Raw genomic sequence first — 68,215 nt, 5'->3', positions numbered from 1 at the left:
GAGTGGTATGCAGTAAGATATGTGTTTCCAGATAGATCACTGATTGTATCAGGAGGGCAGATTTTAAATGGTTAAGACTGGAGAGAGAGAGAGAGAGAGAGAGAGAGAGAGAGAGAAGCCTAGAGAAGGGAGACCAACTGGAAAGACTCTGGCTATAACCCAAACAAGCCATACTATGGGTTGGTCAGTTTGATGGGAATAGAGAAGAATGTCCAGATTCAAGAAATAGGAAGTGAGGGGCGCCTGGGTGGCTCAGTCGGTTGAGCGTCTGACTTCGGCTCAGGTCACGATCTCACGGTCCGTGAGTTCGAGCCCTCGTCAGGCTCTGGACTGATGGCTCAGAGCCTGGAGCCTGCTTCCGATTCTGTGTCTCCCTCTCTCTCTGCCCCTCCCCCATTCATGCTCTGTCTCTCTCTGTCTCAAAAATAAATAAATGTTAAAAAAAAAATTAAAAAAAAAAAGAAATAGGAAGTGAAAAATGGGCAAGGTTTGGTAATTGTTTGAAAGTAGGAGGTGTTGAGGGAGGCAGCAATCTAGGATAAGTACCCACGTAAAATACACTTGCTGATTGTTTGGGAATACCCAGTTCTGCTATAGAAGACAAGAAAACAAATAGGATGAATAGAACTTATAAGAAGTGTTGCATGTGGGTAAGTAAGTTAGTAATCTGTGAGACAGTAAAATACACTTGCTGATTGTTTGGGAATACCCAGTTCTGCTATAGAAGACAAGAAAACAAATAGGATGAATAGAACTTATAAGAAGTGTTGCATGTGGGTAAGTTAGTAATCTGTGAGACATGTTAGATGTTGACAAGTAAGTAGAATATATTTCTCTGAATTGAGATAGAAAGGGAGGGAAGACCCAAACAGGCAATCATGGTATTCATGATACTCTAAATATATGATGAATCTGAAGCACTTGATATTCAGGAGGACTCAGTTTGACAGGACAGATGCACATCGAATAACCTAGAATTCAGGCTGTACGATCCTTCCACCCAACTTGTACCCAATCCTAAATGTATTAACCTACCCCATCACTTTCCCCTTACTCCTTGCTGTGTGTTTTACATTTATCCAATAAACCATGTGAGTCAAGCATTTCAGTTTGGTCTGTGAGCCTTTTTATTCTGTGACCTGTGGGATAGCCTCTTAGTACTGCACCAGCCAGCTACCATGGCATCAAAGTAATTTCCCACACTACAACCCAGCTCTGACTTGAGTAAGTGGGTAGATTAGATGGTGATGCCACCTGCCAGGAATATAGGACGAGAGTCAGGCTGTTTTATGCTGGAGGCTAAGAATATGCTCAGTTTGAATGTGTTGAGTTTGAGGCAATGTAGGACATTAAGCCAAGATGGCCAACAGGTGGTTGGATATAATGATGTGGAGTACAAGGATTTAGATATTGGTAGTCATTACTATTTAAAGCAATGAGCTTGGATGAGATCCTGTGGAGAAACAGTTTTCCTTCCCACTCTTCACTCCCCATTCCCTTTACCCCCTCTTTTGGTGCCCTAAAAATAGTCATATAGCCTCACAGGAACCTTGTGGGGCCATCTCATGCTGATGTCTGTTGAGAGATAAACCCTTTCCACCATTTCTTTTCCCTCAGTGATGTATTCTGTGCAATAGAACTTCATTGCTCTTTCCCAGCTCAGCACTGGGTAGTTCACATAGGAATTCTCAAGTTACTTGGATGACCAGTCTTTCTTACGGTGCTGCAAGGAGGGCAGGTGGGCAGAACCCCAGGCATCTGGGTCCCAGGCCAGGGTCCAGGGGCTTGGGAGAAGCTGATTCTCACCAGAGCTCATCATTCTAAGCACCTTGTCAGCACCTTGTCATCACTCTAAGGAGCATGATGAAGCAGAACAACTAGAGCCAAGGTGATTGATTGGGGCAGGGGTGAGGTGGTGGAGAGGTGTGAGGAGGGTGGGGTGGTGGTGGTGTGGCTATGATGGAAGACTCAATACAGTTCTAAAGATATGGAGCTATGCATTCATTATTGTTCAACTTTATTTATTTATTTATTTATTTATTTATTTAAAGTTTATGTATTTATTTTGAGAGAAAGAGTGAGCATGAACAGGGGAGGAGCAGAGAGAGGGAGAGAGAGAGCAGGAGAGAGAGAGAATCCAAAGCAGGCTCTGTACTGTCAGGGCATAGCCCAATGCAGGGCTCAAACTCACAAACCATGAGACCATGACCTGAGCCAAGACCAAGAGTTGGATGCTTAACTGACTGAGCTATCCGGGTGCCCCCTATTTTTTTTAATTTTTAATTTTTTTAATTTTTATTTATTTTGAGAGACAGAACATGATCAGGAGAAAGGCAGAGAGAATGAGGGAGAGACAGAATTCCAAGTTGACTCTGCACTGCCAGCACAGAGCCTGACATGGGGCTTGAACCATCAGCCATGAGATCATGACCTGAGCCGAGATCAAGAGTCTGACACCCAACCCACTGAGCCACCCAAGCACCCCTGTTCAACTATTCGTTAAGTCTGGGCACTGAATAAATATGCTGAACATCCTAGATACAGCACCTTTTCTGAGATTCCAATATTATCTCCTCCTTCTTCTGAGGGATTTTATCCCTGACTCCAAACCCGATAATGTACCCAGTGGTGCCAGAAAGACTGGATATTAGGCACTGAGTATTGGCAAAAGTAGGACATGAGTATAACATCCCTGCCCTTGCTCCAAATCCAGAATCTGGGAAATAACTGGCCTTTTTCTGACATAGTCCCCTCCCTACCCTCACCAGCAGTTCATAGGAACCCTGGAGACTGGTCAGAGTCTGAAGTGAGGTATACTTCTAACTTATGTATTTTTTTTCTTTTCTTTTCCTTTTCTTTCTTTTTTTATCTAGTGAATATCTGAGGGTCTACAAGTGCTGTTCATTTTGCATTACCAATAATAAACATTACAGTAGCACCTACTAGTACTTGAATTCTTACTGATGGGTTTTACATGAACACTGGCATGAGTTCTCTCATTGGATCCTTACTTGTTAAGGTAAAGACTATTATTATCTCTAATTCCCAGATGAGGAAAGTGCTGCTTAGAGTGGCTCATTTATACTTGCCGTGGGCATCATAAGGAGCAGTAGCATTTAGATCTGAGATTTAAGCAAGATGCTGTGTTGGGCCCAGTGCAAAGTTTTCTGCCTTCAGGGAGCCTCAGTGTGGTGAGGTGTATAATGAATGAGGACTCCGTGTAGTCAGTACCATTACTGTGGCATGAGCAATGCATGCTGGGAACACAGGAGGAAGCCACTTGCTGCAAAAGACAGAGGGTGGGATGCAGCATGACTTTGCTGGGATTCATGAGAGAGAAGATATGTCTCTGAGAGTGAGTGAAGGTTAATCAGCTGGAGAAGGGAATTTCAGGCATTTTGGGAAGTGGTGGGATTGGAGGTGGAGAAAGCCACTGTTTGGCTCTCCTGTAACTTTGGAGTTCGGAGCTTTGGTATTTGAGTCACACATCCTGCAGACAATGGTAGTCTGTGAGTTAGGGAACCAGAGCATCTGGGAACACTGGCCAGGACTTCCTTCTCAGCACACTGGAGTCTTTCCACTCCAGCAAAAGCAAGTCTAGAAAAAGCAGAAGTGCAGATGGGGAGAAAGGAAAAGAGCAATCCTTCCTTTTTTTTTTTTTTTCCAATGCTTATTTATTTTGAGAGACAGAGAGACACAGAAAGACAGAGGGAATTCCAAGCAGGCTTTGTGCTATTGGTCTGATGTGGGGCTTGAACTCATGAATTGTGTGATTGTGACCTGAGCCAAAATCAAGAGTCGAACGCTCAACCAGGCACCCGAAGAGAAATCCTTCCTGACCCAGAGCTGCATCTACTCACTCCAGAAATACCTGGCAGCTGGGGTGAGGCCCTGGCCTAGGATAGGAGTGATAGGTGTGCACTGATCAGTGTGTTAGGGGATGAGGGGTGCTGAGGGCACTGTGGGGAAGGGTGGGAAAGCAGGCCTTTCAGATAACCATTACTTCCATCACATTACCTGTGTGTCTTTTGAGCATAGTTCTATTGCTGATCATTTTGCTTGCCTTCTCTCATATGTACTTGGTGAACCCTTTCTCCACTTGGCCTTCAAGTTCTGAAGGACAGGGCATGACCTGGCATCGAGGATGTGTAGTACTTTGGCAAGACCAGAGGTGGCAAGTTCCCCGGTCCAGGTCTTTTGGTCTCCTTTGCCACTGCTGCTCCCTGTCCCACTAGTGTGTGTGACTATCTGTAAAGCCCCTGGAAAGGAGCTCATTGCACATGTGGGGCCCTTGGCTCCTGTCCTCTAGCAGTACTCCAACTAACCTAGTCAAGGGACAGGCTGCCTCTGAACCCTGAATCTCTGGGACCTCAAGCCACCTGTTCCCAGGGGATGGGACTGCTTGGAGCCAGAAGTCCACTGAGATGCCCTTTGACATGAGCAGAGGCTCTCCTGTCTTGGGGATCACCAAGCCAATGCTAGGTCTCTGCAGGAGACCCAGAGAGCAGGCCCAGGGAAAGGTGGAGGAGGGTTCAGCTGGTCTGTCAGTGGCCCACATGCCCTCACCTTTCAGAGCCTCCTTGTTCTAAGCTCCCGTCCCCAACACACACACAGTCTGGATCTTCTGTGGGCTCCTGCCTTCTACGATGATCATTGTGGGGGCTGCAGTGCACCTTTCTCTGGAAGAAGTGGAAGAAGGGTAGCAGGTATGCTCAGAGTATTAGAGCTGGGAGTGACCATAAGGATGTTTTGACATCCCTCTCACTGGGAGGCTGAGGCAGGGATTTAAAGAGAGCAACTGAAGGTATACGAAAAGAGAAAGAGAAGGGAGTAGGTTAGGATTTTTGTTTCCTCTCTAACTTTGGGCTTGGGTGTCTCCTTCCTAGTATACACACAAGCGTGCGCGCGCGCGTGCACACACACACACACACACACACACACACACACACACGCAGCTCTGTTTTCCATGAGAAGTTTTGCCTCCTGAAGCATGTTTCTTGTAACCTCCCAAGCACTGAAAACCAAGTCCAAATTGGCCTGTCAAAATCCTCCTACATAACTCGATCAGACTTGATGGGAATACCTGCCAGATCTCCCAGGAAGGCTGCTTGGAGGTGGGAGATGGGGTGCAGAAAGGCCAGTTGCCAGCTGGCAACTCACTGAGTTCCTCCTCTCCTACTCCTCCAACCCCAATTTCTCTTCACAAGTGCACAGAGACAAATCTATATTCCCATGGCAAAGAAGTGATAAAGATGGATAGGAGGGTGTATGGGAGTGGGGCAGCAATTTTATGTTCTGGCTGGAAGGAAACGTAGAGTTCATTTAGTCCAATTCCTCTTTATTAGGTGAGGAAACTGAGGCATGGATGGAGGAGGTGCCATTGGCTGGGGAGTCAGAGCCAGGGCCAAGAACCCTGCTCTACAGACATGTAGTTTACTCCTGACTACTTCTCCCAGGCTCCCACCCCTCCCACTTTTCCCACAGACTACAACCAGCAAACAGGCTCCTCTATTTGAGGTAAGTGTCGGACTGGGGAAAAGAAGACATCAGTTTGCACACCTGGGGAGAGATTGGAGGATCACTGTGAGAAGGGCAGGTGGTGGTTTACAGCCAGGAGTGGAATATGTATACATTGAGATTAGGGAGATAATCTCTCAGAGTGGGCAAAGCCTGAACCCTTCTCTCCCCAGGCCTCCTTGCTTTCTTCTGCCTACAGATTGACAGAACCCTGATATCAAAATAAGTGGTTTGCCATGCTGGTGTAGAGCAAGTTTCCATTGGTCTCCATCTGAGCCTTTCCGCTGTTTTTTCCCCAAACAGCACCCCCATGCCCCAGCAAGGGGATGGTTAGGCTGACACTTCTTTGCAGCTACACAGCCAGCCACGCCTGAGGAGTGCTGGACCTCAACTGCCCTTCCTGAGTCTCCAGTGGTGCCCTGAAACCAGATACTTGTATTTTTCTCTGTGCAGGGCCTTGACATTGCACTATAATAAAGGTGTATGTGGAGAGTTTGTGAGCCTAGTCCTGAACTGATTTTTGGAACTTGAAGTTTTTTAGTGACTCTCTAAGATCCAGGAAAGTCAAGCCTGGTCTGATGACTCAACCTCGCTTCCTGTCTCCTCCAGGTCAACAACCCTGGGCTGCCCTGCAGACGCTGGCTGGCAGAAGGGCAGCCCCCTACCCTTCAGGATGAACAGGAGGGTGGAGAAGGGGAGGGCAACATGTCTCAGCCTGGGTCAGCCCTGAGAACCCCAGGAGGGGCTGGCTAGGACTCCAGACAAACTTAACTTGCCATTAAGGTTCTGACTCAGACTCCAGGCAAGCACAGGGCTGACCTGCAGCAGAGGTACCACCACAGGCCAACAGGGATCCCAGCACCCGCTCCTCTTCTGGTTCTCTCTCTGGAATGAGTCTCTTGCCCAGGCCAGAGACACCACCTAGAGCAGCTACAATTTGTAATCTAAAAAACAAGAGGGTGGTGTTGAGTGGGAAAATTGGGAAGGTGTTTGAGGAGTCACTGGGAAGACGGGCAGCAGGGACTCTCTGAACTCGCAAGGGGAGGGAGGTTTCTAGAGAGTGGTGAGCTGAGAAACACTGGTGTTGGGGATTTCAGCCAAGTCTCAGGACTGCCCCTCCCCCTCCTCCAGGAGGCTGTCTTCTTGGCAGACAGCAGATAGATGCATGACAAAGGTGCTGTGATGGCTCTGTGCTGGGGGTGGGGGAGATGGCTGGGGAGGGGCCCCCTTCTGTTCTAAAGCACGTCTCTCCACCCCCATCAGGCCTCTTAATCTATCTGCCTTTTGGGCAGTTAGTGGCTTAGAGGTGAATACAGTTCCGGCTCCACTGCCCTGCTGCCCTGTAGACCTGCTAACAGACCTATGGGAAGTGTTGAAATGCATGCACACAGTTAGTTGTACAAAATGTACATATAGATGGGCACATGAACAGGGTTGTGTTATATAGACTCAGTGGGGAAAAAAAGAAAACAGGCACAAAAAACTCACTGATACCAAGGTAAAGACAGCTGGCTACAGGTAGAAGGGCCCCCACTAGGACACCCAGCCCCTCAGAAGGCAGACATTGAGCCACTGACCCCAGCAAACAACCACAGACAGGGGCGAGCTGAAGAGATGCCTTAAAGTTGGCAGGGGTCAGTGTCAGTGTCCCTAGGCTCAGGATTCCGACCTTACAAGCTGCGGATAACTGATCCAGTCCCCCAATTTACCCGAGTGCCTCCACTTAGGGCAAGTTTGAGGATCCTTGAGGGTTATTCTTTTGCAAACAGAATCAAGCACCAGGCCAGCAGTGTGAGCCCTGAGGACAGTCAGGGAAGTCCAGAAAAATAGACCCTGGGGGGAGAGCTTAGGGCTGGCTTCCTGTACCCCCTCCCCAAATCGCTTTCCACCTCTTCGGCATCTTTCCACCAGCCCCACTAAACAAAGCGGATCCCTTGGCCTGGGGGTCTGGGGGAGGGGTGGATGACAAGGCTGGACGCCTGAGTCCTCCAGAGGAAGGGGAGCAGGATACCTAGGTCCCAGTGGGGGGTCCTGTCTGAGGCTCAGGCTTTGAGGGGATTGCAGGGGGATGGTGTTGCTGGAGTTCTTTTTAGCTGCTCTGAGGGGGATTCTGTGTGGGGGATTGGGGCTGGGGGTTGGGGAGCAGGAAGCTGTCCCCAGGGGAGCCATCCAGGCCCATTCAAGGGTTGAGCACTTGTTTAGGGCTAGAGCTGCCCCCTCTGGGGACTGGGATTGTCCAGCCAAGGCCATTGTCCTGCCCCCTTCCCCCAGTCCCTTCCAAGCTTCTTTGAACCTGAAGTCGGATATTTTTTTCTCCCCAGCTCTCTCCTTTGGCTTTCCCCACCCAAGGCCTGGGGCTGGAGGCCTGGGCTGGGGAGGGGGAGGAGGAAGAACAGCCAACAATGGGGCCAGATATTCGGGTCTCTGATGGGGGGGGGGTGCCAAGGAGGCTGATGAGGGGCCCCACAGTGGGGGGCCTCTGGGGTGTATGTGTCTGATCCCTCCGTCTGGACAAAGGTTAGAGAACGTGGGCCCAGTCAGTCCAGAGTCTGGCCCTTAGAAAGGGAAGTAGGGGGTCAATCCCTGGGTCTAGTAGGTAAGGGGGCTCTGGAAGGGAGGCCTTGTCTGTCAGTCTGCCGTTGGAGACGGGGTGAAATTCAGCAGGCTTGGCAGATAGGTACAGGGCATTTGTGGCTTTGGAGTGACTGAACCTGGCCAGTAATCCGGATGGGGATGTCAATTCCCCCTGGGGGAATTGGGCAAGAGGGAGGACCGCAGGGGGTGGATATTAAGGAATGGAGGGGTAGTTATGGCAGTCCTAGGCACATACACACTCAAAAATGTTTGAGGAGCTGAGAGGATGGCTGTGCACCAGGGAGGAGAGGGCGTCAGTGTCTCTGAAGAGGGGTCAAGCACCTCGGCTCCTGAAGAACCGAGAGGAAGTGTCCAAGTCACCCAGACAGTTCTGAGGTGTGCAGAGCCCCAGAGGGGGCAGGCAGCCTGTTGCGGGTTGGAAGTGAAGGTCCGAATGAGGGGCCTGCATCAAGGGTCTGGGGCCTTGAGAGGCGCCTAGCTGGAGCTCCCTGGCTTTCCTACCCCCGCCACAGACCACCGCCACCATCAGGCAAACACCCTTCGCCTCAGTTTCTCCCACCCCCACCGCCCTCACCTCCACCCATCCAGGGGGCGGGGCCAGAGGTCAAGGCTAGTGGGTGGGATTGGGGAGGGAGAGAGGTGTTGAGCAGTGCCTCGGAGAGCCCTCATTTTTCCAGGCCCCCGGCTTGGGGCGCCTCCGTTCCCCATGGCGGGACACCTGGCTTCCGACTTGGCCTTCTCGCCCCCGCCAGGCGGTGGAGGCGATGCGCCGGGAGGGCCGGAGCCCGGCTGGGTTGACCCTCGGACCTGGCTGAGCTTCCAAGGCCCTCCCGGCGGGTCAGGAATCGGGCCGGGGGTTGGGCCGGGCGCTGAGGTGTGGGGGATTCCCCCGTGCCCCCCGCCGTATGAGTTCTGCGGGGGGATGACGTACTGTGGGCCTCAGGTTGGAGTGGGGCTGGTGCCCCAAGGCGGCCTGGAGACCTCTCAGCCAGAGGGCGAAAGGGGAGCCGGGGTGGAGAGCAACTCCGAGGGGGCCTCCCCTGAGCCCTGCGCTGCCCCACCTGGGGCTGTGAAGCCGGACAAGGAGAAGCTGGAGCAAAACACCGAGGAGGCGAGTGAGCTGAAACAGGGCCAGAGGGGGTGGCTGGGCTGGCAGGGGGCGGCCAGGGAGGGGGTGGTGGCTGCCTAGGCCTGGAACCCAAGAGGGCAGCAGGCAGAGGCGATGCCCCAGGCAAAGAGGGCTGTGTGGCCTGAGAGCAAGGGCACGGTGGGAACCAGAAGCCAGAATTCAGAGAGAAGGGGCAGGTGAGGGCAGGGCAGCCCCAGGGAGTCGGAAGCTGCCCCAGGCTGGCCTTGCTTCCCGCCCGGCCCTTGTCAAGTAGCACCTTTCCACATCCTAGGCCTGGCCTGACCAGGGTCCGATCACTCATTTATTACCAGCCCAGCACTAGGCCCAGCTTGGGGTTTGAGTCCCTTCTCCCACCCTTAGCCCTTCTTGAAAATTTGATCCTTACGAGACTCAGGATCTTGGCCTTAGGGTTAAGTGTGGCCTGAGGGCAAAAACAGTGCTTATCCCAGGGTTATTGTTCCTGAAAGTCTAGGGTGTGACTGATTTCTGATAGAAGCTCCTGTTTGTGCTGTGTGTGTGGACGTGTGGGGTTGGGTTTACCTCCCGTCAAGTTTAGGGCTTGTCTTCCCTTGACCTCTGCCTCGGGGCCAGTGAGTCACCATTATGCAAAGTGCACACCCTGGCACCCCCTTGGTGGAAGAAGTCCTCCAGGCCATCGCCCAAATTTAGGGTCTGCTGAGGGATTGAAAGACTTCTGGGTCCAGCCCTGCTAAGGACTAGTAAGGATGTATCTTCCAGTCCTCCCAAGAGACAAGTGTAAGCAATTAGAGATCAAGTACTAAGCCTTTAGACCTCACCAAAGGAGGTGTGAGCGGGTCAGCCGACCGAGTGGCCCTCGACTTTGTAGGAGGTGACTGCTGAGCCTTGAATAATAATGGCTGCCAATTGTGGTCCATTTCCTAAGTGCCTGGCTGTGTGCTCAGTTTCTACATCATTATCTCATTAAACCACCACAAAATCTCCCTGGGAGGTATTATTAGCCTATTTCACGGGTCTTAACTACTAAATGATGAAGCTAAGGTCTGAACTGGGGTTACTTTATTTCAATCCTCAAAGTAGGATTTGGAAAAGCTATTATGGGAAGCTGAGAACATTTATAGGTCTGAAGCAGGGACTGAGCAGAAGTTGGGAATGGAAGTTAGCCTATTTGAATATGTGATTGATCAGCCTTGGAATGCTTCCCTCAAAGTTTCTAGGACTGCACAAAGGTTTAGCCCTCTTGGCCACTTGCCTTCATTGGAGTGCCCCAGGGCTCAGTCCATCACCCTCTGCTCTATCTACCTTTCCTTCCTCTCATCCACTCAAGCTCAAATGCCTGTGGAGAGGACTACCACATTTTGTGTCTCCTGCTGGGATGGCTCCATGAAATGCTTCACCCCATCCATCACCCAGTAGCTCAAGGCCCCAACCGGTCATCCTCATTCCTTTCACATTCTACATCCCATCTTTTCAAAGCACAGCTATCTTCACCTTGGAAATACACCCTGAAGCAATCACTACCCCCTGGTCCCAGCCACCACCATCTATGTGGGGGTTACTGCGGTTGTTACAAGTCATACCCTCATTTCCTCCTTAGTATGTTGTCAACATGTCAACTGAAGTGAGCATTTTATCTTTTTTATTTCCTTTAAGTTTTATTTATATATTTTGAGAGAGAGACTATGAGCACAGGGGTGGGGCAGGGGTGGTGGTTCAGAGAGAATCCCAAGCAGGCTCCGTGCTGTCAGCAAAGATCTCACGAATCCTGGGATCACAAACTGAGTCAAAACCAAGAGTCAGATGCTTAACTGACTGAGCCACCCGGGTGCCTCTGGAGTAAAAATTTTTTTTTTTTGTTTATTTTTTTAAATATTTCTTTGAGAGAAAGAGAGAGTGTGCGTGCATGACCAGGGGAGGAGCAGGGAGAAAGGAAGAGAGAATCCCAAGCAGGCTCCACACTGTCCATGCAGAGCCCGATGAGGTGCTCAGTCCACCAACCGTGAGATCATGACCTGAGCCAAACTAAAGAATCTGATGCTAAACAGATTGAGCCACCCAGGCACTCCTGAAGTGAACATTTTATTTTTTTTTTTAATTTTTTTTAATGTTTATTTATTTTTGAGACAGAGAGAGACAGAGCATGAATGGGGGAGGGTCAGAGAGAGAGGGAGACACAGAATCTGAAGCAGGCTCCAGGCTCTGAGCTGAGTACAGAGCCCGACGCGGGGCTCGAACTCACGGACCATGAGATCATGACCTGAGCCGAAGTCGGACGCTCAACCAACTGAGCCACCCAGGCGCCCCTGAAGTGAACATTTTAAAATCAGATATTTTACTCTACAAATCCATTCAGCAGCTCTCCGTTTCACTCGCTGACTGCAGCATCCACAAGATCTGCCCTGCTCATCCCTTTGACTTTGTGAGCTCCTCCCCTCTTCTCTTTCTTGCATCTTTCACCCTGCTCCAGCCACACAGGCCTTGCCACTGCAGGGCCTTTCCACTGGGATCTTTCCCTTTGCTCAAGCATCATTTTCTCTTATTTAAAACTGTCACCATCCTCATAGTCTCCCACCCTGCTGTACTCTAATCCTTCACCCTGCTGCATTTTTTCCATGGTGCTTCTACCATAGTAACATGCTGAATACTTATTTGTGTCTCCATGTTACAATGGAAGCCCCCTGAGGCTTTTTGTCTAGTTTGGGTAGCCTTTGGTTAATAGAAAGTGTGCAGTAAATCTATTGAATTAATCAATGAGAATCCCTGTATGTCACAAAAAGATACAGTAAAAATAAGGGATAATCAGATTTTTAAAAATGAGCACCAAGTCTACCCGTCACTTAATTCATACCTTTTTTGACACCTTTTCTGTAGTGTGTGTGTGTAGGTGCATGCCATGTCATACCCTGGGAGGAGGCTGGGGGAGAGCATATTGAGAATTAGAGACATGTGCCCTTTACTTTTCCAGTCTCAACTGCCTCAAACTGGCATAATAATTGGGTCAAAAAGCTTTTGTGGGAATGAAATGAGCTAAGAGGCAGCAGCTCCCTTCATATAACCTGACAGGTATTCATTCTCATGGAGGCCAGGGCCTGCCTTTCCATCTATGCAGGAATGGTGCTCTGCATCTACCCGATGTGTTACCTTCTGGGGTGAATGATGTTCGTAGATAGGCTATTTCTAGATATTTGGTGGGCAGTCTGGATGCAGATACTCCCACAGACCATTCCTTGGGGCTATAGCCAGGTTCTTGGGGCCCAGGTGGGAAGGGGGATCGACAACTGGTGTGTTTATGTTCTTACATGTCCTCTTCCTTTATGAATGCAGTCCCAGGACATCAAAGCTCTGCAGAAAGACCTGGAACAATTTGCCAAACTCCTGAAGCAGAAGAGGATCACCCTGGGATATACTCAGGCCGATGTGGGGCTCACCCTGGGGGTTCTCTTTGGTGGGTCTCCCTCAGCCTGTCCTGACACAGAACACAGGGACCACATCTCCCCTGGAAGAACATGCCTGAACTTGGGGCTTTTCTTCCTACCAGGGAAGCAAAGGAAGGGTATTTCAGGAGCGGACTCTATCCCCACACATGAAGAGGGTAGAGAGGAAGGGGGAAAAAGTACCTGGACCTTGATTTTCCTCTGGGAAGAAGTGTGACCCTGGTGTGGGATCTCGGGAAGGCAGGAAAAGGTGGGGAGGCCCTGGGTCTTGGGGTCACACAGGTACTGCCTTCTGCCTCACCTTGCTTCTCTTTCCACTGGCTTCCCCAGGGAAGGTGTTCAGCCAAACAACCATCTGCCGTTTTGAGGCTTTGCAGCTCAGTTTCAAGAACATGTGTAAGCTGCGACCCCTGCTGCAGAAGTGGGTGGAGGAAGCTGACAACAACGAAAATCTGCAGGAGGTGAGGGGGGCAGGGATGCTCAGGGGTCTGCTGAGCCTTATCCTGGTTTTCAATGCTTCCACCCATGGCTTCCAGCTCTCCTTCCTGGGGCAATGGTCCTCAGTGGGATGGAGTGGAATTCCTCCGTTCTGGAAGGAGGTCCAGAGTCATCCGTCTAAACCCACCCTTCCAGGATTCTCTCCATACCATCTGCTACAGGTGACCTGTCCAGGCACTGCCCCCTTAGCAATTTGCTCTTGAGTCACTGACTTCCTGGTGCTCTGCAGGCTCAAAGTCTGCCATTCCATCTTCCTCCCTTGTCACTCTCTCTCCACCTCACCAGATATGCAAAGCAGAGACACTTGTGCAGGCCCGAAAGAGAAAGCGAACAAGTATCGAGAACCGAGTGAGAGGCAACCTGGAGAACATGTTCCTGCAGTGCCCGAAACCCACCCTGCAGCAGATCAGCCACATTGCCCAGCAGCTCGGGCTGGAGAAGGATGTGAGTGCCCAGTCCTTATGTGGTCCATCTCCTCCCCAGTCACCATCTCCCTTTCCCTGGCTCTGGCTCTTGTCTTCAAACCACTCTAGATCTGTTGGCTTTGGGCCAAATGACTAAGCAAAGCTAGCCCCACCTCCTGGAGTTCATGATTGATTGTCACTCTACCTTGTATCTTTCATCCCAGGTGGTCCGAGTGTGGTTCTGCAATCGTCGCCAGAAGGGCAAACGATCAAGCAGTGACTATTCGCAACGAGAGGATTTTGAGGCTGCTGGGTCCCCTTTCTCAGGGGCACCAGTATCCTTTCCTCTGGCACCAGGGCCCCATTTTGGTACCCCAGGCTATGGAAGCCCTCACTTCACTACACTGTACTCCTCAGTCCCTTTCCCTGAGGGTGAAGCCTTTCCCTCTGTGTCTGTTACCACTCTGGGCTCTCCCATGCATTCAAACTGAGGTGCCAACCCTTCCCAGGAATGGGGGCCAGAGGAAGGGGGAGAGCTAGGGAAAGAGAACCTGGGGTTTGTACCAGGGCTTTGGGATTAAGTTCTTCATTTCACTAAGAAAGGATTTGGGAACACAAAGGGTGTGGGGGCAGGGAGTTTGGGGGGTACTGGTTAGAGGGAAGGTGAAGTTCAAGGATGCTCTTGTTTTTAATCCCCACATCACTCATCACTTTCTTAAATAAAGAAGCCTGGGACACAGTAGGTGGATACTTTTGTCTTTGGTTTGTCCTCCTTTGATTAGAAGAGGAGCTGGGGATACCCAATAGTTAGGTATTAGCTCTCCGACCCCAATGACCCTGAAACCAAGGTTCCATTTAAACTGCTCAGTCACACAGTATCTGTGGGAAAGCCAGTACTGGAATCCATTTATTTGTAGAAAGTCCCTATAGGTATGAACTAGTTCTTGAGAGCCTGTGACTTGGAGTCCTGGGGAAATTTGAGTGGAATACCTTATTTTTATAGCCCATTCCCTATTAGGAGCTGACTTTTTTTTTTTTTTTTTTGCTTTCCCCACTTTCTACTCTGGAAGTATCCTTAGTGGCGTTACACCAAGGAATTATCTTTAAATACTTTCTTTCTGTATATTGTCCCAAGTAAAAACTCCATCATGTGCTTTGTTGATACCAAAGTCCATTTGGTTTCCACTTAAGATTTTGGCCTACTTTGTCCATGAGTGACTCCCCAAATCCCATGTTTTTGTCCTGGCTCTGCCATTACTTAATTGGGGTAATTGGGGCCCTTGCTTGGAGCTGTTTCCTTCATGTTAAAACAAAAACAAAAAAAACCCTTGGGTTGGTAAATCTAAGGGATAGAAAGGAATGGACATAAAAGATTGCAATAGGTCAAGATGGGACTTTTCCTAATAAGAGCTACAGAAACCCCATTTTGACAGTATCTTGGCTTGGTGTAAGGCTCATGAAAGGGAATCTGTTTATTATACTATACATGGGTTAAGCTGATCTACACTGGATCAGGTCAGCATCCACTCAAGCTGGTGTACCAGGTTTTCTCTTTTCCATGGTCATACTTTTGAAACTTGTAAAGGTTCTGCCATCATGAACTTGACCAAACCATCCACCTATTTTAATGGCAGTGGATCTGTTTTCCTTTAATCTAAAAACCTTAATTACTTTTTCTCTAGTCTCCCACCTCCAGCCCATTCCATATCAAGTGAGCAGGTTCATATTTCTCTGCTTTATCTACTCATCTCTCTTCTAAGAGTCTGAATTAGTTTTTCAGACCATATCATTCTCAAGAACTGGAAAGCAAGGAGTATCAGACCTGCAAAAAGAATAGGTATCTAAGAGTGAATGAAGCTAATTCTTTATTTGGAAATAGAAGCAAAGCTCTGAAAAGCCAGGTAATGATCATGGTCAGTGGCAATGGTTTACCCACAATGTGAAAGTTTTGGGGCTGTGCCCTAGGTTTTCCCAGAATGCCTTATAATGCCATCCCAAAACATTAAGCATTCACTCATTCCAAGTCTGAGGCTTTTATCTTCTCAGGCATGGCATCTGCAACTGATGGGTACTCTGACCACAGACATTCTAGTGCCTATGACAACAAGAACCTATAGCTTGTAACGGAATTTCCAGCTTGCTGGCAACTTCTCAGAGGCAACAAAGATCTTTGGCAGGAAACCATCTCTTCTGTCCCCTTGGCCATGAGGGCCAGCTTCAGGCCTTGGCTCCATATCCATAGCAATGGGCACTTCCCCTATAGTTATTCCCTCCTGGGGAGGCAAGGAAAGAAGGGGACATTTTTTAAGACCCATTGGTGCCCCACTGTGTCCACCCAAGGCCTGGAGGTACCAGCTCTCTGTCATCTTGGTGCCTTGTTGGTGGGCCTTATGTCTGGATGCCTACACGACACTCTGGGCACCGGAAGTCAGCCTCCCTAGCAGCCTGGATGCTGCAGCCAACACAGGCCACATGGAACCAGACATCACAACCATCACACTGAACCCAGGCAACTGTTTCTTCTTCAGGCAGGCAGCAACAAGGGGCTGCACAGGGCTCTCCGCCCCCAACTGCTGGGGGAGCCCTGGGCGTGTTCACTGGGTGCTTCCGAGGACGTCCACGTCGATTTCTGAACAAAGTGACACAAAAGCCAGGGTCACTGGAAACCTGTAGAAGCCTAGAACTTGCCCCTGGATGATCACAATGAATTTACACTAACAGTGAACTTGAATAGTAGAGCTGACTCAGGTCCTGCTGTTCAACATCTGTCTCATCTCTGTTCACCTCCCATCCCCATCCCCAATCCTATGCCCAGAGCAGAGGGCCACCTCCCAGCCTGGGGGTCTAAAAAGGAACCAAAGGGAGTTTACAAATTGAGAAAGATCTCTCCACTTACCCACCAGGTGTCCGTGGGGGTGTCTCGACACAGAGCTTCTTCCTGGGCTCTATAAAGACCGATGGAGAGCCCTCGGGCATCTCTCCCTCATCATCCAACTCTGCCAACACTCGATGAGCCGATTTCCTCCGATTTCTTGGGGGTGGGGCAGAAGGGGTGGCCCCCACCTCTCTAGGGGGAGTGGGAACAGGCACGCTCTGTTGCCCACTCCCAGTCCGGGAGAAGGTGAGGGGCTGGGGCCTGAGCTTGCTAAGACTGCCAATGGAATTGAGGATCAGTGTGGCTTTCGGGGCAGGGGAAAGGGTGCTGAGAGGGCGCTGTGGGGCCCCCTGTGGGGGCAGCATAGGCCGGAAACAAGCTCTGGTTCCCTCTTCGCCACTGGACCGCGGGATGGTAATGGCTGCAAAATCTTGAGGTTTGACTCGGACTTGCTGAAACATGAAGTAGAACTCCGAAGGGCTGGTTCCTGGGGACCCTTCAGGGCCAAAGGTCACAAGGTCCCCATCACTCAACTCCAGTCTGTGACCCCTTGGGAGTCGGATATTATTGACCAAAGTCCCTGTTGATGGAGGGCACCAGACAGATACAGAGAATGACAAAAACAGAAATGACCAGAGTCAGGACTGGAGAAATCTGGCCTCCTTTGGTTTTTTGGGGAACATGAGGGAGAACATGACATCTGTCATCAAATTCTCACATTTGAAGTCCCTCAGCAGGTGACATCAGATATTAAGCTCCTTGTGAGAGGAGGACAAGTTTATTTTACTTATGCCCTCTCGCAGGGCACATGGAGGAAATGGACTCCTTCCTTCACTCTGCTGAGGTCCCACTGGAGTCCCATTCTCAGACATACTGTCACCCCAGCTCCAACACAAAAATAGTTATTGGCATACCTCAGACTATCTGGGTTGAGATCTTGGCTCCACCCTTCCCAGCTATGTTACCTGGACAAGTTAACCTCTTTATGCCTCATTTTCCTTGTCTGTAAAATGGGGATGATATTAGTGCTCACCTATATTTAATGCACCTGAATAGTGCCTGGCTCATACAGTAAGCACTAAGTAAATGTTGGCTACTACAGTTATCTAATCTCCGTAACACTCCTACAACAGACCTTACTTACAAAGCCTTACATTTTACCTAGGAGGAAACTGAGACCCAGAGAGGTAAAGTGACAGGCCTGAGTTTTCACCAGGGGACAGTGGCAAAACCCAGGCCTCTTGAGGCTGACTGCATGCAATTGCCTGCAAGTCAGGGAGTAAGACATATGCTCTGCTCACTAAAACATAATTCAACATGTCATAACTGCCTTAAGACAAGAACAAGGTGTCTCAGCCAATTTAGAAACTGAGTCAAGTCTGAGCTTGGCCCCCAATGGTCCCAGAACATTTCCACTGTGGTACTTCCCTAATGATGGCCCAGGCCCTGGATCTACCCAGCCCCTGTTTGGATGGTTCCAGCTAGTCAGGGACCATTGAGGGCCAACACTGCAGAGAGATTCTGACATTGCACACCTTTAGTGGGAAGACACAGGTCTGGACTACAACTGTCCATCCAACCTGATAGGGAGTTTGGGAGGCAGGCAGGATCACTGTGGAGCCCCTTAATCATTCCAGCCCAGAACTGCAACTGCCCAGGAGCAAGACTGCCCGCTCACTGCTCACCTTGGCTGCTGTGGTCTTCCAGGCTGACCTTCCAATCATCACCCCGGCGCTCTGCGTGCAGCTCCGCATGGACTCCAGAGATGAGGCCAGGCTCCTGCTGGGGCTGCAGGGCCACATCACACAGATCGGCCCTACAACCCAAGCGATAGGTGCAGCCAGCCCCGCTAGGGGGGTGGAAGGTGTAGAGATCACCACCCCTGCCGCCCCCTATGCGCAGCAGCTGGAAGCAGGGCAGCATGGGCGGTGCCCCCCCCGCACCACCTCTTCCACTTCAGGAGTCCATCACCTTTCCCACTCCTGAGCCATGCACGGTGGCCTAAGTTCTGGGCTGATGGCTTACTTTCTGTCTGATGCAAATTTGAGCTGTGCTTTGTGCAACTCTGAGCACAGGCCTGAGTTTTCAGGGGTCTGTGGCAAAACTCAGAAGAGAACCCAGACCGGCATAGTGCAAATTCAGAGTGCAAAGAGCCTAGGCATGCGATGCAAACAAAATTGTCTGGCAAGCAGTTTTGCAACTGAAAATTTCAGGGAAGGTCCCAGTGCAACGCAAAAACGAACACGTCCTATGGCACTTTAGTTGAACCGGATCTTCAGGCCACAGAATATTCGGGGAGACTCAATCTGTGCAAGGCAACAATACATTAGGCAACTTCCAGAAAAATGCAAACTGTAGATGTGTGTATAGGGATTCCTGCTTCTGTACAATACTAACTTGTCACCTCAGTGTTCTTTGGAGAAAAGAAGCTTTTTCCTGTCAGACTTATCCAAAGAGAGTAACCCTTCTGCTCGCCCGCACCTCGCTCTTCAGGCCAATGCCTCGCTCTACCTGGTTATCTTGAACCCCAGTGGGAAGTGAATCCACTGTCGTCCCCCAAAAGGCAGTGAAAAGGGTCCCTACGTTCTCTAACAAAGCAGACCTAAACCCTGGCGGCTTCCCAGCTTCTCCGGCTGGGATAAAAACAAGGGAAAGAGCTTCCCGAGATCATGCAAGGCAAATCCAGCCTTTTCCCTCCCCTGCCCAGCCCAGTTTCCGATCTACCGCGGTGCAGTCTCCAAGTAGTCTCCTCTCCAGGCAGTGCCAGATTGTGCGGCGACCCCGGACCCCTCCGGCTGGGGCCCGGAGCTGGCGCTACTGCCGCTGTTTGACAGCGAGGAAGCCGGGGTCGAGAGGGGCGCGGTCTTCGCGCGCGGGCAGCACCCGCCTAGCCTTCGGAATTCCCGGGCCTGAACTCCGCGCCGAGCGAACCCGCCCCCCATGCCACTCCTGATTGGCCAGCTCATTTGTCCTCTTCCCCTCCATTGGGCGGCGTGCTGGGAGTGTCCCTGATCTCCCGCCTTCCTCTTTTTCTGATTAGTTCACAAATTTTCCCGGGTTCCCGGAGTTGGGAGGAGCCGCCAGGGCGCGGAGACATCCCCCAACGCTTTAATTGTGTCCGGCTTTAGACAGTACTGCGCCTGCGCGCATCTCTTTCTCTCCTCCTTCCTGGGTGAAACCGGATTTTAGAGCCGCCCGCCAAGCATCCCGCTTTGCGCAGGCGCAGTCAGAGGCGGAGGCCGCGCCCAGGAGCGAGGTGTAGGGGGTGTGGCTAAAGGGCAGAGGAGGCTCTCGCGCTGGGTAAGGGACGTTCAGGAAGTGTCAGTTGGGGGCGGGAGGGGGTCGAGAGGGGGTATGGGGGTGGGTTCAGGGGTCTACAGGGGAAGAGGGGTACAGGGACCAGGTAAAGGAACAGATGAGGTGGCCCGAATGGCCTTAGAGTTCAGGGTCCAGGAGGGTAGACTCGGATATCTGTAGGAGAGGCGGGGGGGGGGGGGGGGGGGGGGGGGGGGGGGGGGGGGAGGGGATGGGGTGGAGCGAGAACTGAGAACCTGCTAGAGTGCAGGGAAGCAAGTGGGAGATGAGGGGGGAGTAAGGGATCGGAATAATTCCTTCAAGAAAAAATCCGATTAGGCTGTAGCGAGGGTGATAGGAATCCCAGATTGGGAGAAAATAGGTGAATTCTGGTGGGAGGGTGGGGAGACCTTGAAGAGACCTCTCTTGTGCTCTAGGACTCTGGAAAGAGGAGGGTAGGTGGCAGGAATGGCTGCAAAGGGCATAGTGGAGAGAAACTAAGGAAAGTTGATAGAAGGATTTGGGTGAGATGTCAGGAAGCTGGTTTTTCTGCCAAGGGATCTAGGCTGTCTGGATTCCCAGGGGACCTGGAGAGTGTCCTGCCCTACACGTGGTCACATTCATCTGGGGCCAGGCCTTGGGCCAGTGCTTTAATAGGGAAGGACCGGGCGTCATGGCTTGGTGGTGTCTGGATGGGCTTCCTGAAGGCCTTGCTGAGCCATGGAGAGAACTCTGGAGATTGGGCTCACAGCTCCTGCACTGCATACCTCCTTCCTCACCTCCGACCAGGAACAGCAGAGACTGTAGGAACTTAAGGAGGAGGGTAAAGGCTCTGCCCAGAATTCTAAGAGTATGAGTAAAGCCTAAGAGCTCTTTCTCAACCTGTCTCAGTTAATTCCCTCTACCTGATGGTTATTGCCATAGTTCTATCAGGAGCCAGGTTGGGTCAAGCAAGTGATCTTCGGGTATTTCCTACTTGGGAAGTTACTAAAGGATTATGATTTTGTTATTGTAGGGCTTTCTCTTTGGAAGGTGGCCTGAAAATTGATCTGGGGTGTCCTTGTTTCTCCTGTTGTCCAGGAAAACATAGATGACTGGACACAGAATCTAGAGACTTCAAGTAATGTGGAGATGTTTCGACCTTCAGGTCAGTGGGACCAGGCAAGGGGACTGATGATTGTCTCTCCCTCGGAAACTGACCATTTTTGTCATTGTGTGTGATTCCTCAGGTTCCACTGGGCTGATTCCCCCATCCCACTTCCAAGCTCGTCCCCTTCCAACTCTATCAAGAATGGCTCCCACCTGGGTCTCAGACATTCCCCTGGTCCAACCCCCAGCCCATCAAGATGTCTCAGAGAGGCGGCCAGACCAGAGACCTCAAATGATAATGTGGGAACAGGATGTTTCTGGCAATGTGCAGGAGCCAGGGCGGAGAGGCAGGTAGGGATTCATTGTTGCTCTTTCCCTGGGTTTTCTTGCCAGTGAGCTGCCTTTTTTTTTTTTTTTTTTTTAATGTTTATTTTTGAGAGAGAGAGAGAGAGAGAGAAGCGGGGGAGGGGCAGAGAGAGAGGGAGACAGAATCCGAAGCAGGCTCCAGGCTCTGAGAGGTCAGCACAGAGCCCGACGTGGGGCTCCAGCTCATGAACCTCGAGATCATGACCTGAGCCAAAGTTGGATGTTCAACCGCCTAAGCCACCCAGGCGCCCCTCTGCTGACCCTTCTTCACTGAAATAGATTCCTTACCCTGTTGCAGCCCTTAGTTCCATAATTTGTGCATTTTTGTATAAGCAGTTACTGGAGCTTATAATGCATAAATAACAAGGCAATGTGCTGGATGGGGATAGCAAAAATGAATGAGATACTGATATCAATGAACTAAAAATCCTAAGGGAAGAGGTAGATTGACCAACAACCGACGGTAGGTAATGAGCATAATATGAGGCAAGACAAAGAAGTGCAAAGTAGGAGTATAGATAGACTGTTCTATGGTAATATGCATTTATTCTGATGGAGTGCTTGCCATTAGAGCCGGACATGCTATTTGTCAATGTTATGTCTGTAAAAATTCTGATTCTTGTTCTTGATGTTTCATGTGTGTCTTTTCCCAAATGTACTGGAATGTCATTCTACCATTTTGCTCTGGAGTGGGATTGCAGGTGGGTCCACCTTGGACCCTGTTCAAGAGGAAGGAGCATGATGACAAAAGAGGAACACTGGAGTGGGGGTCAGGAGACAGAGACTGCTGCTAGTTTGGCTACCAACTAGGGTCCTTTGGCCAGTCACTTAATGTCTCTAGGCTATAGATCCCTGCCAGTTTGTTTGTTTGTTTATTTGTTTTTAATGTTTATTGATTTTTGAGAGAGAGAGAGGAATGTGTGTGCAAGCTAGAGAGGGGCAGAGAGAGAGGGAGACAGAAAGTCCAAAGCAGACTCTGCGTTGTCAGTGCAAAGCCCAACATGGGGCTCAAATCCACAAACCATGAGATCATGACCCGAGCTGCAGTCGGACACTCAACCGACTGAACCACCCAGGTGCCCCGATCCCCGTCATTTTGAAAGAAAAATCCTGTGGTTCTGGGCCTCAGTGAAGGAGTTGCATCAAGAGCCATGTTAACATAAGCTGGTTTAAACTTTACAAGATACCAGTAGACTATGTAATTTATCAATGTGCTATCAACTCCTCATATGGTATATCTAACGCTCAATAAATGCTTTTAACTAATGCCTGGTCTCACTCTATTGATACTGGAAGCCATGACCTCTCTTCCTCTGAAACTTCCTCAAACTTTTCCTTGCCCTTAAATCAGAATTCAAAAATCTCTGGGTGTCTTCCAGCCTCTCCATTTCAAAATGTGTGTCCTGATGATGTGTGCATTTGATGTTTAATGCATCTGCCTGTACATAGCTCTCTCAACAGAGGTCATATTCCATGATCTCAGCTAGCCTTTAGGTCCTGTGAGCCCTGATAGTGGACCTAATCTGCTTAGTAGGAGCATGATAAATGACAACAGTGATGGAAGTGCAGATATCTCCATGGCCCAACTTCATCCCCCTCATCTCCACACACAGGGTAGAGGGACCCTCTTCTGTCTCCATTTGTCCCCTTGGCCACCCTCCCAGCACCAGAGACAGGTCTCACTTGTGCTAACCTGTCTTTGAAGGTCTGTGGAGCTAGAGGGGTCACAGGCCTTGAGCCAGCAGGCTGAGCTGATCTGTCGGCAGCTGCGAGAGCTGCGGCGACTTGAGGAGGAGGTCCTAGTCCTGCGGGAGACTTCGTTGCAGCAGAAGATGAGGCTGGAGGCCCAGGCCATGGAGCTGGAGGCTCTGGCTCGGGCGGAGAAGGCTGGCCGAGCTGAGGCTGAGGGCCTGCGTGCTGCCTTGGCTGGGGCTGAGGTTGTCCGGAAGAACCTGGAAGAGGGGAGCCAGCGGGACCTGGAGGAGGTTAAGAGGCTGCACCAAGAGCAGGTGAATGTGGGGATGAGAAGGGTTCAGTTTCACAATGGTGAATGGGGCAAAAGCTTCCCAGCAAACAGCAGTTTTCGCAGATCAGGCCCTGTGAGCAGTGGAGTGATGAGATGTTCGGTGAGGGCGAGAGAGCAGATGATCTGGAAAGAGGGATTTGGCTGTTTTGGTCTTTATCCAGATTTCACTTTTCCCCCAAGACTCAGGTGACCTCCACCACCTGAAGCCCTCCTTCCCCTTCCACTAGGAGGTAGTTTGTCTTTCTACTTCACTCCAGGTAACCACTTCATGTGGGAGCATTGTGGGGGTGGTGAGGAGGGTGGGAGAGGGGTCTTAAGGTGGACTGGGGAGGGGAGATGATTCAGTCAGCAAGCCTTGCTCAGTGTTTACTCTTTGCCATCTCTGAGATAGGAGCCGGGACTCTGGGGAGGGCAAATTAGCCTGAGTCCTTGTGGGTGAGGCTGACAGCCTAGTGGGGGACATGCACATTCAATACCTAATTCAATCCTAATTCATTCTTTGCAACTGGGAGAAATGCCATGCAGGAGAAGGACAAGGGAGCCCTAATATGGTCTGGGGGGTTAGGGAAGACCACCCTAACCAGTAGACATGCTAAGAAATGAAACCGTGGGTGAATCTCATTTTTTTTTAAATATAATTTATTGTCATCCATTTTTTTTTTAAGATTTTATTTTTTTAAATAATCTCTACACCCATCATGGGGCTTGAATTTATAACCCCAAGACTAAGAGTCACATGCTCTACCTACTAAGCCAGCCAGGCGCCCCTGGGTGAATTCCTTCATAACCTCAGATTGGGGAAGCCTTTCTACCTATGAATCCAAATCCAGAGCCATTAAAAGACTGATACATTGGCTTTGTAATATTAAATTTAGAAATTACAAAATTAAAGAGTATATACAGTTCATATCACAGGAAAAGGCTAATGTCCCTCATATGCCTAGAAATTGACAAGGGAAGGGTAGCAATCTAGCCAGAAAATGGACAAAGGAGATAGTTCAAAGAAAAATATAAATGGCCTTTAGATTTATGAAGAATGCTTCATGATAAATTGTCATTTGTGCTAAATAGGAGTTGGCTGGTTAGCTGGCACATGGGGAGGTGATGGGAGCTGGGCAACACTGGTAGCATGGGGGATATGAGGAGGCCAGAGGGGCTTGAGTGCTGGAGATAAGAGAGGCCCTGGATGGTGTGTGGACAGTGAGGCCTCGGGGCCTGTTCAGAACTTTGTACTTTACCTTGAGAGCAATGCGCAACTGTTGAAAAGTTTTCAATAGGGAAATGACATGATCAGATTTGTATTTTATGTCTAAAAAGACCAGTTTTATGGGGCACCTGGCTGGCTCATTTGGTAGAGCATGCGACTCTTGATCCTGGGGTTGTGACTTTAAACCCTAGGTCCAGTGTAGAGCGTACTTAAAAATAAATAAAATAAGAAGACCAGCTTTGTGATTTACGTCCAAAATGATCACTTCATGGTATGGACATAGGGCTGGAGGGGGCAGAGTCCTTTCCAACAGGGTGTGGCAGAGAGCTGTGTGGAAGCAAGATCATTCCAGATGATGAATAGGTGGTAGGATGGAGCGGGTGGTAGGGGGCCTAGGGAGGCCTTCTGAGCAGGTGACATCGCCTGAGGTCTGAAGAGTTGGGGGAAGCCAAGCCTCAGGCAGACTCCGCTGTGGGAAAGAGCTGGTTTGTTAGTGCAGAAGGGAGGGCATTGTGGCTGGAGCAGAGTGGGCAGTGGAGAGCGGTAGAAGCTGAGCTCAGAGACGTGGGCAGAGGCCACGGTAGGTCAGGCTTCACAGGCTGAGGGCAGAAGATGGGTTTTGTTGTCTGTGCCATGATAAGCCGCTGAAGGCTTTTTTGTTCTTTATGTTTATTTTTGAGAGAGACAGACAGAGCGCGAGTAGGGGAGGGGCAGAGAAAAGGAGACAAAATCTGAAGCAGGCTCCAGGCTCTCAGCACCAAGCTGGACATAGGGCTCGAACCCAGGAACCATGAGATAATGACTTGAACTTAAGTCAGCTGCTTAACCGACTGAGCTACCCAGGCATTCCAAGCCACCAAAAGCTTTCAAAGACTGGTCAGGAGTGTGTTGCTGTTGTACAAGCCAGAGATGAGGGCGGCTTGCTAAGGTTAGTGGCGGTGGAGACAGAAGTGAAGGGGGGAGACTGGCAGGAACTGCTGATGGATTGGAAGGTAGATGGAGGACAATGAGGACTGTCTCCATTTTGCCATATGCAGTTGGGTGATTTGCTGGGTTGTGGTCTAAGGTCACAGAAGGTAGGGGTGAAGAGACAGGGCCTGAGCAGGAGTGGATTTACCAAGTCCAGATGTAGTGAGCTGGCTCCTGCTGTGCCCTCTCTTCTCTCCACAGCTCTCCTCTTTGACGCAGGCTCATCAGGAGGCTCTTTCTAGTTTGACCAACAAAGCTGAGGGCTTGGAGAAATCTCTGAATAGTCTGGAAACCAGGAGGGCAGGGGAAGCCAAGGAGCTGGCTGTGGCCCAGAAGGAGGCTGAGCTGCTGCAGAAGCAGCTGAGGTAAAGGGGGGGGTGGACTTAAGGGGGACCTGGTGGTTGGTGGGTGTGGTGGGTCTCCAGGGTGCCTCACCGATTGCTGCCTTATTCTGACCCCAACCCTAGCAAGACCCAAGAAGATTTGGAAGCACAGGTGACCTTGGTTGAGAATTTAAGGAGATATGTGGGGGAGCAAGTCCCTCCTGAGGTTCAAAGCCAGACTTGGGAATCAGAGCGACAGGAGCTTCTAGAAACTGTGCAAGTGAGTGAGTACAGGGTGCCTCTGTGTGGGGGCTGGACGTGGGGTGGGAGGGCTCAGGGATCAGATCCTGGGACAGGAGTGGCCCCCTGAAGAAGAGCACAGTGCCCAGGAGCGAAGGCAGTGCTGTCGAGGGGCAGCGTGCTGCCTGCTGCATGAGGGCCTGTGTGGAGGTTCTACAGAGGCGGTGGCTCTCGCCCTCCCTCTCCCATACGCAGCACTTGCAGGAGGACCGGGATGGCCTGCACACCACAGTGGAGCTGCTGCAGGTGCGTGTGCAAAGCCTCATGCACATCCTTGCCATGCAGGAGGAGGAGCTGGCCAGGAAGGTAGGCCCCTGGTGGCTCTCTGTGTGTGGGAGGCGTTCGCATGCTGCCAGAACCTCCTGGGATCTTCTTTTCTGTGAACACTTCTTGCTGTGACTCTTGTTGCTTGGTGTGGCCAGACAAAACAAAACGACACCCCACCCCCTTCCTCTGCCCCCCCCCAGGAACCCACACTTCCACCCTTCCTCCACCCCGCAGGTTCAACCTTCAGATTCCCTGGAGCCTGAATTCACTAGGAAGTGCCAGTCCCTGCTGAAGCGCTGGCGCGACAAAGTGTTTGCCCTCATGGTACAGCTGAAGGCCCAGGAGCTGGAGCACAGAGGATGCAGGGAGCAGCTGAAGGGACAGGTTGCTTGACTCCCGCTCTCTTTCTCTCCATATTCCCCCTCCCCCCCTCCCCCCCCAACCCCTGGCTCCTTACATGAGGGATGCTACTTGTCCAGCAAAGATTTATTGAGTGGCTACCATGTGCTGGGAACATAGCCCTGAACAGAGACAAGTACTACTGTCAGGGAGCTTGCATTCTGGAGCAGGGCACACAGGCCACAACAGGCAAGCACACAATTAGATGATGTCAAAGAATTATGTGTGCTTTAAAGAAAAATGTAAAAGATAAGTGACGGAAAGAGACCATGGCGTCAGCCGGCTTTAGGTAGGATGGTCAGGAATGGCTTTTCGGAGGAGGTGACGATGCTCAAGGATGGCGGCATGGGCAGTGGCAGTGAGTCTTTGTGGGTATGTCACAGGTGGTTCCTCAAGGGGTGGGGGGGGGGCACATGGAACATGCTTCTGAAAGGAAACCTGGACTCAGACTCCATTCTCAGGAACCCAGGCTCATCTCCCTGCATGATGTTCTCCCGGAGACTTTGGCACCAGCCCCTTCATTCCCAGTGCCCCCCTCCAGCTTTCCGCTCCAGCTGTGCCCTGTCCCGCATCCTCTCCTCCCACAGGTGGCAGAGCTCCAGGAAAGAGTTGTGGCCCAGAGCCAGGAGCAGGCCATCCTGCAGCGCTCCCTGCAGGACAAGGCCGCAGAGGTGGAGGTGGAGCGGATGGGCGCCAAGGTCTGTGTCTGAGACAGGCGGAGGCTGAGGGAGGTCAGGGATGTCCCCGGAGTTGGGAGGGGACCCCTCTTTTCACTGTATCCTTCCCAGGCCCTGCAGATAGAGCTGAACCGAGCTCAGGAGGCCCAGCGCCGGAGGCAGCAGCACACGGCCACAGCTGAGGAGCAGCTGAAGCTTGTGGCCAATTCTGTCAGCAGGTATCTGGGGTGGAGGGTGGGTGGAGTAGCATTTCTGCTACCCCAGCTTCCTGGGCACCTTGGAGGTTAAGAGTTTCAGGCAAGAGGGGCTGGAGAGCTGGCCATTGGAGGATGCAGGGCTAAAGGTGTGTAGCCCTGGAAAAGTCCCTGTGCTGGTTTTCCCCTGGGGCAGCCTGCTCCACATTCATCAAAGGTCACTTGTTATGACTCCTGTGCACGTTTGGCTGGAGGCGAGGCCATGCTTCCTCCTGTAGTTCAGTTCCCCTGGGAGGATCTCCACCTTCAGAGTTGTTTGAGGATGGGGAGTGTGGATACTCCATCTTTCTTTCTTTAAAATTTTATGCCCTGTTTAGTTCGAACCACGTTTTAGTCTATTTTATTTTTTTAATTTTTAACATTTGTTTATTTTTGAGAGAGAGACAGAGAGAGAAGCAGAGAGAGGGAGGGAGACACAGAATTCGAAGCAGACTCCAGGCTCTCAGTTGCGGATGCGGGGCTTGAACCCACAAACTGTGGGATCATGACCTGAGTGGAAGTCAGGCACTTAACTGACTGAGCCACCCAGGTGCCCCTCTATTTATTTTAAAGCTGCACACCTACTGGCTTATTTGATATTCCATCTGAAATGTATGCCAGTTTCCTTTTCAATCAATTGCAAGTCTGTGTCTCTCATACCAACTTCCTAGGATTTTGCTTCTTGACTCTTGTTTTATAACCTTTAGAAAGACCTCTAAGGGAGAAACATACTTTCTTTGTGTGGGTAACAGCCCCTCCTCAGCTTTGGACTTTGGGATACTGAGGTGGCTCTCACAGTGCTCCTGGCACAGTGCCTAGCTTGTCATCTACACTCTGTAAATGTTTACCATTACCATGAGGCTGTTCTGAATGGATCACGTAAGAATATTGGTGTAGCAAATACCTTCTATTGGATTTGTACCTGGGGGACTAATTTCACTTAAAAATTATGAAAAACTTCCACTTTGCATGGGATTGGAGAGACTAGTTATAACGAACCACCCCAGATTCAACTCCCTGCATGGGCCTCCTGTCCCCAGGAGAGCGGGAAGGTATGCTGTACACAGGGTTTTACTTTGGCATCAGGACATCACTGAAATGGTTGTTGCTAATGATTGGTTGCCAAAAAGTCCACGAGGCTTAAAACAACCTCGCTCAGATTATTGCCAGGTTTGTTAGATAGTCTCTAGATGGCCTGGAGACCTTGTCAGAAAATGGCTTTAAGGGGCACGTGGATGGCTCAGTTGGTTAAGCATCCGACTCTTGGTTTCTGCTCAGGTCATGATCTCACGGTTGAGTTCGAGCCTCGCATCAAGCTCTGCACTGACAGTGCGGAGCCTCCTTGGGATTCTCTTTCCCTCTCTCTCTCTGCCCCCCCCCCCCCCCATAAAGTAAATAAAAACTTGAAAAAAATGGCTTTAATAAGAGCCACAGGAGGTGTTGGAAGCATCTGCTCACACCATTTTTTAGATAACTGATCTCTGCTGTGCTGCTAGGAATATAACTGTCAGCCTTTGTCATTCATTTATGTACACTTGGACTCTCCTGGAGTATTCCACCCCTGCCCTGAGATGCAGGTCCTCCTCCCAGCGGGGGCTGTGTAGGCTTCTCAGCTTTCGTGCACCACGCTGGTCCTGCTTTGGGCACAGCCAGCTGATAAAGCATGGGTATCTGGCCTTCACTGGTATCAAGGAATTGTTGGAGAGAATAGCTTTGATCAAAAACTAGGTTATGAGAAATAAACCTTGCAGGTTGCTTGAAAAGATACACAGTCAGGTAATGCTTTCTTGGGGTGAGGGCCCCTTAGAAAACTGATGGAAGTTATGTACTCTGTTTCTTAGGAAAAGTGCACCTAAATGCTGTATACCCAGATGTAGCATACAATACCAGATTACCAAAGCCAGGAGACATGTTAGGTGCCTGCAGGCAAAAAAGTCCAAATCGGCTAGAGATGAGCCAGCTTTATGGCACTCGTTGTAGCCTGTGTGAATCATTTGTACTGAACTCTACTGTGTATATGGGCTCTGGGTCCAGATGAGGTATGTGACCCCATGAAGCTCATTCTTGCTCATTACTGCAAGGCTCTTGTTAAAGACACTGATTGCGAGGAGCCAAATGAGAGGCTTACTGTAGGTTTGGGGACCAAGCATAGCTGTGCTGTCCTTATGAGAAAGGGGATCATTTTTTTTAATGTTTATTTATTTATTTTGAGAGAGAGAGTGTTGAGCAGTGGAGAGGGGCAGAGAGAGGGAGAGAGAGGATCCCAAGCAGGGCTCTGCATTGTCAGCGCAGAGCCCGATGAGAGGCTCGAACTCACGAACCACAAAATCATGACCTGAGCCGAGATCAAGAGTCAGACACTTAACCAACTGAGCCACCCAGGCGCGCACTCCTCAACTGGATCATTTTTATCTAACATACACCAAAGGACTTAGGCTCTCGGGTTTTCTTCCTTATTTGGCTGAGGAGCTCAGACGTGACTGGCGGGACAAAGAGTTGGTGCTCCAGCCCTGGCTTCAGCTTCTCTTTTCCCTGCTATGTTCTGCCCTTCCCTGCTCCCCACATGTTAAGCAGTAGAGGATAGAAGTTGTCCCTACAGGTCACATCAAGTCCTTTTGGGAATGAGGTGGGGTTGAAGTGTTGCTAACCTCATGTCTTCCTCAGCTTCCAGACCTGGCTCCAGAGCACCGTGGCTGACATGGAACGGGCCACCACACGGCTTCCCAGCCTCAGCAGCCGAGTCAGCTATGCCGTCCGCAGAGTCCACACCGTTCAGGGTAGGTAGGGCAACTGCCAGACCCACTGTAGCCTTCTTCCCCCATCTTTCTCATCCCACACCCGTCCCCCTGCCTACATGCCACCAGTCCCTGAATCTCTTCCCCTTACTCCCCTCTTCCCTTTTTTCCTCCTCGAACTCCTCTCTGTTGTTCTCTGCCTTTTCTCCTCCAGGCCTGATGGCTCGAAAACTGGCCCTTGTTCAGCTGCGCCAGGAGAGGTGAAGTTTAGGGCACTTTGAGGTGGATGGGAGGGAGTTAAGGTGTTGTTTGCTGGGACCCCAAACAGTGAGGACTGAGGAGGGATGGGGGCTTAGGGATCAGGCTGGGTGATTTCCCCTCTTTCTCTTCCCTGCCCCAGCTGCCCCCAACCCCCACCGGCCACAGATGTGAGCCTTGAGTTGGAGCAGCTGCGGGAAGAACGGAACCGCCTGGACACAGAACTGCAGCTGAGTGCCCATATCATCCAGCGGGAGGTGGGCCAGGCCCGGGAGCAAGGTACTCTTGGTCCTGGAGTCCCTGGGCTGAAGCACAGGCCTGAATTGGGTGCCTTGTGGGTGGAGAGGAGGGAAGAGCTGGGGCCTGGCAAGGGGAGGCCTGTGAGTGCCGCCTCTTCCCAGGGGAGGCGGAGCGGCAGCAGCTGAGCAAGGTCGCCCAGCAGCTGGAGCAGGAGCTGCAGCGGACCCAGGAGTCCCTGGCTAGTGTGGGGCTGCAGCTGGAAGCGGCTCGCCAGGGCCAGCAGGAGAGCACACAGGAGGCTGCCAGTCTCCGACAGGAACTGACCCAGCAGCAGGAGATCTATGGGCAAGGTGTGCCGGAGGGGAAATGGGTTTACCCTGGAGGACTGGGGGAGCGGAGAACCAAGGCTCCCCCTGTCACACCCGATTTGCACCTCCCCACCCCCCCAGCTCTGCAAGAGAAGGTGGCTGAAGTGGAAACTAGGCTTCGGGAACAGCTCTTAGAAACAGAGAGGAGATTGAATGAGGCTCGGAGGGAGCATGGCAAGGCAGGTGAGATTTGCTGGGATGCACATGGGCTTCTGGGGAGATTCAGGAAGTGTTGGACATAGGTTTTTTAAAAGCTGTTTTGGTAGTATGCAAATAATGAAGTTATCAAGAAATGGCACAAATTCTCAGGTGGTGAACACACTCAGGTAGCCAGTGCCCGTATCAAGCACTGGCATGTGACCAGCCCCGAGCCTCCTAAGCCCCTCCCAGCCACTCCCCTTCACAAAGGCAACACCCATCCCAACCTCATACCAACAGTTACCCCCAGTTTTTTTTTCCCATAACACAATATGCATTTATTCTCTCACAGCCCTGGAAGTGAGAAGCTAGAATTCTGAACTCAAGATGCACACAGGGTTGGTTCCTACTAGAGGCTCTGAGGGACAATCTGTTTTATGATCCTCTCCTGCCTTGTGGCAGTTGCTGGCAGTCTTTGGTGTGTAGGCACATCATTCCATTCTCTGTCTCCATCTTTACATGGTGTTCTTTCCTGTGTGTGTCTACCCCCAACATTTTTTTTTTCAAGTGTTTTATTTATTTTTTTTTTGCAAATTTGTTTTTGTTTTTTTATGTTTGTTTATTTTTGAGAGAGACATAGCTCGAGTGGAGGAGGGATGGGGGTGGGGTGTGGAGAGAAAGAGAGAGAATCCCCAGCAAGCTCCAAGCTGGCAGTGCAGAGCCTGAGACAGGGCTCAAACTCAATGAAACTGTGAGATCATGACCTGAGCCAAAACTAAGAGTTGGACGCTTAACTGACTGAGCCACCCAGGAGCCCCTCAAATATTTTGTTTTTAAGTAGTCCGCACCTAACATGGGGCTTGAACTCAAAAACCCAAGATCAAGAGTCATGCTCTACCTACTAAGCCAGCTAGGAGCCTCCCCCCAACTTTTTATTAGGAAAAAGTTCAAATACCTACACAAGTTATGAGTCACATAATGCCCACTTGTATACCTCTAACTAGATGTTAACAGTTAATTATTATCTTTTTCAATTAAAAAAAATGTTTATTTTGAGAGACAGCAGGGGAGGAACTGAGAGAGAGAGGGAGAGAGAGAATCCCAAGAAGGCTCCATGCTCATCAAGGAGCCGAACGTGGGGCTTCATCTCACTGCTGTAAGATCACAACTTGAGCCGATATCAAGAGTTGGATGCTTAGCTAACTGAGCCACCTAGGTGCCCCAAGATTTTATTTTTTAGGTAACCTCTACACCCAATGTGGGGCTTGAACCGATCATCAAGAGTCACACGTTCTGCCACCTGAGCCAGCCAGGTGCCCAGCAGTTCCTAATCGTTTGCTACATTTTCTCTATCCATATATACACATACACTGATACATGCATTTTTTGGGGAATCATTTAAAATAAGTTACAAACATTATGACCATTCAGCTGCATCTCCTACAAGGAGGAAAATTTCCTACATAACCTCAATATGATTGTCACATTAAGAACATTAATTGCACAAAATCTAATATCCAGTTCATATTCAGATTTCCCCTAAGTTCAGGGATGGGGAAGGTACTTTGGGTTCACAGGACCATAGGGTCGTGGAGCATTAGCCACCAGACAGAAGAGACAGTCCTAGAGCATAAATGGCTTCCCTGAGCCATAGAGCTGGGGGCCCGGTGTTCCTGCCCATCATTCCAGTACTATTCTCATGGTGCCTCTTTGCCTCTGGGCTGCCCCACACCTGTGCCCTCTGTGCCCTGGCTTCCACATAGTGGTCTCCCTGCGCCAGATGCAGCGCAAAGCCACCCGGGAAAAGGAACGGAACCAGGAGCTCAGGCGCCTGCAAGATGAGGCCCGGAAGGAGGAGGGGCTGCGGCTGACCCAACGCCTGCAGGAGCTAGAAAGGGACAAGAACCTTATGCTGGTAGGGGATGGCAGAGACCAGGGCCCTTCTTGAGCTGGTGGGGGAGCAGAGGTGTAGAAGAAGGAGGCTCGGCTCTGCCTGGGTTTGGTGGCGTTTAACCCTCTCCTTCCCAGGCCACCTTGCAGCAGGAGGGTCTCCTCTCCCGTTACAAGCAGCAGCGACTGTTGGCAGTTCTTCCTTCCCTGCTGGATAAGGGGAAATCTGTGGAGTCCGGCCCCAGGGCCCCAGGGTCTTCAGCACCTGTGCCTCCAGCAGTAGCACCCACCAGCAGAGAGTCCATAAAAGGTAATGGTCCATGTAGGAAGGGACACATGAGGGGGACTTTAGCAGTCTTTCCTCCAGACACTCTTAACGCATGAGCATTGTTCTCCATGACCCTTGGAGGCCCAATAACCTCTCTTATCCATGCCTATCTTGGGCCAGAGAACCCTCTCCCTCATAACTCTCCCATCCGATGCCCTGTTCTCTGCGCGGTAGTTGCAACAGCCTTCTCTCGGTGGGCTCCTATCCCTTGGGGTCTTCTTTCCCAGGATCGCTCTCTGTCCTGCTCGATGATCTGCAGGGCCTGAGTGAGGCCATCTCCAAAGAGGAAGCTGTTTCTCAAGGAGACAACCAGAACTATCCTCCTCCAGTCTGCCTCTGAGCAGCGGGCACTCTGAGCAGCAGGGGGCTCAAGGTGGGCGGGGAGGATCTTGGAGAAGTGGGGTGGGGTAGGGAGGTCAGCCAGCTGCCCTCGTGGACACGAGCTACCAAGATGTCTGTGAATTCTTCTGTAGCACAATAAAGATGAATACAGTAGGAGCCATGTTGTCTCTGGGAATGGAAGGGAATTCTCCCAGCAGCCATTGCTTTCCGGAAAATGTGAGGAGTCCCTCACAGCTATTTCTCTAGGTGGTGCCTTTTTCAAAACCCCTTTTCCTGGGCTGCTTGGGAAGTTTTTTGAGAAGCTCCAGGTTTTCTTTATTCTCAACTTTTTTTTTTTTAATTTTTTAATGTTTATTTATTTTTGAGAGAGGGAGACAGAGTGCAAGCGGGGGAGGGGCAGAGAGAGAGAGGGAGACACAGAATCGGAAGCAGGCTCCAGGCTCAGAGCTGTCAGCACAGACCCCTATGTGGGGCTCGAACTCACGGACCGTGAAATCATGACCTGAGCCTAAGTCAGATGCTTAACCGACTGAGCCACCCAGGCGCCCCTCAACTTTTGTTTTAAAACTCTTTACCTCTTGGGGTGCCTGGGTGGCTCAGTCGGTTTAGCGTCTGACACTTGGTTTCGGCTCAGGTCATGATCTCACAGTTTCTGAGTTCTAGCCCCACTTCACCCTCTCTACTGTCAGCACAGAGCCTGCTTCAGATCCTCTGTCCCTCTCTCTCTCTGCCCCTTCCCCACTTGCACTCTCTCTAGAAAAAGAGAAAAAAACCCAACTCTTTACCTCTGGAAGATAATCACTGTCAGGAATGAGGAATATAAGACATCACTCATTTGACAGGAATCTCAGAGCTAAGGCGGTGTCGTTGTTCAGAGGCTGCAGTGATGGCTTGATGGGTGGGTCCCTGCTCCCACAGCACTGACATCAGGGTAGGGGGGACAGATGATGGACAAGTACCTAAGTGGGCAAAGCAGCATTGCCATGAAGAGAAGACACATACAGTGATGTGATAGAACCTGACTGGGGAGAGACAGCTAGATGAGGGGACAAGAAAGGCCTTGAGGAGATGTGTGGAGACCTGCTTTGCTGCGGAAAGCAAGCAGAGGAGCCACACCGGCAGGACTCCAGAAGAGTCCTGCGGAGGACAGACAAGCACAGAGGCCGAGTGGGAAGGGAGGACCTGGTAGAGGGGATTTTATCTAAGTCAGTAGGAAGCCCTTGGGGTAATTTAAAGCTGGGAAGCAGCCACACAATTAGGCTGATTTTTTTGTTGTTGTTGATGTTTAATTTTGAGAAAGAACATGAACGGGGTGGAGGGGCAGAGAGAGAGGAGGACAGAGGATCCGAAGCGGGCTCCTTGCTGACAGCAGCAAGCCTGATGTGGGACTTGAACTCACGAACCAGGAGATCATGACCTGAGCCAAAGTCGGACATTCAACCCAGGAGCCCCTAGGGTGACATTTTTTTTTAATTGTTTTTTCTTAATGTTTTTATTTTTGAGACAGAGAGAGACAGAGCATGAGCAGGGGAGGGGCAGAGACAGAGGGAGACACAGAATCCGAAGCAGGCTCCAGGCTCTGAGCCATCAGCACAGAGCCCGATGCGGGGCTCAAACTCACAGACTGTGAGATCATGACCTGAGCCGAAGTCGGACGCTCAACCGACTGAGCCACCCAGGCGCCCCTAGGGTGACATTTTTAAGAGTTAGTTTGGCTGGCTGTGGAGGACGGGGTTTGGGTGCGGGGAGGGATGAAGAGTGGGGGCTAGGAGGGTACTGGGGGCTGGGGAGAGATGGGCTCCAGAATGGGGAGGTGGGTTGGGCTTGGCTTGGGGAGTGTTGGGGGGGAAGGAGCAGAATGAAGGGTTCAAAGTGACACCACTGTCCCTCACTAGGAGGCAGCAGATGAGGTGGGGAATAGCCTGGGCAGGAAGGGTGTTCTGTTTGGAAGGCTTTCTGAGAAGCTCACTAGACCTTCAGACCAGAGGAGGCTTTCCTGAGGAAGAGGTTCTAAGGGGGTCTCTGAGAGACTTCGACAAGACTTGGACCAAGGCTTAAAGGTCCCAGGCAGTGGGGGGCCACAGAGAGCTGGCACCAAGGACCAGGGAAGCAGTCACAGGGGCCGGTGAGCAGGGTTCCAGAGAGAGGAGGAAGAGGCTGAGATGACTGGGGAAGCAGAGGCAGGTCCCTCCTAAGGCTCTGGGCTGTGACTGATGGAGCCTGCTCTGGGGTGGGGAGAAGGAGTCAGAATGTCCTCATACTTCTCACCTGCCATCACCCCAGTTGGCTTCTGGATGAAATTCTTCAGATGTCACTGCTTGGGAGGGCCCCTGGGTGTCTGATGAAGGCACATGCTGGAAAGCAGTCTAGAGGGGAGTGGAAGTTCCAAGGGTAAAACTGAGTCCCAAGGGGGAGGCTCGGGGTGCTGGCTGAGACCATCCCCGCTGCATCCTGTGTGTTTAAACAGGAGCAACTCTCCCTGCTCCTCCCTGAGCGTCCTGCCTCCCAGCCCCTGTAATTATACTGCTTCCCCACGCAAGGCTTGCTCCCATTTCTTGGCTTCCAATGGCTCCAAGGGATGAAAGGTAGAAGTCCTTGTGATTACGGAATTGAGAGCTGGGTATTGATTGCTTCAGGGTGTGTAGGGAGGAGGATGTGAAAACAAAGGTGGGGTGACCAAGGTCTAGATCATTGATAGAGCTGGGGTGGCTGGGTCCCAAAATGAGGGGGGGGACTAAAATGAGGGACGCCACCGTCAGAGGTTACACATCAGCCATGGCCTTCCAAACGGGTTTGACCAGTTAGGTTCTGATGGGATTCCTTGTGTCACTGGGCTGGCCCCTCCCCAGAGATTGGACACCTCCTCTCCCGCCTCCCCTATAAAGTCTCTTGGGGTTCCCAGGCACCTAGACTCAGCCCACCCCCAACTTTGGGGGCCAGGAGATAGACATGATGTTCAACTGGAAGCTACTGGGGATCCTGGTCCTTTACCTGTATGCCGTAGGTAAGCCAGGAGTGCAACCTGGGTTGTTGGAAGATGGTCAAGTGAGGTGAGGGTGAATTAGATGCATAGGGATGGAGGAGATTCTGGGTATTCACGTGAGGAGAAGAGTTAAGAGGTTGAAGGTGATGTAACTCAGTGTTTTTACTGGTTCAGGTGTAGGTCCATGTGGCAATTTCAATCAGAATCCAGTTGTATAGGCAAGTATTCTTCACAGCTGAGGACTGTGTGAAAGAGGGTGGGTGTCACTGCAGAGGCTGGGATCTGGGTGCCACATGGGCCCAAGGTGTAAATGGCTTTGGAGGTACAGACCAGCACAGAGACCGTGCTATTGGGGGTCCCAGCCAGGGTGGATGGAGCTTATATCAGGTCCTGTCAATTTAAAGTTGGTCAAGTTAGGGGTGCTTGAGTGGCTTAGTCAGCTGGGTGTCCGACTCTTGATTTCAGCTCAGGTCATGATCTTATGGTTCATGAGATTGAGCCCTGCACTGGGCTCAGCACTGAGTGTAGAGCTTACTTAAGATTTTCTCTCTCTCAAAAAAGAAAGAAAGTTGGTCAAGTTAATGATACCAGATAGGGTTCTTATGTCATTTTAAGATCAAAGATACACTTTGTAAATGTGTAAAGTTTCTTTGAGAGTTACTTTTTAAAATTTATTTTCTTTTTCTTTTTTAATTTTTTAAAAAATGTTCTTTTTTGAGAGAGAGAGCACAAGCCGGGCAGAGAGGAGCTGAAGCGGGCTCCGTGCTGACAGCAGAGAGCCCGATTTGGGCCTTGAACTTGCAAGTCATGAGATCATGACCTGAGCCAAAGTTGGATGCTCAACTGACTGAACCACCCAGGTGCCCTCCCCCCTTTTTAAAGTTTATTTATTTTGAGAGAGAGAGAGAGAGAGAGAGAGCAGGGAGGGGCAGAGAGAGGGAGAGGGAGAGTGAATCCCAAGCAGGCTCTGCACTGTCAGTGGAGAGCCTGATGCAGGGCTCAAAGGCACCAACCCTGAGATTATGACTGGAACCGAAATCAAGAGTCAGATGTTCAACCGACTGAGCCACCTAGGCACCCCGAGTGAGTTAACTTTTGAGATGTGTTTGTGGTGTCAGCTCAGGGTGTGGTCTATCTCAGAGATGCTATGCCTTCTGGGTCTCTAGCTGGGGGAGGAGGGATCTGGCCCTCATCACCTTTTACCTTTCTCCTTCCACCTCCACAGGCATCTCAGGCAACGGAGACCACCCCTCTCACCCACCCACAGAGGCTGGAGAAGAGGATGGGTCCCCAACATTGCCTCAGGGCCCCCCAATCCCTGGTGACCCTTGGCCAGGGGCACCCCCTCTCTTTGAGGACCCTCCACCTCCTGGCCCCAGTCGTCCCTGGAGAGACCTGCCTGAATCTGGAGTCTGGCCTCCTGAGCCCCCAAGAACCGATCCCCCTCAACCTCCCCGGCCTGATGATCCCTGGCCAGCAGGACCCCAGCCTCCAGAAAACCCCTGGCCACCTGCTCCTGAAGTGGACCATGGATCTCAAGAGGAGCCAGATCTTGACCCACCCCGGGAAGAATACAGATAGAGGGATTCCCCAGAGGCATCTCAGTGCCCTCCAAGCCCACCTGAACCCTTCTGATTCCCCTTCAGTTCTCCCCAATTTATCCTCCATTTCTTTCCTCATTCTTTCAATTAATTCTGAATTCTCAGTATTTCCTGTCCACTTTTGAGTTCCGCCCACATTTCCCCACCAGTTTTCTCTGACAACTGAAGCATACACCCCTACCTCATGTCCAGTCCTCCCCCAGTACTTGCTTCCCAACTTCCTCTTTCCCACTCCTGCCCCACACTGTGTTTTCTGCTGCCGCCTGGTGGCCTACAGCTGCAAACTATCAGGAGACCAAAACGGCGCTTCCATGAAATGGAAAAATAAAAAAAACCCATGTTTTCTTAATTTTGAATCTAGGCTGCTTCTTTGCCAATGATTAGGTCTTTGAATATTGAAATGCCTTCCTCAGAGCACAAACCTACAGAGATCTGGAAGTAATATGAGTTCCTGGCTTGCCCATAATTATGCATAAGGATGTGGAACTCAGCAGAAGGAAGTTGGAAATGTAACTATCAGAATTACAAGGGCATTCAGACCCACATTTCTCCCATTCTGGAACCCCTATTTTGGAGAATGAGAAACCAAGTTACGTCTCTTTTTAATAGCTCATGGCTTGCACACCCCTGGCTGAACATGAAAACTTTCCCAGGGGCATGTGGGCAGGACTAAGTTCTAAGGGGATCAATTTCCAGAAGTATATGTACCCCTTCCAAAAATGAATCTGCCTGATGACTGTACCATGTTTTCATTTTCCACTGGTGTCCAATAACAAACCACCCTTCTCCCTCTGGACAGAGAAAAGCCAAGCTCTCTTGCTCACCTTGAACTGGAGGAGAGTGCTCTTCCTGGAGCTAGCAAACAAAAATCAGTGGGGAATAGAAACCAGCCCTTTCCATCTCATTAAGAGATGCATCTTTTTTTTTTTTAATTTTTTTTAACATTTATTCATTTTTGAGACAGAGAGAGACAGAGCATGAACGGGGGAAGATCAGAGAGAGAGGGAGACACAGAATCTGAAACAGGCTCCAGGCTCTGAGCTGTCAGCACAGAGCCCGACGCAGGGCTCGAACTCACAGACCGCGAGATCATGACCTGAGCTGAAGTCGGACGTCCAACCGACTGAGCCACCCAGGCACCCCAAGAGATTCATCTTAAATAAAAGCTTATTCTGTTTAATCATCGTCAATATTTGTAGTTTTGACCAACTGTGTCTTGTAATAATTGTAGTTATAAATCCACTGCAGCATAACTGTTCGTAACACAGTCTTGTGGTCACAGAAAATAAATTTCAATTTATATACATATTTTTGTTACAGAGATATATGAAAAGACTTCCCCCCAAATACAATAAAATACAAAAAAAGCAATACAATGAAAATATATTTCATTAGGATAAAACTAGGAAGAGTGGAATGGAAAAAACTAAACAAAAATAAGTTAAATTTGCTGACTGGTTAAAAGGCTTGCTCACTTATTAAAAGGGTGTTGTAGATATGAAAATGTTACAGCATTTCATCTGAATACAGTTTTTTTTTTTTAATGTTTTTATTTATTTTTGAGACAGAAACAGAGCATGAGCTGGGGAGGGGCAGAGAGAGAGGGAGACACAGAATCTGAAGCAGGCTCCAGGCTCTGAGCTGTCAGCCCAGAGCCTGACTCCTGGCTCAAACTCACAGACTGTGAGATCATGACCTGAGCTGAAGTCGGACGCTTAACCGACTGAGCCACCCAGGGCCCCCATCTGAATATAGTTTGAAAGAGTGATGTGATTTTTAACAGGTAAGTATATACAATTCCCTGGAAAGTATACCCTTTACAATATTCAAATTTAAGATTAAAAATGTTAACTGTTCACTTAAAAACGTGTAAAGCATACATAATTTTTAAAAACTTCGTTAAGGGAGTGTTTACGCTGGAAAGTTAAAAAGGCAGGAGCCAAGGGATCTCAATGGCCTAATGTCAATCAGGTGGCTTACCAGGGTTGGGCGCTGAAGAGGGGCTAAAAGAAATTGTGCATGACCTTAAAATTCACACTTGAGATCAAATTTGTTTACACGGCAACCCCCCCGCCCCCCATCAAAACCGGTATGTGACCAGTTTGGGAAAAAAACCAAAAAACCAAAAAACCCACCTAATTTTAGTTTAGAAAGAATCCTAGAACACGTAATAATTGTAGGGGTGAGCCTAGAATTTAATAGTTTCCAGTGTGGACTAGGTTCACGAGATTCAGTCATTATCTTATACCTTAATATGTCCATCAATGCCAGGTGCCATGGGGGAATATAGAAAATAAAAACAAACAGTTCCCACTCTCCGGAAGCTTAAAATTAAGCCGGGGAAGAAAGGATTTGTATGAAAAGTTAAATAACAATGTCACAGACAGGATGCGAGTAACTAAATAATTATATGAGTAAGCACCAAATAGCCTCGCCAATAAACGCCGTGAGTCCAGAAGGGAGTCACGGGGAGCTGGAATAGTCAGAGGAGGCTTCCTGGAAGAAGGCACGCGCGCGGGGGAAGGGCAGGTCGCCGGGCTGCGGGCCGCGCTGGGGAGAATGTGGGTAGGGGCGGCTCCAGCGAAGGCGCAGGCGCAAACTTACCCGACGCCCAAGCCCTGCAGGACCCGCCCCTGCTCACCGGTGCTCTGGCAGTCCCCGCCTCCTGCCTTTTTGGTGCGGCTCCCAGTGTCTGGAAAGGGTTTCCTGTCTCCAGCCGGTGGTATTTCTCTTCAATGACGCCGCGCCCCACTCACCTGCGCCCCACTCACCTGCGCCCCCTCCCCTGCGCTACCGCGGTCTGCGGCGCAACAGTGCGTGGAACAAAACTCAGAGGACAAGGATTTATTTCCGCCTGCCCTCCGCTCCTAGGCCTCGAGCCTCTTGGGGGCAGAGACGGCCCTGCACATTTCTGTGGGATCGCTTTACCATTTTGGTGCCTGTGCCTCCCAGTGTGCTGTCACTTTCAGCAGCCTCGCCTAGGGCTCCCACCGCTGGGACACTGGCGTGCTGGAAGAACCTGTGTTTCTCCCTCGCATCCTCGCTGCCCCCACCTCTCTCCCAACCTTTGAAGGATGACTGATAAATGTGGGGGTATCGACACGCCAGCCCTTTGAGCCCGGTTGCCTTTCATGACACATTGCCTGGGCTCCTTCGCACTAACTCACTCCTCCTCGTTCCTCCTCCACCCTCACCTTAAAAAAAAAAAAAAGTCCTCTTGAATCTTTGTCTCAGGATCTACTTCTGGGCATCCCAGCGTGGGTCGCAAAGTATGGTTTGCTGCAAACCACTGCGACTACTTATGACTTCATGTGCTGTATGAGCACTGTTGCCAAATGCTCTGCAGATTAAGCTCTCACCTAATTTGCGCAGTAACCGCATCCTTACCACCGTTTTGGATCCAGAGAGGTACTGTGACTCATACAAGAAAAGACAAATGGCAAAACTGGGATTTGAACTCAGGTCTATCTACTAAGCCAATGTCTCCGATTTTTTTTTTTTTTTAGGTTGTTATCATTTATTTTTTTATTTTGAGAGTGCGAGAGAGCGAGGAAGGGGCAGAGAGAAAGGGAGAGAGAGAATCCCAAGCAGGCTCCACACTGTCAGCGCAGAGTCCAATGTGGGGGGAAGGCTCAAACCCATAAACTGAGATCATGACCCGAGCCAAGATCAAGAGTCTGGTGCCCAACCGACTGAGCCACCCAGGTGCCCCTCCAATGTCTCTGATTTTAACCACTATATTTCCCCATCCCTTTATTTATTATCTGTGCAGCCCTGACACTGAATATAGTGCCTAGGTCTTCATGGACTCTTAATAGGTTATATTAGGGTTCCCCAGAGAAACAGAACCAATAGAGTATATATGGAGGTTTATTATAGGAATTGGCTCAAGATTGTGGAGGCTGAGAATTCCCACAGTCTGCCATCTACAAGTGGGAGAACCAGGAAAGCCAGTGGAGTAATTCCAAAGGCCTGAGAATCAGGAGTGCTGATGATGTCCAAGGACAGGAGAAGGTGGAGATGCCAGCTCAAACAAGGAGCAAATTCACCCCTCTTCCTGTTTCTTACGTTCAGGCCTCACAGAATGTATGATGCCCACCCACACTGGCGGCAGCAAGCTTCTTCCCTTAGTTCAACATTCCCATGCTAATCTCTTCCAAGAAACACCCTCACAGATGCACCCAGGAACAATGTTTTACCAACTATCTTGGCATCCCTTAGCCCAGTCAAGCTGACACATAAAATTAACCATTGCATACATGTTTCATGAATGGCCGAACTCATTAATAAATGGCAAGTTTGGGCAACAGGGAGTAGACTGAAATGGTTAGAGTGAAGGGCTTAGCACCTGGAAAAGAGGGGGATATTGCTGGACAGGTAGGTGGGGGGGAAATAGGGAAGCCAGGCTTGGGAGTTTATATCTGAAAGTGTTTCTCCTCTGGGGCACCTGGGTGGTTCAGTTGGTTAAGCGTCCGACTCTTTATTTTGATTCAGGTCATGATGTCACAGTTCATGGGTTCCAGCCCCACGCAGGGCTCTGTACTGACAGTGTGAAGCCTGCTTAGGATTGATTCTCTCTCTCCCTCTCTCTCTCTGCACACACACACACACACACACTCTCTCTCTCTCTCTCTCAAAATAAATAAATAAATAAGTAAATAAATAAATAAATAAATAATGAATCATGTTTAAAGTGTTTTTCCTCCGATAGAATTGTGTCCAGTGGTGGGGAGGCTCACATGCATGCCTGGGTGTGCTGTGGCAGGGTTATATGGAATGGAAGGGAAGCAGTCTAGAACCCTCAAACTGACCAGCAGCAACCCCCCAAGCCAGATGAAGTTCGTTGGGAAAAGAAAGAGAAAATAATTTTAAAAAATTTTTTTAAACTTAATTTATTTATTTTGAGAGAGAGAGAGCACACAAGCAGGGAAGGAACAGAGAGAGAGAGGGAGAGAGAGAATCCCAAGTAGGCTCTGCACTGTCAGTGCGGAGCTCGAACTCATGAACTGTAAGAACCTGAGCCAAAATCCAGAGTTAGTTGCTCAACCAAATGAGCCATCCAGGAGCCCCAGGAAAATAATTCTTAAAGGAGAGAGAAAGTGAGGGAAAAGTCCTTGGTGTAGCCCAGGCAGGTGTCTAGGACTCTACATCATGCTGTCTTATTTAATTTCCACATTATTATGGTTTTCATGTCTTCCTCCCCTTGTAAAGTATGAGTTTCTTGAGGGCAGAGACCATGCCTTGTCTGTGTTTGTATGCCTTCTTTCCTAGTACATGACCCAGAAGGTATTCAATAAGGCAAATTATTAGCCCTGCTTCACAGATGAGGAAACTACTCTGAGAGAGGTAACTCATCTAAGACATCACCCAAGTGCCAAAGTCAAGATGATGCAGGACTGCTTGCTCCAAACTAGTTCTTCCCCGTTTGACACAATAGGTGGGTGAGTGGGAGGGAAAAGGGGGAGGCATGAGGTAATTGGAGATTTTAATACCTATTAATAGGCAGCAGGTATTGACACCCAAACTTGGTGTGTTTATCAGTTGGAAAGGAGACTGAGTGGGACTGGAGGGTATGGAGCATTAACACAGGGGAACCCATTGTGCCAGCTTATCCATTCACTGCTTCTTCCCATCTACTTTGGCTGACCTCAGCTAGGAGTGAATGCAGTGGGGACAGTATTGCATCTTATGTCAACAAGGAGTCATAGAATCAAATAATACAATAGGATCATGGATTTAGAGAACAATAGCTCAGTACCTTGGACTGGTAGGCAGTCCATAAATGCTTGGTCAATGAAAGGAAAGAATCTAGAACTTGTATCATGGTATACTCTAATTATAGAAGCTGAGTTAACTTGGGAAGGCATCAGGCACAGCCCTCAGCCTTTGGGCAGGCCAGTGATGTCTTTGGACTAGACAGAAGAGATGGTTGTCTGCTCTTCTTTGAAGATCTCTGGGCAGGGAAACTCCAAACCACTCATTTGTTCATCCATTTGCCCAAATGACAATCGTTTATTGAGCATCCACTGCGTGGGGTGCTAGGCCACGGCAACAATCCCAGGAAGCAGTTTCAGTCCTCCCTGCCCTTAAGGAGCTCTGTCCGGGGAAGAAACAAACGTGTCAATCATGGCAATAAAATGTGATAAAAGTTAAACCACAGAGGGGCATTCCCCTGAAGAGGGGAATTCCTAACTCCTCTGCTAATTTCTTGTTTCAAATACATTTGAAAACTTGCTTTGGTATAAATTTAAGCTCTCTTACTGTATATTTTCTCCCTCTAATCTTCAATTAAGTGCCACCCTGGGTGCCCAGCGCTAGCTCAAAAAACTCGTTGAATTTAACCAAATCCACCTTCCAAGCTATTCACCTCCCCCCCGCCCCCGCCCAATATCCTCAAATATCCTTAGCCTTCCTTTTGGCAGCTTAATCTCAACTCCTGTGATGGGGAAGACAGGATAGCATAGTGGTGACAGCATCAGACTGTGATCCAGATATTTGTCCCTACTCTGTTATCTATTCTCTGTATGACCTTGGGATGTGACTTTAGGCAATTTCTTAATTTCTAAATTTCCACCCAGTGCAGACAGCCTCATTCCTGTGTGTGGGTATTCTATGCTCCTCCACCAGAGGGTGGCCTAGAGGCTCCTCCAAGGTGTTTCCCTCCAGAGTCGTCCTTGCTCTTTGCCTCTAACATCATCCACTCTTCAGGCCTCAGTCAGGCCCCACTAGTGCCCTCTTGGTCACCAAGGTGACCCCTCTAAGGTGATTCAGGCAATTGAGATGAGATGAGGCAGCTCTGGGGCCCTCAGGAAAATTCAGGCATAGGCTGCTTGGGCAAGTGGCCAAGCATATTCATTATTATTTATTCTCTCTCTCATTATGTGCTGAGTTCCTTCCATAAGCCAGGCAGTGCTCTAGGGCTGTGAATACAGTGGTGAGTCAAATAGAGGAGGGCCCTGTCCTCATGGGGCTTACCTTCTAGTGGGGGGAGTGAGCAATACCCAAGATGTATACAGGACATGTCTAATAAGGTATCACGTGTGATAAGTGCTCTAAAGAAAATTAAGGCAGAGGAAGGAAATGGAGAGTGGTGGTCCATATGAGGACTTAGGATATGATTTTAAATAGAAAAGTCAGAAAGGGCCTCTGAGGAAACAGCAGGTGACAAGAAGTGAATAAAATGAGGGAGTGAGTCAGGCCATGGGAATACCCAGGAAGAAGAGGAAAAACCAGCTTAGTGCTGTGTGCCAAATATAGCATCAGGACTGCAGGTAAAGTCCCCAGCTACTGGGGGTAGGCATCGCCTTAACTCCCTGAACTTGTGTCTGTGGCCCCAAAGGACAAATGATCATTTCTGTCTCCTAGAGTCACTGAGAGAATCAAGGTCAATCCAGCACGTGTAGATGTCTGTGGTGATCTGTTACACACTGCTGAAGAGTCAGTGTTGTTCCCTGGTTCTAGCCTGGGGTCCAGGAGAATGCAGCTGGACTAGGGATGCCAGCCTCTGCCATAGATTCTGTCTTTTCTGGTCACCTCTGTGTGTACATGATGCATCAGGTGCTAGGGACACACTGGGGACAGGAGAAGCTTCCTGCCTGAGAGGAGCTCCCAGCCAGAGGGATTTAGGCCAGAGAAGATGGGCCCACCTGATACACCCTCAGCAGCTCTGAGAGCCACACCTGGCCTGGAAGTCCCTCCTGGCACGAGTCCTTCCAGCTGCTCCCGAAAGCTTCTTCAGATTGCACCCTGGCCCTCCTCTCACCCGCCCTCCCTGGCTCTGTCCTCTGGACTGGGGAGGGAGCCGGGTCTCTAATTCTGGGTGACCAATAACAATAAAAAGCGTTAATAGCCACAGTGGAAAGAATGACTGTTTTAAAGGTGAGCATAACGAGCAAACAATGAGAACTGGTGTCCCTAGCAGTCACTCCACAGAACAGAGAAGAGGACAAATATTATTGTTACTCTGAGAGCTAATCACAGCCTCTGTAGTCACCTCCTCACAAGACAAGAGGGGTGGTGGCTAAATCAGATGTGACCTAAACCTAGCGATGAGGTGTTGGGCCTGGGGAGCATGACCTGCACTCAGCTGACTTCCTATGGCTTGCAGGCAGTGGGGAAGGGCAAGAAGGGGGAGCAGAGAGCATGGTGGGCAGAGCTCCCATCTGCTGAATTCTTCCTCTTCAGGACTCACTGCCTGAGGATGTCCCTGGCTCTGGTTCCAGTCCTCATTCCCATGTCCCAGCTGTGGTGCCTGGGTCCCTTGGAAGGTACCAGCAGGGCTGCTAAGATGGTGAGGACAGATGGGAAGAGCACAAGTGGAGGCTCACCAGGCCAAATTCCAGGAGGTCTGTCCTAGAGAAGAGATGGGTGGACTGGGAGCTGACGGAGAAGGAGGGAAGGCAGAGCTGGGTATAGACCACACCACTGGATATGTTTTGAGGGAACAGAATATATCTTGATGGGGTATAGACTGCTCCTCAGAGCAGTGATCTTAGCTAAGGGCTGGGTGGGATTCCCAACAAGAATCACCTAAGGGATTTTTAAAGTACACAGCCCTGTCTTCCTCCACTCCTGGCTTCAGATTAATGCCTTGTGCAGGGGGAAATCCCAAGACTTCCTCAGTGCGGCCACGTGAGCTCTGCTGTTTGTTAATGGAAGTGTGCTGCATCCCTCAGAGAAAAGAGATCATCCAGTGGAGAGAAGAGTGGCTCAGGGGACACAGTCACCCATGAGGAATGAGGGTGGGACAGACAGGCCCACAAGAGAGCACAGGTAAGTAGTTCTGTGTCAGAGCCAAGTCCATGTGTCTTCTGCTCCCTGCCTGGCTAGACCGAGTGCTCCTGGAGGCAAGGCCTTAGCCACTGTTGTTATCACCTGGCACCTATACTGGGCTTTGCACGATGCGGTTGGGAGGGGTAGAGGGCACTGAAGCCAGATTGGAAGATGTATTTCAGAGTAAGGTAGAAAGGGAAGAATCACCACGTGCTTACCACAGGTAAGTGCTTGGAATTCAGCGAGCAGACATATGCTCTGCCCATTTGTCCTGGAGTCCACAGTCCAGGGCCAATGGTTTCTGTTGCATTTTGAGGCTGTGTGGGGCTGCATAGGTAATGTGCCACAGACTCTATCTGAGGGCAAAAGAGTCAGACCACATGGAATGTGGATTCTGTGCTTGACCATCTACCGCAGGTAAGAAACTACAGAGGCAGGCAGAGAACAGAGACTACAACTGAATGAAGTTTAGGCAGTCATGGGCACACTGGGGCTGAAGAGGGCACAGACCAGGTCGGAACTCCCAAGTACAAATTCATCCTTTCCTTCCTGGACCCGTGACCTACGTCACGAGAGAGACCAGGGGGAGAGTATGAATGACCCAGGGCACCCATCCCCACAACCCACTACAGGGAAACGACTCAGGGAGACCCTACTGGGAGTGGGCAGGGAGCGTCAGCTTGCCATCTGTTGGGGGGGGGCATGACTGCTGGAGAGAGGAGCCCACCACAGGCAGAGCAAGGGCAACAGAGGAAGAGAGAGGAGGAGAAGAAAGTGCCTATGGCTGGAGCAGAGCACAGAGGCTCAGAGAGGGAAGGAGCCCTCAGGGCCTGGGGTGCAGAGTGGCCTCTTCCCCTTTCCCCCCAACAAAACAAGCTCATCTTTTGGGCTTCTTCCCTTCCTGTGTTTTCACTCCCTTGTTCTTTCTTTCAAGCAGTAGCCCTAGGTCTGCCAGACACCCCTGCATGGAACGCTCGTTCTAGAACTTCAGTCCCATCTTTGAGGGCCATGGTAAAAAGAGGAGAAAAGATTGAGTGGAAGGGACAGCATGTGCTATTGACTTTCTCACTTAGGACCTCTTAACTTTTGAGACTTTGATATCACACAAGGAATTTTGCATACACCCATACAGGGCTTAAGGAACCTGTGAAGTCCGTCCGTGGACCACTGCCATTAATTTATGGCCTGGTGTCAGTTGAGTGATGGTACCTACATGGGCTCTGGAGTCCAATAGGCGGGTTTGCATCCTTTCCAAACTCTTTTGCTAGTTACCAGCTGGTTTGAACAACTAATTAATTAATTAATTTTTATTTTTTAAGTTTGTTTATTTTGAGAGAGACAGAGAGACAGAGAGAGGGCATGAGCAGGGGAGGGGCAAAGAGAAAGGGAGAGAGAGAATCCCAAGCAGGCTCCGTGCTGTCAGCACAGAGCCCAATGAGGGGCTTGAATTCACCAACCATGAGATTGTGACCTGAGATGAAATCAAGAGTTGGACACTTAACTGACTGAGCCACTCAGGTGCCCCTTGAGAAACTAGTTTAAATTCAGTTTCCCCATCTGTGAAATGGGGGAGAAAGAACTCTTACCCTGCAGGGCTAGTGTAAGGATTAAGCACCAGCACACTCGTGGGGGGCCTGGGACAAAGGAAATGGTTCTTCTCTACTCCCCAAGCCTCCTTTCTGACTATGCTGTCCCCCCACTCAGAACCTTCAGTTCCCTGCATCCTCCTGCACATACCACATTCCTACCTTAGCCTGATGTTATAGATTGTCTCTGATGATGGTCCAAACAGCCTTTCTGTTTTCTCCATCTCTCTCTTCCTCTGTTTATACTTCCCAAGCTACTTATTTGTTCTAAATATACTCTCAGCATCACCAGGGCCCTGAGTCTGAGCTGTCTGCTCCCTTCCCTGCTTATCTTCCCCAAAGCCCAGGGAATATCCTGCTGCCTCCTCAAAGCCAAGTGCCTGTCCCTTTTCTCCATGTCAGCATTCTTTTTAGGCTGTCTGTCCCCAGCTGGACTTCAGCTCCTCAAGGACAAGGGCAATTCATCTTCCTCCTTGTTGCAACTTCCAAAGCACAGTGTAGGATGAGCATGCTGAACCAGTGCCCAGTGCAGAATGCAGCAGCAAAGAGTAGCCCAGGGCAGCCTAGAGTGGACACAACTTGCCTTCTTCATAAATGTGGGGCAAGAACTCCCAATCTCTTGTGCTTGGAAGGCACATACTTTAAGTTTCATTTTCTCTGGTGTGTGTGGGGTTGCCCTGGACCACCAGTGCTGTCTCACCCAGTCCACCTGTTGGGCAGGACACTTGCTGCTGGGGAACACAGCATACCCACCTGCACCTCCATGGGCATTGTCTAATTGGTGAGTGTCCCTCAAGGTGGCCCTGGGCTGGGCAGGCACTCAGCCAGTGTCCCTTCCCTGCCCTCCTCAAGCCCATTAGCTTCAGATTTTCACTGTCTGAGCTGAGAGAAGGGTTAATAATGAGTCCCAGGGACATAGCATAGTAAAACAGCAGAGCAGATAGGATTCCAGTAAGAAAAGAGAGAGTGGAGAGGAGCTGGGAGGGCCCACAAGTGGGCAGATGTGGTGATGGGATTGGGTGGAAAGGGGTGGATACAGCAGACAGGGGGACAGTGGGAGGAGGGCTCTGAGGCTGAATACCAGGCTGTGTGGGTGGCTGGAGATCCAGACAGAGGCTGAGAGAGAGAGAGAGAGAGAGAGAGACAGACAGACAGACAGACTGTGCCTCCTCCAGCCCTGGCTCTCCTGGCCGAGGCTGACAGCATCCAGGAGGAATGAGAGGAAGAAAACAGGACAGACGTTGCCACCTCTGTTTGTTCTGAAAAAGAATATCCCACAGGCCTTGTGGTTCCTCCCCTCCTCCTCACCCACAAGGCTCCACACACCTCTTCTTTCGGGCACTCCCTCCCTGCTCCCGGCACCCCTCCCTCTTTCCCCTCCTCCTCAGGGAGATGGGCTCCAGTGGGGTCAGGAGTCCAGGGAGGGAACAGATGTGGCTGGGACAGACCCACGCAGGTCACTGCTCTGTAGGGGCAGAGGGGCAAGGAGGCTGTAGGTCTCCTAAGGTCAGCCAGACTGGAGACTTCAAAGGGAGAGCCTGGGACTGTGCATCCTACTTGCTGTGTCCCAGTGTGGGACACAGACAGGACATTGCCGGGCTTCACGTGATAAGCCTGCACCAGGAGGGCTGCGCCCTTAGTCCTCTTTAATCTGTCTGATAATTTCCCATTTGATCCTCACAAACCCCCTGCAAGGTAGGATGACTTAAAATATCCCCATTTGACAGAGGAGGATGTTGAAGTTCAGAAAGGTTTGGACAGTTGCCTAAAGCCAGAAGTTAGCTGGGACTTGAACTCAGGTCATCCAGAGTCTAAAGCCAGTGTTTTTGTTTTTCTCCCATTGCGTCAGCCCTCTTCAGGGGACACTGTACCATTATCTCCTCTTGCTGCGGTAGCTCCAGGCCTCTCTTCCTTCCCACTCCTATCTTGAATGCTGGCAAGGTCAAGGACTAGACTAGATGGTAGCCACTAGCTGCACATGGCCATTTGCATTTAAATTAAAATTAAGTAAAATTAAAAATTCAGTTCCTTAGGTTGGTTATACTAGCCCCATTTTAATTTTTTTTAACATTTTATTCATTTTTGAGAGACAGAGAGAGACAGAGTGTGAGTCAGGGAGAGGCAGACACAGAATCTGAAGCAGGGTCCAGGCTCTGAACTATCAGCACAGAGCCCAACGTGGGGCTTGAACTCACAAACCATGAGATCATGACCTGAACTGAAGTTGGACGCTCAACCCACTGAGCCGCCCAGGCTCCCTATACTAGCCCCATTTTAAATGCTTCATAGCCACATGTAGCTAATGGCTACCGTACTTGACAGGTACAGAACATTCCCATCACCAAAGAAAGTCCTATGGATAGCACTGGGCTGGAATTAAAGGCAGGGCAGGAAAGAGGGAATGGGAGAGGGCAGCCAAGGGCTTGGACATAGACTGCTTTTGTGAGGAGACTGGGGAAGTATGGAGATGAGAGTCTGGGTGAGGGGAGCAGGGTGGGGGAGGAGGAGAGGCAGCTTGACCTGACTCCCAGGCCTCTCCCTCCGATACTGATACTCTGGGCAATACTAGTGAGCAATTAATTGGCTGGGGTGGGGCCAGGACCAAAGCAGGAGGGAGGGGAATGTGATGGAGGATGACCTGCCCCTCTTCTTGCTGAACTCAAGGCTCTGATCTGCCAGTCCTGCCTTTCATCCTTCAGGGATCCTGACATCTGCCTAGCCCTCCCTTATCCACCTCAGACAGGAGCTGGCTGTTTTCTGTTCATGTATCCAGGCCAGGGAGCCAGCTGATGGTCTGCAGGGCCACCACCTTCCCAATTAGTCTCATTAGCCTGTGGCTCACCCACTGAAGTCAGGGTCACCAGCTGTGGGGGAGAGGCCATGAGTGGCCTGTGAGTAACTTCAGACCTAGCTATGACAGTGGTTCCCAGCCCAGGCCTCTCCTCAGGCTGAGGCCCTTGCAACCAGCACCCTTTGTACTATCCCAGGAGCACCCCCAGAAGGGAGAGATCAGAGAGCTGGTGCTTGGAGTGCAGACTCCTAGTTAAGAGGGAAAAGGCTCAATTCATTGATGGAACACATAATAGGTGTGGCAAGCATGGAACTTGGACAATGACAACAAGGTGGGAAGGAAGGGGGTACTGGGGATGCAGTGTGGAAAGTGGAGGCTGAGTGATGGATCCCAAGGAAAGGGACAAATTCAGGGGCTGTGGATGGGAAACCAGGTGGGGTTAACCATGTGGTGGGGTGTGGGACCAGAGCAGGCACTCTGTTGTGGACAGGAAAGTAGAAAGGTCCATGTCTGTGCATGGAAGGACTGGGACAGGCCAACACCAGGGCAGGCAGGAGAGTGAAGGAGCCAGGTGACTGGGTCCTGTGGTGAGAGTGGCCACCTGAGTGGGTAGAGCCCCCAGTTCCAGGTTAGGCAATGAGGAACATGGGTAGGCTGGTCAGGTGGCAGGAATCGTTAAGGGCTCCGTGGCCACAGGTACCCCACACTGAAGCCACCTCTGCCGCTGAGTAGGCAGATGCCCCAACTGATTACTTCAGCTCCTCCCAACCACACCAAGTTGCCCCGGGCACCTGCCCCTCCACTTCCCCACCCCTACCCACAGTGACTCCTGCCCAGAGAATGTCCAGCCCTGGCATAAAGGCCCTGGGCTGTCCACGAGTTGCTGTCAGAAGGCTGCACAGTCCAAGATGGGCTCCTCGCGGGCACCCCGGATGGGGCGTGTGGGAGGGCAAGGAATGATGGCATTGCTGCTGGCTGGTTTCCTCCTGCCAGGTAGGAGGCTGGGGACCCTGGGAGTGAAGGAAAGCAGGGAGAGGTAGCAGAGGAAGGATGCAGACACCAAGTCAGAGGAGACTGGAGGGATCCAGTGGTGGGAGGTGGGAGGAAGCACCATCCAGGGAGAAACCGGGAGAAGACCTGGCAAGGGGGAAGGGCAGGGACTCTGGAATCTGATGCTTCAGTCTGAGGACTGCTCCTCACTGCCTTGTCACTCCAGGTAAGTTACGTAAATCTTCTGAGCCACAGTTTCTGAGACTCTAGAACAGGGTTAATGATAACACTTAGCTCTAGTTTCTCTGAGTCTCAAATTAAATAATGTATGTATGTAAGTGCTTTGGAAATTCTAGAGGGTTGGGTTGTATAAATGTTGGTCATTGTTGTTATTGCTATTATCAATTATTAGAACACTGGAAGATGAAGACTGTATATTTAATAGTAATAATTGTTACCATTTATAGAATGCTTTTCATGTGCCAGACACTATTCCAACACTCTACATTAGCACTTTTATAAAAAAGCTTATTTATTTATTTTGAGAGAGACAGAGAGAGACAGAAAGTGAACAGGGGAGGGGCAGAGAGAGAGAGGGAGTGAGAGAATCCCAAGCAGGCTCTTTGCTGACAGCATGGGGCTTGGACTCACTAACCGTGAGATCGTGGCCTGAGCCAATATCAAGAGTTGGACACTTAACAGAATGAGCCACCCAGGCACCCCTACATTAGCACTTTTGATCAGAAGAACTGTATGAGAGATTTGTTATTCCCATTGTACCCCTGAAGACACTGAGGCTAGGCCAATTTAGTAGACTGGCTCAAGATCACAAATTAGAAAGCAGTAAAGCCAAGCTCCATCCAAACCAGGGTTTTGCTGTTGACCACCAGGTATTTGCAGTGATGCTGCCCATGGCCCCGTGGGTGGAAAGCAGACCATGTGGCTTGGCGGAGCAGAGAAGGAGAGCAGGAATTCTCCATGATTAGTGAGGCTGAATGAGGGAGGCTGCAGGCAGAGTTGGGATTTGGTGTGGAGGGGGACACAGAGAACTTCTCTTTGAGGAGAGAATGGGGACATCACAGACTGAGGAGAAACTGGTTGTTGGTGGACAGATTTGACCTCTCCAAATGTATAAACTAAAGCTCAGAGAGGTTTAGTCACTCGCTAGTATGAAACTCTGCTCACACTGCTTGGGACCTTTAGGAGCTGAGTGGAGAAAGACTGGGGGTAAGGTGAGCCTGGGGTTAGAAGCAAAGGGTTGGTTAAAAAAAGAAGTGGTTTCACATCTGTCAGGGATGTAACGACAGGAGACTGGGGGGCAGGCAGGCATGGTGTGATAGCTGGGTGGGGAGAGAAGGAAGCTGATAATGGTCATGAGCCTGGGAGGAGGGTTCCATCTTCGTGTCCCTGGGCTGTGCCAGGACAGCAAGGGTGGCTCAGGGTGCGGTGTCCTGTCATGCTGTACCAGCAGGTTCTGAAGCAACAGTGGGTGCCCCCACATTCTGGCCCCCACCCAGATTTCCTGGCGTGGGCAATGCTGAGATGGGAACAGAACTCCAACCCTTTACCCAAGCCTGGACCCTCCCAAGGAGGCTGGTGACTGAATCTTAGTCCCCAAGTACCCTAGCCCTTACCTTAGTCCCTCTACCACTGGCTTCCTCTTTTCTCAGTCTCGTTTGTTACTTTTCCTTTCCTTCCCAGTCCGTTGTTGTTTGTCTTGTCTTCTCTTTCCATTTGGTCCCTCAATCTTACCTGGGATTCTTTCCCTCAGGACTTATGCCCCATCTTGAGGAGTCTCTGTCACTCCCATGCTTTGTCTCTCTGGGGTCCTTCCTTTTGGACCCATTAGCTCCTATTTCTTCTCTGTTTCTCTTATCTTTCTTTAATACCTCCTGCTTTGGAGTCTCATTTTCTTTTTCTCTGGTAGATGTTTGGCTTCTGTCTCTGCCCCCTCCCAGAACACTGAAACTGCCCTACCTTTACAGACAACAGCCAGTTCTCCCTTCCTTTTCCATCCCAAGCTCTCCCTGGGCTCCTCTCAGAGAAGCCAGAGAAGATGACAGATGGGCTTGAAAGAAGTCAGAAGCAGATGAGTCAGATGGGCTTGAAAGCTGAGGGGGCAAGCCAAGCCACTCTGGCCCTTACTAACCACTACTTCCTCCTCAGGGACCTTGGCTAAGAGCATCGGGACCTTCTCAGACCCCTGCAAGGACGTGCGTATCACCTCCCCCAATGACCCCTGTCTCATTGGGAAGAGTGGTTCCAGTAGCTTCAGTGGCCACAGTGGCTCCAGCAGCTCCAGCAGTTCCATTTCCGGTTCCAGTGGCTCCAGTGGCAGCTCTGGTGGTGGCCCCAGTGGTTCTGGTGTCTCCAGTGGTGGCTCCAGCGGATCCAGTGTCGCCCAGGGTGGTTCTTCAGGATCTTCGTTATTTAAGCCAGGAACAGGGTATTCCCAGATCAGCTACTCCTCAGGATCCAGCTCCTCCCAGTCGGGAAGCAGCTCCTCCCAATCAGGAAGCAGCAGCAGCTCCTCCCAGTCGGGAAGCGGCAGTTCCCAGCCAGGGTCTGGCTCCGCTCTACCAATCAGTGGTGATTCTTCCCGCTTACTAATAAGCTCTTCCCAGTCTGGAGAAGGCTCAAGCTCATCTGTTTCCCAAACTTCCTGGATATCCAGCAGCGGTGGCCAAAGAGTCAACTCTAACTTACGCCCTTGTAATTCAGATGTCTCCGACTCTCCCTGCAGTGGGGGGCCCATCGTCTCACACTCAGGCTCCTACATCTCCAGCTCCCACTCCGTGTCAGGGGGTCAAAGGCCAGTGGTGGTGGTGGTGGAGCAGCATGGCTCTGGTGGCCCTGGATTGGCTCAAGGTTCTCCCTGTAGCAGTGGTGGCCTTCCAGGCAAGCCCTGCCCCCCTATCACCTCTGTAGACAAATCCTATGGCAGCTATGAGGTGGTGGGTGGCTCCTCTGACAGTTATCTGGTCCCAGGCATGACGTACAGTGGGGGCAAAATCTACCCTGTGGGCTACTTCACCAAAGATAATCCTGTCAAAGGCTCTCCAGGGGTCCCCTCCTTTGCAGCTGGGCCCCCCATCTCTGAGGGCAAATACTTCTCCAGCAATCCCATCATCCCCAGCCACAGCTCTTCTAGTTCCAACATCTACCCATCAGGAGCTTCCTCGGCTATTGTGTTCCAGCCAGTGGGCTCTGGTGGGGTTCAGCCTTGTGGTGTTGGCTCTAAGGGGCCCTGCTCCCTCTCCAGTTCTGGAGTCCACAGCAGTTCTAGCGTTTCCAGCAGTTCATCCTTCCATCCCTGTGGCGGTGTTTCACAGGGGCCCTGCTCCCCACCAGGCACTGGCTCCTTTAGTGGCAGCTCCAGCTCCCAATCCAGTGGCAAAATCATCCTTCAGCCCTGTGGGAGCAAGTCCAGCTCTTCTGGTCACCCTTGCATTTCTGTCTCCTCCTCAACATTGAGTGGGGGGCCCGATGGTTCTCCCCAACCTGATCCTTCAGCTGGTGCCAAGCCCTGTGGCTCCGGCAGCTCTGGAAAGATCCCCTGCCGATCCATCCGGGACATCCTGGCCCAAGTGAAGCCTCTGGGACCCCAGATAGCTGACCCTGAAGTTTTCTTACCCCAAGGAGAGGTACTTGACAGTCCATAAGTCGTCCTTTGCATATGTGCATGTGTGGGCATACACGTATATACACACACACCATCTCTCAGTTGGGAGAAGTCCAGGGGCCCAGGCATTGGGTTAGCTCAGTTTCCCTCCTCCTTCCCAAGAGAGCTGTTCTATTTCCTCCATTGCTCCAATATGATAGACGCCCCTTATCACCTCTTTTTTCTTCATCTTCCCAAATTGTAGACTCCAAATCCATTTCCTCATTCTCTCCTACTGTTTAGATTCCCCTTGTACTATAGTGCCCTCCCTGCCAGATAACCACTCCCTAAAATTTCCTCTGTCATTTCTTTCAGATAATACAATCCATTAGTTAACCTTACCATTCAGATTTTTGCCTGGGAAACCCCTGAAATGTCTCAGAGTAACTCTGGTTCCTGAATAAGTCATGCCCACTCTCCTTATTCGCCAAATAAAGCATAGTAAGTACAAACTGTTACCTGAAAGCAATGACCACTTTTCACTGACCTCCCTTTGCCATCTGGTCAACCAACATGCCATGTCATGGGGTTCTCACACTCCCAATTCCACTGTCACCCTCCACTATAGAGCTCATCACACCTGCGAGTTCCCAATGCTCCTTGACTCTCTAGATCTCCGTCTTAGACCCCCTTCCTGCCTGCAATTTCCCTCAATGCTCAGATGCTTCCCTGTGTGAGGGAGACACCAGGGCATGCTCAGAGACTGAAGTAGGCTTCCTGCTCTCTCTGGACCCTGGACAGATGGCTCAATAAACTGTGTGAACTAGATGCAGACTTTTGCCTTCTTGGAGTCCTTTAGGCCCTCATAGGGCCTGAGGAATGCACTCCTATGCTTCTAGAGATCCCCGTGTCCCCCATTTTCACTCATAAGTTGGACCAGTATTTCTCTTATACTTTATAGCTCCTCCCACAAAGGAGGAAAACAATAAATATTTGTTGAACTGAAAGCAGAAGGTGGTCTCCAAAATCCTTCCTTCCTTTTCTTTCCTCTCTCACTGCTCCAGGAAATCCATTCTCTTTCCACTCCCCATTCACCCTGGGGTCTTCCCCTCTCCCTATATGGGGCCCTAATTATTCTCCATCCCCCCTCCATGTAGACTCCTTCTTTCCACCATTATTTTGCCTCATTTACTAGATGCCATCCTCTCTGGGAGTCTGAGCATTGGTTTCCGGGTTTCTGGGGGCACTTGGGACCTTGGGAAGGCTGGAATACAACAACAAGACCAGATTCCTGGTGACTGAGTGTGAGCCCAGGTGGGCGTTATTCTGGGAGCTGGAGGTGGAGAGAGTAAAAGACAGAGAGGAGGGGAGCATGACAGGGAGCACAGCCAAGCATGATGACTCACTAGCTTACATAAAAATGCCCCAACCCATGGTAGAACAGAGTCAAGTGTCCTCTCCACCTCCATACTCTTGCTGCCTCTGCTGCAGTTCTAGAGTAAGATCTATGGGAGGTGAGAAGACAGAGAACTATAGTGGAAAATGGGAGTGGCCTCTTTGGGAGAAGAGAGAGAAAGCAGAGGGTGGTGAGGGCCAGACAACTGTGTTTTAGAGACTGGGGCAGCAGGTGAGGGTTTGGGGGGGTGGGGAGAGGGAGGAGGCTGAGGCCAAGGAAGTTCTTATAGCCCAAGGAGGGGAGAGTAGGCTATGCTTGTCCCTTTAGGAAGGGCCTCACCACAAAGCACAAGCCACCTCTTGGAACCTCTACTTGACTACAAAGGAATTTTTCCCAACCCTAGGATCTAATTCATTCCCTCCTATTGGATAGTGTTAGCTGGTCCCAAATTTAGGACTATTATTGGAATTCCAAGTCCCAATCACCAGAAATGTGTTGCGTTGATTAGAAATGACCTGGGGCAGCTGAGCCACCTGCAGGGTTGGCTGAAGACAGAGAAGGGCTGCAGAATTGTCCTGTTTCTTTCATCACTGGTGAGTCACACTTGGCCTGGCATCTAGCCCTGGACTGCAGCCAATGAAAGGCATCAAGGCCCTTAGAGGCTCCATGCACCACAATTGAAGGATGGGTACAGACTCTGATGTGAGGATTCCTCTAGTCTCTGGTGTGGTCAAGGTCAAGGGCTTTTGGAAATCTGCTGGATGTCACTCAAAAAGGACACTGCCCCCCACCGGCCAGTTCTGAGGAGGAGCTCCCATTCATCAGGGGCTGGGGATGAGGATGGAAAAGGAAAATCTAACAGCTTATTTTAGACTTCATGTAACCAGGGAAGTCTAGTCCAGGTGCTCCTGGAAGCAACAGAGAAAATGAAGGCATTTAAACACTTTTTATTGTAAAATTTTCAACATATTTAAGAGTAGACAAAAGAATTAATGAAACCCTATGCTTGCACCACCCAGCTTCAGTTATCAATTCATGGCCATTTGACAACATTTAAACATCCTCCTGTACTGTTAGTTGGGAATATCTACTCCCTTTCAGTATTTCTTATATTCTGTGGACCCATTTGACCATCTGTGGTAGGCAGAATGGTGTCCTTCCCAGCACCACCAAAGGATACCCACATCATCTCTAGAACCTGTGAGTATATATATTAGGTTACATAGTGAAGGGAAATTAAGGTTGCAGACATAATTAAGGTTTTTAGCTGACCTTAGAGAGATTATCCTGGATTATTTGGGTGGGTCAATGTGTAATCATAAGCGTCCTTAAATGTGGAAGGGGGAAGAAGAAAAGGTCAGAGTGATGCAATGTAAGAAGATCCTGTTGTTTTTGGCTTTGAACATGGAGGAAGGGACCATAATCCAAGGAATGCAGGTGGCCTCTAGAAGCTGGAAAATGCAAAGAAATGGATTCTCCCCTAGAGCCTCTAGAAAGGAACACAGCCCTGGTGACTCCTTGATTTTAACCCAGTGTGAACTATGTTAGCCTTCTGATTTTCAAAATTGTAAGATAATAAATTTGTATTGTTGTAAAGCCGTTAAGTTTGTGGTTGTTACAGCAGTGGTAGGAAATTAATATACCATCATCTCTTTTTAAAAATTTATTTATTTTATTTTATTATTTTTTTAATGTTTATTTATTTTTTAAATTAATTTATTTTTTGTGTTTATTTATTTTTTGAGAGATAGAGCCCAAGCAAGCAGGGGAGGGGCAGAGAGAGAGGGAGACACAGAGTCTGAAGCAAACTCCAGGCTCTGAGCTGTCAGCATGGAGCTCGATGTGGGGCTCAAACCCATGATCTGTGAGATCATGACCTGAGCCAAAGTTGGACACTTAACCAACTGAGACACCCAGGTGCCCCTATTCATTTTATTTTTGAGACAGATCACAAGCAGCAGAGGGGCAGAGAGAGAGAGGGACAGAGGATCTGAAGTGGGCTGGGTGCTGACAGCAGAGAGCCCAATGTGGGGCTCAAACTCACGAATGGTGAGATCGTGACCTGAGTCAAAGTTGGACCCTCAAAAGCTTAACCGACTGAGCCATTCAGGTGCTCCCAATACACCATCATCTCTTAAGGATGGAAACCGGATCATTTCCTTAGATACAAGGTGTCATTTAGGAGTAGCCTCTCTGATGGGGGGCATTTCTGCACTGCACAACTCCTGTTGGTTGGGGTCAAGGTAAAGGAGCTATAGGGATGCATGAGAAAGGGGTGCTGGAAGAGAATGATCTGGATCCCAAAGAGAAAGTGAAGAGAATCAAGTGTTTCTATTACTGAGAAGGCAATGAAGATACTGCGACCCCAATGGCAAAGATCCTCCTATGCTTGGTGTAGGGAGCCAGGGCAGGGTAGGACTGGCAATCAGTGATAAGCTGTGAACCAGGACACTTGGGTCAGGAAGGGGTGGGGAACTTGAGGAAAGGATCTGGGAGTGGAAACACCCAGCTTCCCTGGGACATTCAAGTGGCACCTGTTGCCACAGACTGCATTAGGAATGAGAGTGGAATGTAAAGACTTATTATTTGCACAATCACTGGCTCAGCTTGTTTCTGCCCCACTGAGAGCATAAAGGGCTGGTTGTCTTGGTGCAGAGGGAAATGTTAGAGCTGAACAAGATGCAGGGCTGCATGGTGGGGAGCAGGGCTCTTCTGGGCCTCTTTCTTCTGATCTGTCTTCATTTCCCAGGTATGGAGGCTGTGCCCAACCCTTGCACCAGAGAAGACTGGGGACCCCAGCAGAGCTGGAATTGAGGGAAGGGGTAAAGGCAGGAGGGTCCCTTGGGTCCCTGGGGAAAATGAAGGGGCTTGGAGCAAAGAGAACCAGGGAATTATGGAAGGCATTGGAACCAAACATCCAGTCCCTTGGCTGTCTCCTCTTCCCTTTTCCTCAGGCTTCTTTGCCCGAAGCATTGGTGCAGTGGAGAAGAAAGTTCTCCAAGACTTGGGAACCAGCTTACCTCTGCTTGAGCAACCTTCCTTGACCAGCCACTCCAACTCTGAACTTCCTCAGCCAAAGCCAGACCCTGGGCTAAATGATTTAACAAGTGTTCCTCTGAAGCCCAATGATTCTCCATCAGATGGCTCCCAACCTGCAAGAGGTTCTGGGGTTCAGAGGTGGCCCCCAACTGAGGAGCTGCCCTCCATGGATCCCTGGCCCTTTGAGGATCATTGGCAGATGAGGGCTGCTGCCACTGAGGATCACGTGGGGGAAGTGCTGCCTGAAAAACTGTCTTTCCTTCCTGGTGCTGTTGCCCTCCCTCTGGGCAGAAGTCTTTTGCCTGCAGGGTCCTCTGCACGCTCCACAGGCCCAGTACCTGAGGCTCTACTCCTCCACCAGGACTCTGAGTCTAGATGGCCACTCCATTCTAATGTGCTGGGAGCCCAGAGAGAAATCCTTGCCCAACGCCCACCTTCTCTTATTAACAGGATTCAACAGCCACTGCTGCCTGGGCATCCCTGGGGAACCCTAAATCCAGGTGTGTCCTGGGGAGGTGGAGGTCCTGGAACTGGATGGGGAACAAGGCCCATGCCACACCCTGTAGGAATCTGGGGTATCAATAGGCAATACCCAAGTACTAGCTGGGGGAATCTTAACCGGTATCCAGGTACTAGCTGGGGAAATCTTAACTGGTATCCAGGAGGCAGCTGGGGGAATATTCATCTACGCCCAGTTATTAATAATCAGTTTCCTCCCAGAGTTCTCCATCCTACTGGCTTTTCTTGGAACATCCCAGCTGGCTTCCCCAGTCCTCAAAACCCTGGGTCACAGTGGGGTTAAGAGAAAATCCTAAGTTGGAAATCAGAGAATGGAGTCCTGCTCCCTCCCCTTGCAGTATGAGCTAAATCAAGATTCAACCAGTGTGTTTTCTAGCACCATCTCAACTTTTCACTGCCTCCCCTGTTCCCCAAATGCTTATCTCCAATAAAACACAAGCAATTACTAAATTTGCTCATTCACTGTGTCTTTGTTTCTGGGTGCAAAGTAAAGTGAGTTTTGTCCATTCCCATTTTCTAGCCATGCCCATGTCTCTCTAGGATCTGCAGACACTCTCTTGCTGTCCCCTATTCTTTGCAAAAGATCAAAGCCTGGATGTTTGAGGGTGGAGCTTCATGGTCTCACCCTGGTGAGGTGAGAGAGCTGGTTCCAGAATTGTCCTGAAATCTGAAGAGGGGAGAAGGGGCAGCAGGACTAATTGAGATGGCACCTGTGACAGGAGGGAAGGGTGAGGTCCAAGAAGTTAGTACTACAGCCAAGTGGGAAATGAATACCCTTTGATTCAGAGAATAAGAGTCAGAGAAATTCATTTTTTGTCTCTGCTTACCTATTCTTCCCCAGAAACACAAGCTTCTTGGAAACAGAGGATGCATTGATCTCTTCCCTTACATGCATCACTTGGCACATTGTGCCCTAGAGAACCAAGACTTTGAACATTTGCTGAATGAATAGTACACCTCAATAAAGGAAGAAAGTAAAGGGAGAAGGGAAAGGGAAAGAAAAACCTTGGAGTCAACAATCCTACCTGCAGCTGTGTTTGCAGCTTTTATTACCAGTTGATGACACAGTCTCTTCTGGTCACACAGTTTTCTCTCTGCCTGCCCATTGGTTTCCCTGGAGCTCAGCACCCTGTACAGGAGTTGGAGTGAGGCAGGGAGGGGCAAGAAGTGCAGATGGAGGTTAGCAGGAGCTGGCTAGGTGTGATGGGGTTTCCAGAAGGGCACACTCCTGGTGGCCATGCCATGTCTTTCCCTGTGCCATGCATGTACTTCACCAGAGTGATCCAGGCATATGTACTCTCAGATAGTGTGGGGATCACCCCAGGTCCCAGGAATTGGTTAGGCTGTGGGTAGGAAGTAGGAGAAGAACAAACACCAGAATTGGAGAGATGGGGAGCTGTGTGCCTGACTGTGAGATGGGTGTTCTTAGAGAGAGTTTTCGGATCCCGGTGTCTGCCACAATACTCCATCTTGTTCCAAGAACTCCTTCTCAGGGCACCTTCCATTACCAACCATACTCCCTTTTGTATCACTTTAACCTCGCTCCCCCAATTCTTTCCCACCTTGGACTCTTGGTTTCTCCCTGTTCTGGGGCAGGTGGTTCTGTTTTCAGCATCTCTCTCTCTCCCACAAGGCCAAGCTCATTCTCTCAGGCTTGGGGTCTCAGTTCTCTCTGTCCTTCTTTCTGGTTAATGATCTGCACTTTTAAATTCCAAGTCAGAGGGGTGGCTGGCTGTCTCAATTGATGGAGGATGCAACTCTTGATTTTGGGGTTGTGAGTTCAAGTTCCACATTGGATGTAGAGATTACTTTAAAAAACCAAATTTCAGGGGTGCCTGGGTGGCTCAGTCGGTTAAGCGGCCGACTTCGGCTCAGGTCATGATCTCCCGGTCTGTGAGTTCGAGCCCCGCATCGGGCTCTGTGCTGACAGCTCAGAGCCTGGAGCCTGTTTCAATTCTGTGTCTCCCTCTCTCTGACCCTCCCCCGCTCATGCTCTGTCTCTCTCTGTGTCAAAAATAAATAAACGTTAAAAAGATTTTTAAAAAACCAAATTCCAAGTCAGCACCCCCCTCTTCTGTTCCCCATACTTCCTAGAGTGTAGGCACCATGTGTCTATTTTGTTCACTTCTACACCCGTAGCACCACAGAGTCTGGACCAAGGGCTGATCAGTGTACCCCTCCCCACCCCAACTGCCCATTTTGTCTCTTCTTATACCTTATCCTGAGCTACAGAGCTGCACACCAAGTCTAATCTGTCCTCCTGTCTGGCCTTCCCAGAGCCTCACTGACATTTCCTTACAAACCCCACATAGCACTTCTCAGCTCATAAAATGCTCTGTACACTCCATCATTTAGCCCTCATTACTCTCTGTGAGGAAGGTATTACAAGATGAAGAAACTGAGGCCCAGAGAGCTTAAGCAATTTATACACGTTTACATAGCTAACAAGTGACGTAGTCAGTGACTCAAACCAAATTTTTAACATGATCTGTCCAGGGAGTGTACAATATGCAATTAACAAAAACCCGCGTAACTTTTATTGAGTACTTACTATGTGTCAGACCCTGGATAGGGTGCTCTCACACACACCCTTCCAGCTAATCCGCACAGTTCCATCAAGTAAACACTGCTGGGCTCACTGTACAAGTGGAGATACCAAGGCTCAGAGAGGGAAGAGAACCAAGGCTTGCACAGAGGCAACACTGAGCCAAGGGAGTGGTACTTGCTGCTGTTGGAGGGTCCTGGGTAGCTGTGGCCAGCCCTGCCAGAGTGGTCTTTGCCTTAAGGTCAGTTGTTGCTTAAAAAACAAAAACTAAAAACTGAACAGGGATAGGTCAGTAATTGCTGACATGATAAAGGTCCCAAGGTTTTCAGTGGGAGTTGCTGCTAGTGCACTGATTTTTCCGTGTTTATTAGTAGTTCATTGTTGGAAGTGGCAGCTGGAGCAGCAGGAGTCATTTCTCTTCTAGGAGGGAAGGTGCTGAGGTATGAACAGCACTCATCTAGAAGTCAGAAGACCGAGGTTTCCTTCTGTGTGTTCACCCAGCCTTCTCTGCCATGTCAATGTGAGGTAGTCACTTACCTCTGTGGACCTTAGTTCTCTCATCTGTAAAGGGCAATGAAAGAAGATATCCTGTCTGTCCCACAGAGTTGTCATGGAGTTTAATTAAGATCATGACAAAGTGCATTGGAGACTGAAAACTCCAAGCACAGCAAGGGATTGATTATGACACAGTACTTGGTCCCACTGAGGCAGTCCCAGTGGGACCATGCAGAAGGATAGTTCTGACCCCACTGTAGGAGGCTTGTCTGGTGAAGTGGCCATAGCTGACTTTACAGTTGATTGTTGAGGCTGGTGTGATGGTTCCCAATGGGAGTTACACTTAAGAGAATTTTCCAAGATCCAGGAAGGAGAGTTGGCTTCTCATTTAAGCACCTCATTCCCCAGAGAAACTGTGTTCAGTCAGATGTTCTTTTTTTTTTTTTTAAGATTTTATTTTTAAATTACCTCTACACCTCAACATTGGGCTCAACCTCACAACTCCTAGATCAAGAGTCTCATGCCCTACTGACTGAGCCAGCCAAGAGCCCCCAGATGTTCCTTGCTTACACACATACTCTTGGCTAATAGTAATAGCTCCTTTATCATATATTTATCACAGACAAAATGTGTTACAGGGTTATTTCCATTCCAACAATTCTAGGATGTAGATAAATAAGTAAATAAAAAAATAAAATTTTATTATTTCTATCTTATAGGTGAAGAACCTGAGGCTCACAGGTCACACGGCCAGTAAGAGGTGGATCTTGGTTATGGTGCCATTTAGAAACTGCAAACATGGGTGGGCAGACTGCACAGACCAGGTCAAAGCAAAGCTCTCCAGCCCACACAGCTTCATGGCCACCTTCAGTTCTTTCTCCAACAAATCCACTCTCACCCATCTTTTCATGTCACCTGAAGGCCAGCAATCAGGGTTGGGTTTTCTTTCTCTAAGACCAAATGCTTACCTCTTGTGTTCCTCTTATTGGAAAGACATCCCCTATTGTCTTCTTCCTATCTCTTCCTAGGTCAGCATTTTCTTTTTGCTGTCAGAAAACTGGTGAACATACCCTGGAGACACCTTTACTAACCCATACTGCTGCGTGTGAGAGTAAGCGCACAAGCCCTCAGGAATATTGATCACACATCAGGGTTTCCACATAAAGAGCAGCCTGGTCATGGATGCCTCTACGGTCCAGGGAAGTAGGAGCAGAGTACGCACTTCAGGTCTCAGAGAAGTGGTTGTGACCAGCGTAGGAATGGCCACTTTCATGCTTTCAGTAGCAATGGCTCTTCTACAGGTTGTTTAGGCCCTGTGTAGACAGAGATCAAGGGGGTGGATACGGTTTAACCCAATCTGGTAGTTAAGCTGGTGCTATAGGTGTTATTTGTTCTAAAGGAGCAGACTAGACTGGTATGAAAAGATTTCTGATCCCAGAAGGTGCCCACCTTGGCAAGCCCTACTGTGGAAATGTGGGAGAAACAAATTGTGAAATAGTTTTAAGGCCATTTAGTCCTTCTTGGCCTCAGCATGGTGGTCATAACCGATGGAGTGGAAGCTGTCCCTCCATCTCCTTTTCTGTGCTCAAACTGCCCCTGGCTACCAAGGGCCACCCATCAGTATTCCTCTCTGGCTGGGTCTGACTGTCCATCCCATGTGAGGCACTTTCCCTGTTGCCTTAACCCATCAAAACCCACTGCTCCTATACCCGTTGCTTTGGGGGCTTTCTGTTCACTGTGACACTGTAATATGCTGAATTCAGAAGAATTAACCATGTTAGTGATCAACAGGGGCAAAGGTGATGAATCTAGAAAAACAGTCTATGTTAGTGGACCCTTAGCTGTGTGTCTCCCAGGCTGCAAACTCAGGACCCCTCTCCTCTTGCCATTGTCTAAAGGACTTCAAGGCACTTTAATGTAAAATTTGTTACCCTTATGAATTTATTAAACAATTAACGGCATTAAATAACATTGCTCAGTTTATGTACTACTTACACAACTCCTACATAAAAACTTACTCATTTAATAAACCAAATTTATGCAAACATTAAATACTGGTTCACATTTACACTAACTCATGCATTTAATGAAAATTTCAAGTCTGATATGTAAGATGCTCTTAAATGTCTTAAACCCCCAATGAAACAAACAAATGCAAAAGTTATAAAGTTGATAACACTGATAACTTCACTTCCACTAAAAATCAGAAAGCTAGGGGTGCCTGAGTGGCTCAATTGGTTGAACATCTGACTCAGGTCATGATCTCATGGTCTATGGCATCAAGCCCCACATTGGGATCTGCACTGAAAGTGAGGGACCTGCTTGGGATCCTCTCTCTCCCTCTCTCTGCCCCTCCTCCACTTGCACTCTGTCTCTCTCTGTGTCTCAAAAATAAATAAACATTAAAAATTTTAAAAATCAGAAAGCTAGCTCTATGGACTTAAACTCATTTCTTCATTCTTCTTCTTCTTTTTAAAGTGTATTTATTTAGAGAGAGAGAGCACAAGCAAGGGAGGGGCAGAGAGAGAGAATCCCAAGCAGACTCCATGCTATCATTGCAGAGCCCAATGTGGGACTTGATCCCAGGAACCATGAGATCATGACCTGAGCCAAAATCAAGAGTCAGATGCTTAACCGACTGAGCCACCCAGTGTGCCTTCATTATTCTTCTTCTCTTTCCTCTTCCATTCTTGGACTACCTTTCTAGGATGTCAGTATTTTTTATTTTTATGCCATCCTGAGGTTCCAATAATCTTGGGATCTGCATTTTGACCACCTGAGTTTTGGCCAGAACTGAGGCTGGTTGGTTACATGGCTTGCAATTCAAATCTGGGCTGCTAGTAACCAGTATGAACTGCTATTCTTTCTGCTCACTCTCCTTCCCCTTTTGAAGAACTCTATGACTACACTGCAAAGCCTTTGCAGCGTCTCACATTCCCCTCAGCTGTGTATGAAGCTTCCAAGTTTTTCATATTCTTGTCAGCACTTGTTATTACATTTTGTTATAGCTGGGCTTATGGATGTGAAATTGTGTCTCACTGGAGAACAAACCTTTTAAAGTGAATCGATTTTAGAAATTTGCAACCCATTTTCTTGCCTTAATGTAACATAGTTAAATCCCTCTTGGGGCACATAGGTGGCTTAGTCAGTTGAGTGTCGGACTCTTGGTTTTGGCTCAGGTCGTGATCTCACAGTTCATGGGATCAAGACCCAAGTGGGGCTCTTCACTGACAGTGGGGAGCCTGCTTGGAATTCTCTCTCTGCCTCTCTGTCTGCCCTTCCCTGCACATGCATGCTCTCTCTCCCTCTCAAAATAAATAGGTAAACGTTAAAAAAAATCCCTTTTGACCAGTTTTCTCTCATTATGATATACTCACTAGATCTATTAGCATTATTAAATCTTTTGTATTTCTTACTTATACTTTATTGTAATTAGTAAGGCAATCTAGAATCTTCTAGGAGGTGAGGAGTTGGGTTGACTTTATTAGCTCTCTTTTAGCTCTCTTTTTTAGTGATGTTTTGGTTAATTTATTGTCTTGGTATCTACTGTTGAAACCACCATCTCTTTCATTGTTGCCTCTGACCTCACCCTTTGTCAGACATTCTCATTTCTGTTAAAGTTCCTATTTACTGTGGGGCTTCTTGGCTTCCTCAGAATTCTTTTCTACTTACATAGATGAAAGTGCATCTCTCTCTGCTTCATAAACAGAACAGAGACATAACTGATAGAAGAAACAAAATGAACAATTCCCTTTTTATTAATATCAATTTTTAAGAACACAATTCTACTCTATTACAAGCTTTCTTTTGTGCACTTGATATTAACTTTTATCTTTTGAATACTGTAATGATCTCATGGCCTTCTACAGCATCAATTTACTTCAATAACCCCTAATTATCATGTTTCCCCTCATTCTCTTCTCATGTTTAACTGTCTTCAGGCGAACAATGGGAGCTCCTTTAAGTTGTCTCCTTTGTCTTTTTATTTTATTTATTGATTTAACCTTTAAAGAATTT

At 49.7% G+C, this 68,215-nt stretch overlaps 5 protein-coding genes across 17 annotated transcripts; 4 read left to right on the top strand and 1 right to left on the bottom strand.

Annotated features, from left to right (window-relative positions):
• Positions 1-8,818: 8,818 nt before the first annotated feature.
• On the top strand, positions 8,819-14,284 carry POU5F1 (POU class 5 homeobox 1). Its single transcript, XM_015541282.2, has 5 exons — positions 8,819-9,223; positions 12,545-12,665; positions 12,985-13,115; positions 13,438-13,596; positions 13,781-14,284. The coding sequence occupies exons 1-5, from the start codon at positions 8,819-8,821 to the stop codon at positions 14,045-14,047; spliced, it is 1,083 nt and encodes a 360-aa protein (XP_015396768.2). The 3' UTR covers positions 14,048-14,284.
• A 1,124-nt stretch (positions 14,285-15,408) lies between these two features.
• On the bottom strand, positions 15,409-19,366 carry TCF19 (transcription factor 19). The gene is made up of 4 exons (XM_042985928.1): positions 19,156-19,366; positions 18,117-18,737; positions 16,453-17,011; positions 15,409-16,185 (listed from the first exon to the last, which is right to left on the bottom strand). The coding sequence occupies exons 2-4, from the start codon at positions 18,352-18,354 to the stop codon at positions 15,945-15,947; spliced, it is 1,038 nt and encodes a 345-aa protein (XP_042841862.1). The 5' UTR covers positions 18,355-18,737; positions 19,156-19,366; the 3' UTR covers positions 15,409-15,944.
• A 308-nt stretch (positions 19,367-19,674) lies between these two features.
• Positions 19,675-38,798, top strand: LOC102959504 (psoriasis susceptibility 1 candidate gene 2 protein homolog). Of its 13 annotated transcripts, XM_007090576.3 has the most exons (19): positions 20,285-20,548; positions 20,806-20,872; positions 20,955-21,165; positions 22,886-23,189; positions 25,584-25,747; positions 25,850-25,985; positions 26,201-26,311; positions 26,507-26,656; positions 27,259-27,369; positions 27,460-27,566; positions 30,246-30,358; positions 30,531-30,576; positions 30,717-30,853; positions 30,976-31,164; positions 31,264-31,365; positions 33,084-33,235; positions 33,349-33,520; positions 33,766-33,911; positions 38,089-38,174. In XM_007090576.3, the coding sequence occupies exons 1-18, from the start codon at positions 20,399-20,401 to the stop codon at positions 33,876-33,878; spliced, it is 2,535 nt and encodes an 844-aa protein (XP_007090638.2). In that variant the 5' UTR covers positions 20,285-20,398; the 3' UTR covers positions 33,879-33,911; positions 38,089-38,174. The 13 variants fall into 13 exon arrangements, 11 of the variants coding, with proteins under 11 accessions (XP_042841858.1, XP_042841857.1, XP_042841860.1 ...); XM_042985924.1 differs by lacking the exons at positions 20,285-20,548; positions 33,766-33,911 and adding an exon at positions 19,675-19,731 and having other exon boundaries at positions 38,089-38,798; XM_042985923.1 differs by lacking the exons at positions 20,285-20,548; positions 33,766-33,911 and adding an exon at positions 19,701-19,731 and having other exon boundaries at positions 20,741-20,872; positions 38,089-38,798.
• A 13,723-nt stretch (positions 38,799-52,521) lies between these two features.
• Positions 52,522-56,368, top strand: CDSN (corneodesmosin). The gene is made up of 2 exons (XM_007090577.3): positions 52,522-52,606; positions 54,770-56,368. The coding sequence occupies exons 1-2, from the start codon at positions 52,522-52,524 to the stop codon at positions 56,263-56,265; spliced, it is 1,581 nt and encodes a 526-aa protein (XP_007090639.3). The 3' UTR covers positions 56,266-56,368.
• Positions 56,369-60,205: 3,837 nt separating this feature from the next.
• CB2H6orf15 (chromosome B2 C6orf15 homolog) lies at positions 60,206-61,592 on the top strand. Its single transcript, XM_007090578.3, has 2 exons — positions 60,206-60,349; positions 60,555-61,592. Exons 1-2 carry the CDS (start codon positions 60,262-60,264, stop codon positions 61,439-61,441), a joined length of 975 nt encoding a protein of 324 aa, XP_007090640.2. The 5' UTR covers positions 60,206-60,261; the 3' UTR covers positions 61,442-61,592.
• Positions 61,593-68,215: the final 6,623 nt, after the last annotated feature.

Source organism: Panthera tigris, chromosome B2 (assembly GCF_018350195.1).
Source record: "Panthera tigris isolate Pti1 chromosome B2, P.tigris_Pti1_mat1.1, whole genome shotgun sequence".
In the NCBI taxonomy this organism is placed as follows: domain Eukaryota; kingdom Metazoa; phylum Chordata; class Mammalia; order Carnivora; family Felidae; genus Panthera; species Panthera tigris.
This window is presented reverse-complemented; position numbering and strand designations above follow the sequence as displayed.

Bases quoted from the DNA above. Each gene is read 5' to 3' on its own strand.
- POU5F1 (XM_015541282.2), top strand. From the start codon at position 8,819: ATGGCGGGACACCTGGCTTCCGACTTGGCCTTCTCGCCCCCGCCAGGC. The intron at 13,116-13,437 runs GTGAGGGGGGCA...CCACCTCACCAG, and splicing joins ACAACGAAAATCTGCAGGAG to ATATGCAAAGCAGAGACACT. The intron at 13,597-13,780 runs GTGAGTGCCCAG...CTTTCATCCCAG, and splicing joins AGCTCGGGCTGGAGAAGGAT to GTGGTCCGAGTGTGGTTCTG.
- TCF19 (XM_042985928.1), bottom strand. From the start codon at position 18,354: ATGCTGCCCTGCTTCCAGCTGCTGCGCATAGGGGGCGGCAGGGGTGGT. The intron at 17,012-18,116 runs GTGAGCAGTGAG...CTCCATCAACAG, and splicing joins GGAAGACCACAGCAGCCAAG to GGACTTTGGTCAATAATATC. The intron at 16,186-16,452 runs GTAAGTGGAGAG...CACTTTGTTCAG, and splicing joins CCCCCACGGACACCTGGTGG to AAATCGACGTGGACGTCCTC.
- LOC102959504 (XM_042985927.1), top strand. From the start codon at position 20,399: ATGGCTTGGTGGTGTCTGGATGGGCTTCCTGAAGGCCTTGCTGAGCCA. The intron at 25,748-25,849 runs GTAAAGGGGGGG...CCCCAACCCTAG, and splicing joins CTGCTGCAGAAGCAGCTGAG to CAAGACCCAAGAAGATTTGG. The intron at 33,236-33,348 runs GTAGGGGATGGC...TCTCCTTCCCAG, and splicing joins GGGACAAGAACCTTATGCTG to GCCACCTTGCAGCAGGAGGG.
- CDSN (XM_007090577.3), top strand. From the start codon at position 52,522: ATGGGCTCCTCGCGGGCACCCCGGATGGGGCGTGTGGGAGGGCAAGGA. The intron at 52,607-54,769 runs GTAGGAGGCTGG...CTTCCTCCTCAG, and splicing joins GGCTGGTTTCCTCCTGCCAG to GGACCTTGGCTAAGAGCATC.
- CB2H6orf15 (XM_007090578.3), top strand. From the start codon at position 60,262: ATGTTAGAGCTGAACAAGATGCAGGGCTGCATGGTGGGGAGCAGGGCT. The intron at 60,350-60,554 runs GTATGGAGGCTG...CCTTTTCCTCAG, and splicing joins GATCTGTCTTCATTTCCCAG to GCTTCTTTGCCCGAAGCATT.